General features: G+C 42.5%; 2 protein-coding genes and 1 long non-coding RNA gene across 3 annotated transcripts in view; all 3 read right to left on the reverse strand.

Moving 5' to 3' along the window:
• Positions 1 to 5357: 5357 nt before the first annotated feature.
• LOC311104110 (membrane-spanning 4-domains subfamily A member 4A-like) lies at positions 5358 to 19215 on the reverse strand (the record flags this gene model as incomplete). The annotated part of the gene is made up of 7 exons (XM_084145779.1): positions 5358 to 5790; positions 9270 to 9359; positions 15949 to 16071; positions 17756 to 17920; positions 18232 to 18288; positions 18726 to 18842; positions 18967 to 19215. The coding sequence occupies 7 exons, from the start codon at positions 19213 to 19215 to the stop codon at positions 5695 to 5697; spliced, it is 897 nt and encodes a 298-aa protein (XP_084001905.1). The 3' UTR covers positions 5358 to 5694.
• Positions 19216 to 28102: 8887 nt separating this feature from the next.
• LOC311103788 lies at positions 28103 to 37795 on the reverse strand. Its single transcript, XR_014610120.1, has 2 exons — positions 37637 to 37795; positions 28103 to 28535 (listed from the first exon to the last, which is right to left on the reverse strand). It is a non-coding gene; the product is annotated as an uncharacterized lncRNA (long non-coding RNA).
• A 24337-nt stretch (positions 37796 to 62132) lies between these two features.
• Positions 62133 to 72089, reverse strand: part of LOC311104119 (membrane-spanning 4-domains subfamily A member 4A-like) — a 20226-nt gene continuing 10269 nt past the window's right edge. Inside the window, exons 6-7 of the mRNA XM_084145791.1 lie at positions 66086 to 66175; positions 62133 to 62659 (exon numbers count right to left, since the gene is read on the reverse strand). Coding sequence (XP_084001917.1) covers positions 62564 to 62659; positions 66086 to 66175 — 186 coding nt within the window. The 3' untranslated portion in view covers positions 62133 to 62563. The remainder of the gene's footprint in view (positions 62660 to 66085; positions 66176 to 72089) is intronic.

The following is a 72089-nucleotide window of genomic DNA, read 5'->3' on the forward strand; positions in this document are numbered from 1 at the left end:
TTTTCTTGTTGTTTCCGCACTTTGTTTCGTGCGTAATTGTTCGCGCCACCCGGTTGGGTTGGCGACTTATTATTGTGTTGGACTTTACTAAAGTTCTGTTGAAGTCCTCCTGGTTTCCTGCGCCTGATTCCCTACTTATCCACCCACACCACTCTGACAGCAGCTCAAACAAAACAACCCTCACAATGTCAACTGGAATTACTTGGGTCTGTTACTGAACTTTTTGTTGAAAAAAATATATTTGTATGGGAAGAGACTGTCAATGGCAAACATGGTTACAGACCCAACAACATAATATAGTATCCCCTGCTTGTGAAGAAAATCACATGAGCTAATTATAATACACAAAGTAAGCAAAACAATGAAATCATTCAAACATTGCCTAAAATGATGAATAAGCAATTTAACAATTGAGATGTACAAACTATTGCATAAGGGAACGATGAGCGGATAAGAGGCAAGCCGTAATTTTGTTTAAGACATTAATGAGCAGGTAGTCAATATACCGTAACTATTTGTTCAGCACTTTTGAAATGTACAGCGACAGAATTCAAAACATGGGCCATTCTTACAGTATTCTCCCTGTACACCAAGTCAGAACCGTAGGATAAATAAAGGGGGCATATAAGCAGACAATGAAGGCTCTTACAATATTCGATGATGACATTTCTCTAAAACAGGCTATAGGCTACATGTGCACCACCTAATCAGAACAGTAGCCTAAGTTCTGAGGGGGAGAGGGATCAAATTATTAGGTTGAGACACATGGACTACTAACAGCTTACTACACAATATACACTTACTATTACTTTCTTATCTAATAATAATAATAATAATAATAATAAGCCATTTAGCAGACGCTTTTATCCAAAGCGACTTACAGTCATGCGTGCACCATAAATCCAGAGCTACAGTATACATATCTCCCTGGCATATTACATCATCTATGCAGCAGCATACAATACATTTTTGGACTCACCTTGTTGTGCTGCGCTCACTTGAACAGGAAGGTGGGCAAACTTTGCCATCAAACTTTGTCATCAAAGTCTGGCATTCTCTGGATTTATGGTGCTTTCAAGACAGCTGGGAACTCTGAAAAAAACAAGGTCGAATCATGACGTCAGTGATCTTCAGGTCGGAGCTCTAGAAAGAGGCCAGAGTTCCCAACTTGGAATTCCCAGTTGGATGACCGTTCAAAACGTATTTTTCCAGACTGAGTTCGTTTTTTTACCAAGTTCCCAGTTGTCTTGAACGCACTGAAGTCTGAGATTTCCCAGTTCCGAGTTTCCAGTTGTTTTGAATGCGGCAGAAGTCATGCTGGATTGACAGCAGGGCTGATGTATTCAACCTTTTCTCATGGTGTTGCGTGTGAATGTTTATCCTTTTAAGCTTGGAAAAGAGAGCCTTTCAGACAGATGTTTTAAATCCTTAAACCCAGACTTGGACCACACACCATCTTCACCGAATAGCAGGCAAGGGAAGCAAAATAGTGATTGATTTGCGACGCTCGCAGTTAGCCACTGATCACTTTCAAACCACTCATTGTTGAATTTGTGATTTCCGACTTGTTTATGTCCAATGGACGATGAGCACCGATACGCTTTATCTATAATTTCTCTTCATATGACAAGGATTGAAAATGATTTGCCAGTAGATTGTGGACGAGATTCATGATGATGTCTGCTTGTCTAGTTTGGTAGCTAAGATTGTGAAAGTACTATGTTGACATGATCAATTTATCTGTGGCCAATGACCTTGAGCCTTCTTGGAGAGGCACTTCTAATGTAAATCTATGGCAGCACCCAAGGGGGATTGAACTGCGTAGCTCGCCCTGCAGATTCTGCGGTGACATGGTGTCCAGATGAGTGACAGAACACTGAGCCAATCACAGCACAACTAGAGAAGATTACCAAAGCCTATTCTATCAAAACAAGCTAACTAGTCTTTACTTGATTTGACTGCAGTTGCTCCCTTCCCTGTCATTGACCGTGAGACAACACATGCTAGCAATTCCAAAGTAACCTACTGGTGGTATTTTAAACTGAACATAATTTATGATGTCAAATATAATATACTGATCAAAAATATATAAGCAACATGTTTCATGAGCTGAAATAAAAGATCCCAGAAATGTTTCATACACACAAAAAGCTTATTTCTCTCAAATGTTGTGCACAAATTTGTTAGTGAGCATTTATCCTTTGCCAAGATAATCCATCCAAATCCATCCAAATTGTAGTTTTAGTGTTAGGGACAGAAAGTAGCCGATACGTGGGAGCTAGGAGCAATTTATGTGTTGTATAGTTTTTGTGTAATAGGCAATGGTATTCAAAATTATATTTCTGAAAACGGTTTTGAGAAGGATAATTAGAAAAATACTATTTTATTGAGTAAATGTAATTAAGGTTATTTGATGTAAAAATCGAAATGTACAGATTTTAAAGTTTCATGTTTTTATTGTCACTTGCACTAGTACATTGAAATGTCTTTCTTGCTTGCTATTTCCCAACAATGTAGTTATCAATATCAGTAGTACTATAAAACATTTATAAAAAAAGTCAAGTAGAACAAAAACGCAATACAAGTAAGAAGACCGCGAGAAAGTAAGTAAATTCAGTTCCAGGGTCAGTGCCAATACCATATTTACAATGTGCAGGGATACTGGGATACTGGAGTGGTAGGGTTAGATATGTATACGGGTAAGGTGACTAGGCATCAGGATATATGATAAACAGAGTAGCAGCAGCGTACAGTGAGGGAAAAAATGATTTGATCCCCTGCTGATTTTGTACGTTTACCCACTGACAAAGACATGATCAGTCTATCATTTTAATGGTAGGTTTATTTGAACAGTGAGAGACAGAATAACAACAAAGTTATGTTATAAATTGATTTGCATCAGAAAGATTTCTGGCTCCCAGGTGTTTTTTATACAGGTAACGAGCTGAGATTAGGAGCACACTCTTAAAGGGACTGCTCCTAATCTCAGTTTGTTACCTGTATAAAAGACACCTGTCCACAGAAGCAATCAATCAATCAGATTCCAAACTCTCCACCATGGCCAAGACCAAAGAGCTCTCCAATGATGTCAGGGACAAGATTGTAGACCTAAACAAGGCTGGAATGGGCTACAAGACCATCGCCAAGCAGCTTGGTGAGAAGGTGACAACAGTGCGATTATTCGCAAATGGAAGAAACACAAAATAACTGTCAATCTCCCTCGGCCTGGGGCTCCATGCAAGATCTCACCTCGTGGAGTTGCAATGCTCATGAGAACGGTGAGGAATCAGCCCAGAACTACACGGGAGGATCTTGTCAATGATCTCAAGGCAGCTGGGACCATAGTCACCAAGAAAACAATTGGTAACACACTACGCCGTGAAGGACTGAAGTCCTGCAGCGCCCGCAAGATCCCCCTGCTCAAGAAAGCACATATACAGGCCCGTCTGAAGTTTGCCAATGAACATCTGAATGAATCAGAGGAGAACTGGGTGAAAAAAATCGAGCTCTTTGGCATCAACTCAACTCGCTGTGATTGGAGGAGGAGGAATGCTGCCTATGACCCCAAGAACACCATCCCCACCGTCAAACATGGAGGTGGAAACATTATGCTTTGGGGGTGTTTTTCTGCTAAGGGGACAGGACAACTTCACCGCATCAAAGGGACGATGGACGGGGCCATGTACCGTCAAATCTTGCGTGAGAACCTCCTTCCCTCAGCCAGGGCATTGAAAATGGGTCGTGGATGGGTATTCCAGCATGACAATGACCCAAAACACACGGCCAAGGCAACAAAGGAGTGGCTCAAGAAGAAGCACATTAAGGTTCTGGAGTGGCCTAGCCAGTCTCCAGACCTTAATCCCATAGAAAATCTGTGGAGGGAGCTGAAGGTTCGAGTTGCCAAACGTCAGCCTCAAAACCTTAATGACTTGGAGAATATCTGCAAAGAGGAGTGGGACAAAATCCCTCCTGAGATGTGTGCAAACCTGGTGGCCAACTACAAGAAACGTCTGACCTCTGTGATTGCCAAGAAGGGTTTTGCCACCAAGTACTAAGTCATGTTTTGCAGAGGAGTCAAATACTTATTTCCCTCATTAAAATGCAAATCAATTTATAAAATTTTTGACTTGCTGTTATGATGAGTTTCTCGGGTATCAAAGAATCAAGGATGCAAGGATATACTTAGACACTTTGTAGACAGTTAATGCAAATGTTTAATGATCGGTACCGGGTTCGCTACAACAACAATCAGAGTTTTGCCCTTGATGTTACGAACTAACTTGAACAAAGAAGACACTCTACCTTATATACCCTCTATTACCCTCTTCCTGGCATACATCTGGCAAGTCTCCATGGGCACTCCTTGTCTTTGATGTTCATCACTCTTTACCCCAAGTCACTATCCTGCCCATCACTCATGCTATCCTAAACATCAGTAATCTCCTTTGACATAATGGAATGTAGACTTTCTGTCTCCTAACCACTTATCTAGTAACTCTAACCTATTCCCCACGATACTATGACAGGACATCATTATACCATAAAACATCATATCAATCAAAAAAAAAATCTTATCTTGTGGTAAGTAAGATCACTTAACCCCCATAAGTTCATATATAACTTACATATAATACATTATTCTCCAATCAGTAGTACATATATCTCTGACTAGATCCTAAACTATGCTGGATAACTGAGAATTGACCACTTCAACCTTTCCTACCTGAATCCAACTTGATTCTCCATATATTTAATCAACAAAGGTATAAATTACTTTTTCACACAGGGGAATTGGGTGTTGCATAACTATGTTAATAAAATTATTGAAATAAGTATCTTTAAATATTTTTATTTTTTTACTAAGGTTCCCTTTATCTAATAGTAGGTTTTGGTTGAAGATCTGATAACATTCGGTATAAAATACGAGAAAATAGAGAAAATCTGAAAGGGGGCAAATACTTTTTCACGGCACTGTAGAAGCAACAGTCATTTTTCATACTTTGGTCATCAGACTTTGATCTGGTTTCTTTAAAAAACCACAAGATTTCATGAAACACATGATTGTGACTGTTCATGACCTTTAATGTTGCCCAAACTCAAGATAGAAAGGATATAGGCTAATGCCCAATGTAAACATCCACACACCACTCCCTCCTTATCAGGATTTTTTCAGACCCTTCAACCACTCCTCCCAAAAATATACATTTATTTAGGTCTAGCCCTACTTTAATGATCAATATTTACCCAAAATTAATTACATTGTATAGAAGATAAAAGTGACTCCAAACTTCTGTTAGTTTTATTGACAAGTCATGACTTGTTTCAAGACATTAAGTAAAATATGTATTTGCGTGTTATTAAAAAAAGTGATGCCTCATCATCATATTTTGTCATATAGCAGTGGTTGATTTTAGTTGATAAATAAATGTACTATACATGACTTTTACATTATTACAATTATATCAATTAAAAAAAGAGAGAAATTACAAAAACGTGAAGTTATAAAATCAACAATATAGTAACCTAAACATTATACTGAAACATTGCATTACAATACACTATCAATATTTAACTGTCAAATTATTCAGATCAGTGATGTGGTGCTAACCATTGCCTGGCTTGGATCAGAAAAATAGGCCTAGAGAACACAATTTCAACAAGAAAATGTGCAATGTATTCACGGAGGCCCAATTCTCAAGGGATGGCAGCAGTGTATAGTGGGGGCAGGGGGTTCTGTTGAAACCCTGTACCCATACCGTCTCCCTCAGGACCCTTTGGGTAGATCACAGTCTGTAGAAACAACACAGTACATCATAGGACATATATGACCTTACCTATGGTTATGTCCCAAATGGAACCCTATTCCCTATATATAGTGCTCTACTTTTGACCAAAGCCCGCACCCTATACCCTATATAGTGTACTGGGCCAAAGTAGTGCACTATACAGGGATTAGGATGCCATTTGGGTTGCATCCTATGATAGACATTCTACAATAAAGAGATGTTAACAAAAACATTACAGTACACTCAGTATCTACAATTTAAACTGATTACTTACTGGGTTGAGCCTGTAGAGTGCCAATATTGTATGATCATCACATCCTTGCAAGGTTATTATATCGTTTTTAAGGTTTTAAGATATCTATTTGTTTTTCGAAGTTGATTTTGAATTCAGTTTAGTTTCAGTTAGTTGTCAGACCTTTATTGTTCGTTTTTATTTAGTTTAAGTTGTATACAAATATTTATGTTTCGTTTTTATATTATTTCGTTTTAGTTTTAGTGTTGGGGACAGAATCAAATCAAATTTGATTTGTTACATGCTTCGTAAACAACAGGTGTAGACTAACAGTGAAATGCTTATTTACCGGTCCTTCCCAACAATGCAGAGAGAAAAATAGAAAAATAATAAAACAAGGAATACACAATGAGTAACGATAACATGGCTATATACACGGGGTACCAGTACCGAGTCGATGTGCAGGGGTACGAGGTAATTGAGGTAGATATGTGCATATAGGTAGGGGTAAAGTGACTAGGCAACAGGATAGATAATAAGAAGTAGCAGCAGCGCATGTGATGAGTCAAAAGAGTTAGTGCAAAAGGGGGTCAATGGAGATAGTACAGGTATCTATTTGGTTAACTATTTAGCAGTCTTATGGCTTGGTGGTTGAAGCTGTTCAGGGTCCTGTTGGTTCCAGACTTGGTGCATCGGTACCGCTTGCTGTGCGGTAACAGAGAGAACAGTTTATGACTTGGGTGGCTGCAGTCTGAATATGTTTAGGGCCTTCTTCTACCACCGCCTGGTATAGAGGTCCTGGATGGCAGGGAGCTTGGCCCCAGTGATGTACTGGGCCGAACGCACTACCCTCTGTAGCGCCTTGCGGTTGGATGCCAAGCAGTTGCCATACCAAACGGTGATGCAACCAGTCAAGATGCTCTCAATGATGCAGCTGTATAACTTTTTGAGGATCTGAGGGGCCATGCCGAATCTTTTCAGCCTCCTGAGGAGGAAGAGGCATTGTCGTGCCCTGTAGGGGGTCCAGATTTGAGTTGTATCAGCTTGAAAATTCTGAGTAACACCCCCACTAAGCCTTCCCAGTGTGCCTTGCCTTTTTGAGTGAATTGTAGAGTTACCACCTATGACTGTATTTGTTAGTGACAGAGACATGGTTGTTGAATTCATTCATTTTCACTCCTGTGGTCTTCACCAAGTGAGTTCCTAGGCAAATGTTATCATTATAAATAACTTCATCAAAACACAAGTCTTATAAGGCCTTATTTTGAGGACTAGCTTTACCCTATTTCAGTGGCCTGAAACACATGGTTTACAGGCCACATCAGGCCTGCAAGTAAGGTTGCAAAATTCCAGTAACTTTCCCAAAATTCCCAGATCCTGGTTGAAGGATTTCCAGGAATCTTACAACCGAGATTTCTAGAAAACCTGGGAAATTTACCAGAATTTTGCAACCCTACCTGCTAGTCACATTATGCTGGCTTGCAATGTGTTGTGTAATTCTTAGTGGAATCCAGCCAGAGTTACGTATTCCACCAGTTTAATGTTTTAATCACCCACAACCTGAATTCATAACGACTACCAGGGTTAGGAACAGTGTAAGGTGGTAACCTAAGCCATTTAATAAACTGGAACAACCATTTCAGTAACTGGAGAAAAAAATCGAACTAAATGAGTTTAGAAACATTTATGTTATTTATCTTTGAGTAGCATAAGATTAATCAATCAATCACTCAATGTATTAAAAACAATTCCAAAAAAAATCTACCTGCAGTACAGCTTGCTGGGAAAAAAAGTTCATAACTTAAAAAAATTGAGTTGATGTGACTGCTCATTTAGTTTTGAGTCAGTACCACATCAATATTTTAATAATAATTACTTTTCATTGACTTTAAGTTCAACTTACTAGAAGTATTTTAGTTGAAAATGCTTTGGGGTTTACAGTGAAGCTTTTAACCAAGGGGTTTGCTCAGGAAGTGCAATGCAAAACATCTCAGTGGGAATCTGTGTTAAAGCGGCGCAGAGTAAGTGTGTCTTTTGTATTTGTAAAATCATTTTGGGGTGATATGAAAGTAGAATTCGAGGTTTCCAAAACCGTATTGCACGCAGTGATTATTAACGATTAGACAGAGTATCTGGAGAGTTTAACACGTTGGCCCTGCTGTGGTCAATTGTTCAAATGAGAACCCTATGGCTGTATGGGCTTGGATTCTCAAGAGCTAAGGTTAGGTTAGGTTAACATTATAAAGTCGCAAACGCCAAAAATCACCAGGAGCTAATCGTTCAGTTGAAAATGGGTCCGTTTTAGTAACTTTGATTAGCAGATGGTGCCGTTTGACTGTTGTTAAGGTGATGGGAAAGTGTTCTATCCAATGATGTATATAAACCCTGGATTTCTGGTGCTATGTATTGGCCATTGAGAGCTTTGAAGCCACCGGTCAGCCATATTGGCACTCCCCAGTAGGAGCAGCCATCCATAGGAATGAATGGAATTCTACAGTATTTCAATTAAATGTTTCAAGGACAAAATTACTTGTATTTTTGTTGTTGTCGTGGGGACAGTAACATTAGTACTCTCTAAAAAAAATACTTTAAGGAAAATGTTTTGATATGTTTTCAAATATTTATGTTTAGCTCACATAATATAATTTGAAAGTATGCATTACGGAATCTGTAATAGAATAAACGTGTCAAAAACGAATGTAGACATTAATAAATGCATTTCTATAGCTTCCAAAATATGTTTTACATTGGAGCAGGAGTGCCAAGATGGCTGTCCAGTGGCTTCAATACAGTGTCCCCTGTCAGTCATTTAGGGTTTATACACATCATTGGTTCTATCGGGTCCAACTACGTCAACGATTTTAATTGGCTGATACGGAATTTCAACCAGATATAATCACGGCCACCTGGTGAGTTTAGCATAGGGCTAAATGTACCAGGTTATGTGATGGGAACAGCTAATATGTAGCCTTTGATCACGTGCAACTACGTCAACAATTTTAATTGACCGATGCTTAAACTTAAACTTTTTCTACTGTTCGCAAGTACGGTCCCACAGAATTTCACACAGTGACCAATGTTTTGTTGATTGCACAATTTTTTTATTAAGGTTTTTGCAGTGGAATTTAAAAAAATTACTCCAGAAACTCAGTTGCTAGGACACTGGTGAGATATTTTTTATTTGAATTGTAGATAATGAGCAGCCTATTTTATATGGCAACCCTGCAATTCAACCTCCAAAGATGTCATACCTTGTAGTTGTTCTGAGGAGGGAAAGGTGCGTTGCTTGGAGTCATGCTGCCATGAGGTACCGGTATTTGATTCCCAATGATGAACACTTGCTAAAAGACAGACATGTAAATTTTAAGTCAATTTATAGAAATTGCTTATCAAATATACAGGTGTCATGACTACTCAGTGCTCTTACAGTTGCCAGAACATACTCTATATATACAAAAGTATGTGGACACACCTTCAAATTAGTGGATTCAGCTATTTCAGCCACACCCATTGCTGACAGGTGTATACAATCTAGCACACAGCCATGCAATCTCCATAGACACACATTGGCAGTAGAATGGCCTTACTGAAGAGCTCAGTGACTTTCAACGTGGCACCGTCATAGGATGCCACCTTTCCAACAAGTCAGTTAGTCAAATTTCTGCCCTGCAAGAGCTGCCGCCGGTCAACTGTAAGTGCTGCTATTGTGAATTACACAACGGGTGGGTCTAAACTTGAATGCTGATTGGTTAAAACCACATTCCAGCCGGTGTCTATTCCACAAGTTACCACCAGCTAAATCTGACGTTAAAATTCCTATTTACTCTGTTCCATCTGACTATGCAATCCACTGTCTCATCAGCCCAGCCAGGCTATTTATAAACTTCCTCTCCACTATAAAAAGCATCTAGACATGATCTCACATTTCTTTTAGACTAACATTTAGTTTTCAACAGCAGAGATTTGTGTAAACCTTGCTGTCTGTCTCATTGTTTCAACATTCAAATTCGATCACCAGCTGTCACATAGTAATGAATGTGTCGGGAGTCGGGATGAAACAGACAGGCAGGAAGCTTTTCTCAGCCAGTCGAAATCATGAATCAGCATACATTTTATGGATCTATACAAAGAAATATCAATAGAAAACAGGTCAAACGAAATGAAGTGCAGCTAGTTTGCAGTCTTTCCAGCTTCAGTTTGAAGTGATTGTGTTACATGTGTTGTTGGCTAGCTCCTCTGAACAACAGTGTCCTGATGAGAGAGCACATTTTCTATGCCAGGTGAAATCGCGCATCGTTAACTAATTGTTATGGATGTATCCAAATAAATGTCACTAGAAAACAGCTTAAACAAATGCAAATGCAGCTACTTAGTTATTCTGGCTGCACAGTTTGACGTGACTGTAAGTTAGCTGTAGTTGGCTAGCTAGCAAGTAAGGGATAAGAATGTTGCCAGCTGGGTCGCGTCCATAGATACTGAACAAAAAGACTTAACGACTCGGTCGCGTCTCTGGCAACCGAACCGATAGAACGAACGACCAGCCGGCTTGTGTAGCAACCCCTAGATTTGTGTCAGGACTATATCTTGTGGAAGGTTGAAATAGTATGAATAAATTAACCAAAAAACGTTTTTTATGAAAATATGTAAATCATTATTTGAATATGTTGGTCAACCGTTGTATAAAAGTGATAATGCCCTCGAAGCCGTTGTTTGGAGGATATATTGGCACGGTTTGCCGGTTTCGACTTCGTCTCGGGCCTAACAACACCTGTGCCAATATATCCTCCAAACACAGGCTTCTCGGGCATTATCACTTAAGTGGAAACGTCTAGGAGCAACAACGGCTCAGCCACGAAGTGGTAGGCCACACAAGCTCACAGAACGGGACCACCAAGTGCAGAAGAGCATAGCGCGTAGAAATCATCTGTCCTCGTTGGCAACATTCACCACCAAGTTCCAAACAGCCTCTGGAAGCAATGTCAGCACAAGAACTGTTCGCTTGGAGCTTCATGAAATGGGTTTCCATGGCCGAGCAGCCGCACACAAGCCTACGATCACCATGCGCAATGCCAAGCGTCGGCTGGAGTGGTGTAAAGCTCGCCGCCATTGGACTCTGGAGCAGTGGAAACGCATTCTCTGGAGTGATGAATCACGCTTCACCATCTGGCAGTACGACGGATGAATCTGGGTTTGGCGGATGCCAGGAAAACGCTACCTGCCCGAATACATAGTGCCAATTGAAAAGTTTGGTGGAGGAGGAATAATGGTCTGGGGCTGTTTTTCAAGGTTCGGGCTAGTTCCAGTGAAGGAAAATCTTAATGCTACAGCAAACAATGACATTCTAGACAATTCTGTGCTTCCAACTTTTTGGCAACAGTTTGGGGAAGCATGACAAATCCCCCATCCACAAAGCGAGGTCCATACAGAAATGGTTTGTCGAGATCGGTGTGGAAGAACTTGACTGGCATGCACAGAACCCTGACCTCAACCCCATCGAACACCTTTGGGATGAACGGAACGCTCCGACTGCGAGCCAGGCCTAATCGGCCAACATCAGTGCCCGACCTCACTAATGCTCTTGTGGCTGAATGGAAGCATGTTCCCACAGCAATGTTTCAACATCTAGTGGAAAGCCTTCCCAGAAGAGTGGAGGCTGTTATAGCAGTAAAGGGGGGACCAACTCCAAATTAATGCCGATGATTTTGGAATGAGATGTTCGACGAGCAGGTGTCCACATACTTTTGGTCATGTAGTGTACTTAACGTTGCTTTATATTTATAATGTTTTCATTATAGTAAGACTTACAGTGGGTTCTGAAATTATTGACACCCTTGAGATGAGTAAAAATGACTGGTATAAAATAAATAATTCAAATACTGAACTATATTGTATGCTCAAAACAATATATTATTTTATACTAATACAATTGCAAAGAGAAAGAGATTTTGTTTAACAAGTAATACTTTTTTTCTCTCAAAAAGGTAGTGGTCAAAATCATTGACACCCCTGTTTCCAATACCTTTCAATACCTCACCTTGCGAGGATAACGGCACTGAGCCTTTTAATAAAATGTTTTATGAGTTGGAGAGCACATTGGGAGAGATCTTAGACCATTCCTCCATACAGAATCTTTCCAGATCCTTGATATCCTTCGTCTGCGCTTATGGACTGCCCTCTTCAATTCAAACCACAGGTTTTCAATGTATTGTAAGTCCGGAGACTGAGATGGCCATTGCAAAATGTTGATTTTGTGGCCACTTAACCATTAAAAAATAAATATATATTTATTCTCAGTAATACCAATTACCCCACCGAAGACATTCTTTAAAAAAGTATACTCGGCCATAACAGACTTTATATGGGCAAATAAAACTCATAGAATAAAAAGGAAAGTTTGCCATCTTCCGAAGTCTGAGGGTAGTTTTAACCTTCCAGACTTGGAATTGTATTAACTCTCTACCCAAGGCTTTTACTTGCAACATATTGTTAAATGCACTAAAGAGGAACAATGGGTACATATTGAAGTTGCACATGCTCATCCTCAGAATCTATTCACAAGTCTATTTTCAAAGGATAAAGCTAAGAACATTACACATTTTATAGTTAAAAACACTATAACAATATTGAAGAAAATGAAATGCATACTAAAAGAACCAATATCACTCCCTAAAAACACAACCCTGTGGAACAATCCTTGGATAGCTTTTCAGAATTCACCGATTAATTGGCCCCATGGAAAACAAAAGGCACAGAAACCGTAAATGACTTGGTAATAGGAAATACAATTATTTCCATTACAGAATTAAAAAGCAATTTTGGACTGACTAATGTAGACATTTTCAAATACATGCAACTTAAAAGTTCTACAGTGGGAGAACAAGTATTTGATACACTGCCGATTTTGCTGGTTTTCCTACTTACAAAGCATGTAGAGGTCTGTAATTTTTATCAAAGGTACATTTCAACTGTGAGAGACGGAATCTATAAAAAAAATCCAGAAAATCACATTTTATGATTTTTAAGTAATTAATTTGCATTTTATTGCATGACATAAGTATTGGATTAACCCTTGGATTAATTATTAAGGGGACATCACCGTAAGCCATGGTAACATGATATTCTCTTACCTAATTTAAATAAGTACTGCTTTGTAACCAACATTGGAGAAGGCGTGTTTGCAGAGGGGCCTGGTTAACATAGCTAGATATCTACTGGTGCCAAAAAATTGTAAGCAAATATAATACCAAATAGATAATCTATGGCAAAGATACTACTTCTATGTGTCCCCTTTCATCTGTGTCTGGTGTTAGCTAGTTACTGGCTAGCTAGGTCTTCAGCCAGCATAGAACAAAAGGGGGTTTGTTCAAAACTCAGACACATTTGTCATTTCAACACATCCGCCAGTGCTGCTGTGAACCGCATCAGAACAGACATGCTAAACGGAAGATGTATAATTTTTTTTACATCTTTGATGTAATTTCAATGTTGTTTGAGTTGCTTTGTGTATCACCAAATTTGCTTGAGATGATTTTACTGCAACACTGCTCAATGAATCCAAGTTGCGTGACATAGGTGTTTCAAAGAGCTGTCAGTCAAGGCGAGCTCATGAATATAAGCTCCCCGCCCACTCAGCCTGTCTTTTCAAACTTCCTGGTAGTTAACCATGAGAAAAAACTTTTCAGAATGACTGTTCAGGACCTTTAAGTGTACAACTAACAAGGACTCAATAATTCATGCCTTCTGGGAGTGCTATGAAGTCAAAAAGTTAAAAGGTGGAGTTAGAATGTTGGCAGTCAGAAGTTTTACAATGTAAGTTTACTTGGAATCCATCTATCTGCATATTTCAAGACATGGCATATGAGGGTGTAGTGTAATACTCAATGGGGTGGACCATACTTTTCTCGTCAATGATTTTTAAAAACGTCTTAAAAACTGGAAATCAAATGAGCCTGCATCAGTACGATAGTGGATGGACAAGCACTGGAATGTCCTGGGGATGAAGGATGAGGGGGAGTGTGGTTGTGAGACATACATGATGTGTATGGTTGCGGTGGGAATATGTGGGTCTGAGCAGGTGTGATGTCATTGATGTTTGTTGAAATTTGGGTGTGTCTACTCTGTTTAGTCTTTTGTTTATGTGTGGTTGTTATTGTTTTTTTTAAAAACATTCCTTTGTCAATTTTGGTGTGTGCTTGGGGTTATTGTCTTGGTGGAAGATCAACTCGCAATCAAGTTTCAGCCTCCTGGCAGACGCAACCAGGTTTTGGGCAAAGATTTCCTGGTACTGGGTGTTACGACAATTTGCTTATGAAAATCTACGATTTCTAAGTAGCCAATGTCACCAGGTGAGTTGATGTTAGCAAATAGACTTGCTCTTTATGCGCCTCAAACTTAGCAATAGTGGTTACCTTGAATGAATGAATGTTGATTCATAGAGTTGACTGTAGCAATCCTTTGCATCTTGTTTGGCATTTCTTCCATTAGTTTGTGTTGATTTGATTGCGGTAAGAACTGTGATCTCTCCCACCATCCACACACACCATACGTTCAAACCCCTGCGTCTTTATAGACCACCTGATGTGTGTTTACAACCACCGTTTGTCTACCCCTAGTGGTCGGGAGTGTAATTGCTTGAATAATACCATAAGATACACCCAAATATGCTTTCTATCACTGTTTACTCTATCTCCAAAACTGTTGCTACAGGAGTTATGTAGAAGAAAAATCAGCTGGGATAACGACATCTCTCTCACAGCAATGGCAAGGATGGATGGCAAATTTGGCGAAAGTGGCATAGCTCAAGGTGAAGAGAAGAGGTGCATCAAGCCCGAAGACTTTGGAAAGCCAGTGATGCCAGTGAGTTTGGTTATAGAGCTGTATCTTACTTAATGCTTTTTAACAAGAAGCAAGTACATCTTTCGTTCATGCTGGGAAAAGAGAGTTGCTCCCATGAATCAGTAACCATTCCTAGGCTTGAGCTCACGACCGCTGTGTTGGCGGCAAATTGTCATAACAAAAGTAAGAACCGTGAGCTCTCCCACCGTCCACACACACACCATATGTTCAAACACCTGTGTCTTTATAGATCACCTGGTGTGTTTACACCACCATTTAGCTGCCCCTAGTGGCCGGGAGTGTAATTGCCCAAATAATACAATAATATAAGATACACCCAAATTGGCTCCAACACTGGGTAAAGTTCATGATGCCATTGACCTTAACAAGGGGCCCAGGACCAGTGGAAGAAAATTAGCCCCATAACATCAAAGATCCACCACCATATTTTACAGTAGGTATGGGGTTATTTTCTGCTCTTTCGACACCAAACCCACCACTGGTGTGCATGGCCAAAGAGCTCTATTTTCATGTCATCCAAGAAATGCAAACTCCTGGAGTTTACTAAACGGCATTGGCACTTGGATTGGAAACTGTGATTTGGTCAGATGACATGAACATAGATCTCTTTGGTTACGCACACCAGTGGTGGGTTTGGCGTTGAAATGAGAATGCATTAAGCAGAAAAGAACCCCATACCATAAGCGCAGACAAAGGATATCAATGATCTGGAAGGATTCTGTATGGAGGAATGGTCTAAGATCCCTCCCAATGTGTTCTCCAAATCAGAATTTTTTTTAGAAAAAGTGCCAGTGCTGTTATCCTTGCACAGTGAGGTATTGAAAGGTATTGAAAACAGGGTTGTCATTAATTGTATTACTTGTTAAGCAAAATCTCTTTCTCTGAGCAATTCTATTAGTATTCATTTTTGGGTGCATACAATGCAGCTCAGTATTGAATTATTTATTTTATACAGTCATTTTTGCTCATTTTTATGAAGGGTGTCAATAATTTCGGACCACACTGTATATGGAGCTAGATTTCTGTCTAAATCTTGTACAACATTTAGACAGAAATCTATGTCCATATACTTACCTCAGGGGTGGAACGGCAGCACTGGCAGACAGCTCTGCAGGCGAATGATGAGACACAGATGGACACTATAAACTCCAGCACGGAGAAAACAGTCAGAACACCTGAAATTCCCTGGGACCTGACCTATAGACAGAGAGGAACAGGAAACAGCAGTTAACTAGACTACACCGCCATTTTGGAGCAATTATGTACAATTAAACATTGACTCCCATTTCAGTGTGGGCTAATAAGAAGTATAAACGAACTCAATAGCATCTAATTCACTATTGCTTGCAGGTTGGAGCTGTCACATATATTCTACAAATGGTGTATAATTTAAAATAAAAATAAAAACATTCAACAGTACGTACAATAGTCTAGTAATACGATTATAGATTATAAATACCCCTTTACCGATTTACAAATACAGTGAGGGAAAAAAGTATTTGATCCCCTGCTGATTTTGTACGTTTGCCCACTGACAAAGAAATGATCAGTCTATAATTTTAATGGTAGGTTAAATTGAACAGTCAGAAACAGAATAACAACAAAAAAATCCAGAAATACACATGTCAAAAATGATATAAATTGATTTGCATTTTAATAACGGAAATAAGTATTTGACCCCCTCTCAATCAGAAAGATTTCTGGCTCCCAGGTGTCTTTTATACAGGTAACGAGCTGAGATTAGGAGCACACTCTTAAAGGGAGTGCTCCTAATCTCAGCTTGTTACCTGTATAAAAGACACCTGTCCACAGAAGCAATCAATCAATCAGATTCCAAACTCTCCACCACGGCCAAGACCAAAGAGCTCTCCAAGGATATCAGGGACAAGATTGTAGAGCTACACAAGGCTGGAATGGGCTACAAGACCATCGCCAAGCAGCTTGGTGAGAAGGTGACAACAGTTGGTGTGATTATTCACAAATGGAAGAAACACAAAATAACTGTCAATCTCCCTCGGCCTGGGGCTCCATGCAAGATCTCACCTTTTGGAGTTGCAATGATCATGAGAATGGTGAGGAATCAGCCCAGAACTACACGTGAGGATCTTGTCAATGATCTCAAAGCAGCTGGGACCATAGTCACCAAGAAAACAATTGGTAACACACTACGCCGTGAAAGACTGAAATCCTGCAGCGCTCGCAAGGTCCCCCTGCTCAAGAAAGCACATATACAGGGCCGTCTGAAGATTGCCAATGAACATCTGAATGATTCAGAGGAGAACTGGGTGAAAGTGTTGTGGTCAGATGAGACCAAATTTGAGCTCTTTGCCATCAACTCAACTCGCCGTGTTTGGAGGAGGAGGAATGCTACCTATGACCCCAAGAACACCATCCCCACCGTCAAACATGGAGGTGGAAACATTATGCTTTGGGGGTGTTTTTCTGCTAAGGGAACAGGACAACTTCACCGAGTTGCCAAATGTCAGGCTCGAAACCTTAATGACTTGGAGAAGATCTGCAAAGAGGAGTGGGACAAAATCCCTCCTGAGATGTGTGCAAACCTGGTGGCCAACTACAAGAAACGTCTGACCTCTGTGATTGCCAAAAAGGGTTTTGCCACCAAGTACTAAGTCATGTTTTGCAGAGGGGTCAAATACTTATTTCCCTCATTAAAATGCAAATCAATTTATAACATTTTTGACATGCGTTTTTCTGGATTTTATTGTTGTTATTCTCTCTCACTGTTCAAATAAACCTACCATTAAAATTATAGACTGATCATGTCTTTGTCAGTGAGCAAACGTACAACATCAGCAGGGGATCAAATACTTTTTTCCCTCACTGTATCTCCTGACCAAAGGAATAAGCATTTGGTATATACCCAATACTGTTGACAGACATAGTATGGAGGGTAGTATGAAGAATAGTCTGGATAGCCACAGGAGTAGTTGTATAAGAGGATCCCAGCACTGTCTAAAGAATAGAGGATGATGCCAGTAGCAGCAGTAACCGTGGCAACAACATTCATTCCCAGGGAGCCTTTCACCTAAGGTACAGAGAGCATAAAGAGGACATGGGAATGAATGATTGGTTGTGGATGAACATTTCTGAAGAATGAAATGCAATATAGAATACAGTGTGTTGACAATAATTATTACAAGTCTTTAGTAAAGGGGCGATCCGCAGTTGCTGAATCGCCATTGCGCACCCCACTGCTTGTGTTGTGGGAGGAAAACAAGCAGGTTGAATGAAAAAATTAGGGCCTATATGTAAAGTAGATTCTGTGTTTTGAAATAGAGTGGAACTTTATAAATCAAAAGCCTAAACTTTATTGAAGAAAGAATAATTGATACTGACCAGACATTTGTTCAGTTTGTTGTCAGCAGCAACAGTTAGAGAGCCTGCAATGACATACTGAGAAGGAACAAGGAAGAGATTATACAAGCCTGCATCCCAAATGGCACCCTATTCTCTACATAGTACACTACAAAGGTAGTGCACTATCTAGGGTGTAAGGTACCATGTGGGATAAACATATTTCTACAGTATGACCAAAGTTCAAATTCAAGTTGAATTACTCCCACATAGAATTCCATACAAATTGAAATGCATGAGTGTATAAATGGCATAGGCCTATCCAAATACATATACGTTGATAAAAGTCATTAGTTAAGTCATTCGTTATAAAGCATTACCTTAAATGAAAGATTGTATATATTTTTCATTTTTTGACATATTTGTTTTTAATGCATTTCTTTTCAAAATGTGACATGATTCAATTATTAGGATGTTTTGTTTGCATGAAGACAGGAAATTTAAGAAATGATTGTTAGACAGAGCAGCTCACTCACAATGATAGATCCCCAGACAAATATTCCACTAAATACTCCAATATTGTCTACTTGTGGTCCTGTAGCCATCACGATTCCTGTCAACAGCATCAGCAAACCAATCATGATCTGTACGGTCTGTGAGAGAAAAACAAAGTACAAAGCAGGATATTCATTTTTCTCTTCTTCCAATACGTTCAACCAAAATGGTTGTTTTTTATTTCAAAATAATTTTCTAATGATGTAAAACAGAAATTCTTACCCCCAGCGCTTTTGGATGCCCCGCCAAGAAACTTCCCAGCGCTGAGTAGACCGTCTGTCCCAAACAGTGAGGGGCAGAAGCAACCCCCGCGACCCCCATCTCGTTTCCAGTAGGGTGTACATGGGTGATGACCACCACCCCGTTAGTGGTGGTTGTTACAGAGCTGGACATCTTCACAGAGGAGGGAAGGATGTTTGTAGTGCAGTAAGAGGTGATACGGCTAGTCAGTGGTGTATTGTTGAGCCTCATGCAAAGTTTATACTGTACCTGGGACTTCCGGGTAATAATTTACCTGTGACTGTCATGCATGGTGTGTCAGCCACTCACTAGTCTTTGAACTCTTTCCATTGGGTGGGCGGTAGGCTGTGTGTGTCTGTGGTTACTGTATCATTTGTTTACTTGAATAAGTTCCTCATTGCAGTGTCCTTTAGTTCCTTCTTTATTATCATAACTTCCCATCATGGGCTTGAAGTTGTTTGCCTACAGAACACAGGCTATAAAAGAAACTCATACACTTTCATGAAAGTGTGTATAAGTTTCTCTTTCATGCTACATAGCATGGAAGTGTATACATTTTTTTTTGTTCTGTGTTGTATAGGCAAACATCTTCAAGGTGTGGTATAATAAAGTAATTTAATTTAACTAAAGACTTTGCCCCTCTGTGGGGAGACATCCTGAAACAAAGAAGAAGTAGGTGAAATAACCATAATAACTGTTCATTGGTGAATGGATGTTAGATAAGCATGACAAACAGAATACATTTTGATACGTTACAGCCTTATTCTAAAATGGTTTCAATTGTTTTTTTCCCTCATCAATCTACACACAAAACCCCATAATGACAAAGCAAAAACTATCGGAACTCAGGATAAGACCCAGATGTAGACAGTTCGAATCAGAGATGTTTATTAAAAAAACAGGGGACAAGCAGATGACAGGTCAAGGGCAGGTAATCCAGGGCAGAATCAGTAAAGTACCGAACGGCAGCCAGGCTCAGGGTCAGGGCAGGCAGAGGTCAGTAATCCAGAGCAGTGTCAGACAGGTACAGAACGGCAGGCAGGCTCAGGGTCAGGGCAGGCAGAGTGGTTAAAACTGGAAAACCTAGAAAAACAGGGGCAAGGGAGAAACAGGAGTACTGGAAAAACACGCTGGTAGGCTTGACGAGACAAGACGAACTGGCAACAGACAAACAGTAAACACAGGCATAAATGCACAGGGGATAATGGGGGGAAATGGGCGACACCTGGAGGGGGGTGGAGACAAGCAAAAGACAGGTGAAATAGATCAGGGTGTGACAAAAACAGGTTTTTAGAAATGTTTGCAAATGTATAAAAAAAATAAAAAAATGAAATAACACATGTACATAAGTATTCAGACCCTTTACTCAGTACTGTGTTGAAGCACCTTTGGCAGCAATTTCAGCCTCGAGTCTTCTTGGGTATGACGCTACAAGCTTGGCGCACATGTATTTGGGGAGTTTCTCCCATTCTTCTCTGCAGATCCTCTCAAGCTCTGTCAGGTTGGATGGGGAGCGTCGCTGCACAGCTATTTTCAGGTCTCTCCAGAGATGTTAGATTGGGTTCAAGTCCGGGCTCTGGCTGGGCCAACAGGACATTCAGAGACTTGTCCCGAAGCCACTCCTGTGTTGTCTTGGCTGTGTGCTTAGGGTCGTTGTCCTTTTGGAAGGTGTACCTTCGCCCCAGTCTGAGGTCCTGAGCGCTCTGGAGCAGGTTTTCATCAAGGATCTCCCTGTACTTTTCTCCATTCATCTTTCCCATGATCCTGACTAGTCTGTCTCCCAGTCCCTGCTGCTGAAAAACATCCACACAGCATGATGCTGCCACCACCATGCTTCACTGTAGGGATGGTATTGGCCAGGTGATGAGCGGTGCCAGGTTTCCTCCAGACGTGATGCTTGGCATTTAGGCATCACACCAGATAATCTTGTTTCTCATGGTCTGAGAGTCCTTTAGGTGCCTTTTGGCAAACTCTAAGCGGACTGTCACGTGCCTTTTACTGAGGAGTGACTTCCATCTGGCCACTCTACCATAAAGGCCTGATTGGTGGAGTGCTGCAGAAATGGTTGTCCTTCTGGAAGGTTCTCACATCTCCACAGAGGAACTCTGGAGCTCTGTCAGAGTGACTATCTGGTTCTTGGTCACCTCCCTGACCATGGCACTTCTCCCCCGATTGCTCAGTTTGGCCATTTTAGAATAAGGCTGTAACATAACAAAATGTGTAAAAAGTGAAGGGGTCTGAATACTTTCCGAATGCACTGTATGTGGTCTAAAAAGGAAGGAAAATACAATCACGAGTATCCACTTTTATAGACAATATACAGTGGGGAGAACAAGTATTTGATACACTGCCGATTTTGCAGGTTTTCCTACTTACAAAGCATGTAGAGTCTGTAATTTTTATCATAGTTACACTTCAACTGTGAGAGACGGAATCTAAAACAAAAATCCAGAAAATCACATTGTATGATTTTTAAGTAATTAATTTGCATTTATTGCATGACATAAATATTTGATACATCAGAAAAGCAGAACTTAATATTTGGTACAGAAACCTTTGTTTGCAATTACAGAGATCATACGTTTCCTGTAGGTCTTGACCAGGTTTGCACACACTGCAGCAGGGATTTTGGCCCACTTCTCCATACAGACCTTCTCCAGATCCTTCAGGTTTCGGGGCTGTCGCTGGGCAATACGGACTTTCAGCTCCCTCCAAAGATGTTCTATTGGGTTCAGGTCTGGAGACTGGCTAGGCCACTCCAGGACCTTGAGATGCTTCTTACGGAGCCACTCCTTAGTTGCCCTGGCTGTGTGTTTCGGGACGTTGTCATGCTGGAAGACCCAGCCACGACCCATCTTCAATGCTCTTACTGAGGGAAGGAGGTTGTTGGCCAAGATCTCGCGATACATGGCCCCATCCATCCTCCCCTCAATACGGTGCAGTTGTCTTGTCCCCTTTGCAGAAAAGCATCCCCAAATAATGATGTTTCCACCTCCATAATTCACGGTTGGGATGGTGTTCTTGGGGTTGTACTCATCCTTCTTCTTCCTCCAAACCTTTTTTTATACTAAAAAGCTATATTTTTGTCTCATCAGACCACATGACCTTCTCCCATTCCTCCTCTGGATCATCCAGATGGTCATTGGCAAACTTCAGACGAGCCTGGACATGCGCTGGCTTGAGCAGGGGGACCTTGCGTGCGCTGCAGGATTTTAATCCATGACGGCGTAGTGTGTTACGAATGGTTTTCTTTGAGACTGTGGTCCCAGCTCTCTTTTGGTCATTGACCAGGTCCTGCCGTGTAGTTCTGGGCTGATCCCTCACCTTCCTCATGATCATTGATGCCACACGAGGTGAGATCTTGCATGGAGCCCCAGACCAAGGGTGATTGACCGTCATCTTGAACTTCTTCCATTTTCTAAAAATTGCACCAACAGTTGTTGCCTTCTCACCAAGCTGTTTGCCTATTGTCCTGTAGCCCATCCCAGCCTTGTGCAGGTCTACAATTTTATCCCTGATGTCCTTACACAGCTCTCTGGTCTTGGCCATTGTGGAGAGGTTGGAGTCTGTTTGTTGAGTGTGTGGACAGGTGTCTTTTATACAGGTAACGAGTTCAAACAGGTGCCGTTAATACAGGTAATGAGTGGAGAACAGGAGGGCTTCTTAAAGAAAAACTAACAGGTCTGTGAGAGCTGGAATTCTTACTGGTTGGTAGGTGATCAAATACTTATGTCATGCAATAAAATGCAAATTAATTACTTAAAAATCATACAATGTGATTTTCTGGATTTCTGTTGTAGATTCCGTCTCTCACAGTTGAAGTGTAACTATGATACAAATTACAGACCTCTACATGCTTTGTAAGTAGGAAAACCTGCAAAATCGGCAGTGTATCAAATACTTGTTCTCCCCACTGTACCAACGCAGCGCAAACAAAACAACCCTCACAATGTCAACTGGAATTACTTGGGTCTGTTACTGAACTTTTTGTTGAAAAAAATATATTTGTATGGGAAGAGACTGTCAATGGCAAACATGGTTACAGACCCAACAACATAATATAGTATCCCCTGCTTGTGAAGAAAATCACATGAGCTAATTATAATACACAAAGTAAGCAAAACAATGAAATCATTCAAACATTGCCTAAAATGATGAATAAGCAATTTAACAATTGAGATGTACAAACTATTGCATAAGGGAACGATGAGCGGATAAGAGGCAAGCCGTAATTTTGTTTAAGACATTAATGAGCAGGTAGTCAATATACCGTAACTATTTGTTCAGCACTTTTGAAATGTACAGCGACAGAATTCAAAACATGGGCCATTCTTACAGTATTCTCCCTGTACACCAAGTCAGAACCGTAGGATAAATAAAGGGGGCATATAAGCAGACAATGAAGGTTCTTACAATATTCGATGATGACATTTCTCTAAAACAGGCTATAGGCTACATGTGCACCACCTAATCAGAACAGTAGCCTAAGTTCTGAGGGGGAGAGGGATCAAATTATTAGGTTGAGACACATGGGCTACTAACAGCTTACTACACAATATACACTTACTATTACTTTCTTAGCTAATAATAATAATAATAATAATAATATGGCATTTAGCAGACGCTTTTATCCAAAGCGACTTACAGTCATGCGTGCACCATAAATCCAGAGCTACAGTATACATATCTCCCTGGCATATTACATCATTTATGCAGCAGCATACAATACATTTTTGGACTCACCTTGTTGTGCTGCGCTCACTTGAACATGAAGGTGGGCAAACTTTGCCATCAAACTTTGTCATCAAAGTCTGGCATTCTCTGGATTTATGGTGCTTTCAAGACAGCTGGGAACTCTGAAAAAAACAAGGTCGAATCATGACGTCAGTGATCTTCAGGTCGGAGCTCTAGAAAGAGGCCCGAGTTCCCAACTTGGAATTCCCAGTTGGATGACCGTTCAAAACGTATTTTTCCAGACTGAGTTCGTTTTTTTACCAAGTTCCCAGTTGTCTTGAACGCACTGAAGTCTGAGATTTCCCAGTTCCGAGTTTCCAGTTGTTTTGAATGCGGCAGAAGTCATGCTGGATTGACAGCAGGGCTGATGTATTCAACCTTTTCTCATGGTGTTGCGTGTGAATGTTTATCCTTTTAAGCTTGGAAAAGAGAGCCTTTCAGACAGATGTTTTAAATCCTTAAACCCAGACTTGGACCACACACCATCTTCACCGAATAGCAGGCAAGGGAAGCAAAATAGTGATTGATTTGCGACGCTCGCAGTTAGCCACTGATCACTTTCAAACCACTCATTGTTGAATTTGTGATTTCCGACTTGTTTATGTCCAATGGACGATGAGCACCGATACGCTTTATCTATAATTTCTCTTCATATGACAAGGATTGAAAATGATTTGCCAGTAGATTGTGGACGAGATTCATGATGATGTCTGCTTGTCTAGTTTGGTAGCTAAGATTGTGAAAGTACTATGTTGACATGATCAATTTATCTGTGGCCAATGACCTTGAGCCTTCTTGGAGAGGCACTTCTAATGTAAATCTATGGCAGCACCCAAGGGGGATTGAACTGCGTAGCTCGCCCTGCAGATTCTGCGGTGACATGGTGTCCAGATGAGTGACAGAACACTGAGCCAATCACGGCACAACTAGAGAAGATTACCAAAGCCTATTCTATCAAAACAAGCTAACTAGTCTTTACTTGATTTGACTGCAGTTGCTCCCTTCCCTGTCATTGACCGTGAGACAACACATGCTAGCAATTCCAAAGTAACCTACTGGTGGTATTTTAAACTGAACATAATTTATGATGTCAAATATAATATACTGATCAAAAATATATAAGCAACATGTTTCATGAGCTGAAATAAAAGATCCCAGAAATGTTTCATACACACAAAAAGCTTATTTCTCTCAAATGTTGTGCACAAATTTGTTAGTGAGCATTTATCCTTTGCCAAGATAATCCATCCAAATCCATCCAAATTTTAGTTTTAGTGTTAGGGACAGAAAGTAGCCGATACGTGGGAGCTAGGAGCAATTTATGTGTTGTATAGTTTTTGTGTAATAGGCAATGGTATTCAAAATTATATTTCTGAAAACGGTTTTGAGAAGGATAATTAGAAAAATACTATTTTATTGAGTAAATGTAATTAAGGTTATTTGATGTAAAAATCGAAATGTACAGATTTTAAAGTTTCATGTTTTTATTGTCACTTGCACTAGTACATTGAAATGTCTTTCTTGCTTGCTATTTCCCAACAATGTAGTTATCAATATCAGTAGTACTATAAAACATTTATATAAAAAAGTCAAGTAGAACAAAAACGCAATACAAGTAAGAAGACCGCGAGAAAGTAAGTAAATTCAGTTCCAGGGTCAGTGCCAATACCATATTTACAATGTGCAGGGATACTGGGATACTGGAGTGGTAGGGTTAGATATGTATACGGGTAAGGTGACTAGGCATCAGGATATATGATAAACAGAGTAGCAGCAGCGTACAGTGAGGGAAAAAATGATTTGATCCCCTGCTGATTTTGTACGTTTACCCACTGACAAAGACATGATCAGTCTATCATTTTAATGGTAGGTTTATTTGAACAGTGAGAGACAGAATAACAACAAAGTTATGTTATAAATTGATTTGCATCAGAAAGATTTCTGGCTCCCAGGTGTTTTTTATACAGGTAACGAGCTGAGATTAGGAGCACACTCTTAAAGGGACTGCTCCTAATCTCAGTTTGTTACCTGTATAAAAGACACCTGTCCACAGAAGCAATCAATCAATCAGATTCCAAACTCTCCACCATGGCCAAGACCAAAGAGCTCTCCAATGATGTCAGGGACAAGATTGTAGACCTAAACAAGGCTGGAATGGGCTACAAGACCATCGCCAAGCAGCTTGGTGAGAAGGTGACAACAGTGCGATTATTCGCAAATGGAAGAAACACAAAATAACTGTCAATCTCCCTCGGCCTGGGGCTCCATGCAAGATCTCACCTCGTGGAGTTGCAATGCTCATGAGAACGGTGAGGAATCAGCCCAGAACTACACGGGAGGATCTTGTCAATGATCTCAAGGCAGCTGGGACCATAGTCACCAAGAAAACAATTGGTAACACACTACGCCGTGAAGGACTGAAGTCCTGCAGCGCCCGCAAGATCCCCCTGCTCAAGAAAGCACATATACAGGCCCGTCTGAAGTTTGCCAATGAACATCTGAATGAATCAGAGGAGAACTGGGTGAAAAAAATCAAGCTCTTTGGCATCAACTCAACTCGCTGTGATTGGAGGAGGAGGAATGCTGCCTATGACCCCAAGAACACCATCCCCACCGTCAAACATGGAGGTGGAAACATTATGCTTTGGGGGTGTTTTTCTGCTAAGGGGACAGGACAACTTCACCGCATCAAAGGGACGATGGACGGGGCCATGTACCGTCAAATCTTGCGTGAGAACCTCCTTCCCTCAGCCAGGGCATTGAAAATGGGTCGTGGATGGGTATTCCAGCATGACAATGACCCAAAACACACGGCCAAGGCAACAAAGGAGTGGCTCAAGAAGAAGCACATTAAGGTTCTGGAGTGGCCTAGCCAGTCTCCAGACCTTAATCCCATAGAAAATCTGTGGAGGGAGCTGAAGGTTCGAGTTGCCAAACGTCAGCCTCAAAACCTTAATGACTTGGAGAATATCTGCAAAGAGGAGTGGGACAAAATCCCTCCTGAGATGTGTGCAAACCTGGTGGCCAACTACAAGAAACGTCTGACCTCTGTGATTGCCAAGAAGGGTTTTGCCACCAAGTACTAAGTCATGTTTTGCAGAGGAGTCAAATACTTATTTCCCTCATTAAAATGCAAATCAATTTATAACATTTTTGACATGCTGTTATGATGAGTTTCTCGGGTATCAAAGAATCAAGGATGCAAGGATATACTTAGACACTTTGTAGACAGTTAATGCAAATGTTCAATGATCGGTACCGGGTTCGCTACAACAATGATCAGAGTTTTGCCCTTGATGTTACGAACTAACTTGAACAAAGAAGACACTCTACCTTATATACCCTCTATTACCCTCTTCCTGGCATACATCTGGCAAGTCTCCATGGGCACTCCCTGTCTTTGATGTTCATCACTCTTTACCCCAAGTCACTATCCTGCCCATCACTCATGCTATCCTAAACATCAGTAATCTCATTTGACATAATGGAATGTAGACTTTCTGTCTCCTAACCACTTATCTAGTAACTCTAACCTATTCCCCACGATACTATGACAGGACATCATTATACCATAAAACATCATATCAATCAAAAAAAAATCTTATCTTGTGGTAAGTAAGATCACTTAACCCCCATAAGTTCATATATAACTTACATATAATACATTATTCTCCAATCAGTAGTACATATATCTCTGACTAGATCCTAAACTATGCTGGATAACTGAGAATTGACCACTTCAACCTTTCCTACCTGAATCCAACTTGATTCTCCATATATTTAATCAACAAAGGTATAAATTACTTTTTCACACAGGGGAATTGGGTGTTGCATAACTATAATAAAAATTTTGAAATAAGTATCTTTAAATATTTTTATTTTTTTACTAAGGTTCCCTTTATCTAATAGTAGGTTTTGGTTGAAGATCTGATAACATTCGGTATAAAATACGCGAAAATAGAGAAAATCTGAAAGGGGGAAAATACTTTTTCACGGCACTGTAGAAGCAACAGTCATTTTTCATACTTTGGTCATCAGACTTTGATCTGGTTTCTTTAAAAAAGCACAAGATTTCATGAAACACATGATTGTGACTGTTCATGACCTTTAATGTTGCCCAAACTCAAGATAGAAAGGATATAGGCTAATGCCCAATGTAAACATCCACACACCACTCCCTCCTTATCAGGATTTTTTCAGACCCTTCAACCACTCCTCCCAAAAATATACATTTATTTAGGTCTAGCCCTACTTTAATGATCAATATTTACCCAAAATTAATTACATTGTATAGAAGATAAAAGTGACTCCAAACTTCTGTTAGTTTTATTGACAAGTCATGACTTGTTTCATGACATTAAGTAAAATATGTATTTGCGTGTTATTAAAAAAAGTGATGCCTCATCATCATATTTTGTCATATAGCAGTGGTTGATTTTAGTTGATAAATAAATGTACTATACATGACTTTTACATTATTACAATTATATCAATTAAAAAAAGAGAGAAATTACAAAAACGTGAAGTTATAAAATCAACAATATAGTAACCTAAACATTATACTGAAACATTGCATTACAATACACTATCAATATTTAACTGTCAAATTATTCAGATCAGTGATGTGGTGCTAACCATTGCCTGGCTTGGATCAGAAAAATAGGCCTAGAGAACACAATTTCAACAAGAAAATGTGCAATGTATTCACGGAGGCCCAATTCTCAAGGGATGGCAGCAGTGTATAGTGGGGGCAGGGGGTTCTGTTGAAACCCTGTACCCATACCGTCTCCCTCAGGACCCTTTGGGTAGATCACAGTCTGTAGAAACAACACAGTACATCATTGGACATATATGACCTTACCTATGGTTATGTCCCAAATGGAACCCTATTCTCTACTTTTGACCAAAGTCCACACCCTATACCCTATATAGTGTACTGGGCCAAAGTAGTGCACTATATAGGGATTAGGATGCCATTTGGGTTGCATCCTATGATAGACATTCTACAATAAAGAGATGTTAACAAAAACATTACAGTACACTCAGTATCTACAATTTAAACTGATTACTTACTGGGTTGAGCCTGTAGAGTGCCAATATTGTATGATCATCACATCCTTGCAAGGTTATTATATCGTTTTTAAGGTTTTAAGATATCTATTTGTTTTTCGAAGTTGATTTTGAATTCAGTTTAGTTTCAGTTAGTTGTCAGACCTTTATTGTTCGTTTTTATTTAGTTTAAGTTGTATACAATGTGATGTCACGAGAGGCTGTGTCCTGGAGGGACGTTACATCCCCCTGAGGTGGCTGCAAACCCAGACAGCTATGGCTCCATCTGCTGGTATGGTCGGGAACTCCACCCCTCTATGGCCAATCTTCCCACGCAGCTGAAACAAATGAGGAGCTGATGAGCTGAAGGTTTTTGGAAGGGAAGAGACACACTGAGGGAGTGTGTGTGGGGGTGAAGAAACACAGTCTCCAACCTGGGCTCTCTGGAGGACAAGAGTGCTGCACGTCCACTTCCATGAGGAATATAAGGATTTGGAGATACTTACCTTTGGGAAATACTCACCTTTGGATATATGCACCTGTGGAAATACGTGAGAGACATTTGGAAGGACTTTTTGCTGGGTTGGCCACTAGCTGCAACGTGGACTACAGTAAGGCTGGGGAAAAGTTATCTGAGCGAGTGAGAATTATGATTTTGGATGTGGAAGAGACATCCCTGAACTGTTAACCCTTAAAGAGCCACAAGAGAACAGAATTTTGTTATATTTTCGTTAATTTCCCAAGACCTATAATAAAATCCTTGTTTTGTTTGAACCTTGTCTCCTTGCACTACTTGAGCAATCCCGCTGAAAGCTGTGTAGCCTCTCGTGACATCACAGATGGTGGAGAATACGGGCAAGCTCAAGCGTTAATAGTGCATGTCAGAGGAGGATACCGAAGGTTTGATCACCCAGTTTTCCAATTTGGCTGTAGGCTCCCCGCCGACTGAAATGGAGGACATATTGAAAGCCCTTGTTGCTGGCCAGCAAGCCCAGATGCAAGCAAACGTGGCTCTCTTGGAGGAGCAAAAGAAAGCCAACCTTCTGAAGGCAGAGGAATTGCAGTTGCAGAGACAGAGGGTTGTCCAAAATACCCGCCCAATAAAGGCAAGTGACTTTATATCTAAGATGGGAGCTACCGATGACATTGAGGCATACCTGCATGCATTTGAGGCCACGGCCACTAGGGAAGCCTGGCCCAAGCAACAGTGGGTTGGTCTGTTAGCCCCCTTTCTAACCGGGGAATCGCTGAATGCTGTCCGGGACCTGGGCCCTGACCAGGTTACTGACTATGATGCCCTGAAGTCTGAGATCCTCAGCAGATATGGACTCACAAAGTTTGGTATGGCCCAGCGCTTTCACAGCTGGACCTTCCAACCAGACCAACCTCCTCGGGCGCAGATGCATGAACTTGTCCGAATCGCAAGGAAATGGCTGGATCCGCAGAGGAATACAGCAGCGGCGGTGGTGGAGGCCGTTGTGGTGGATCGTTACCTACGCGCCCTGCCTTATGAGGCAAAACGGTTCATCAGTCAACAGGCCTTGACCACGGCTGATCTGACCGTGGAAGCTGTGGAAAAGTACCAGGCCACAGCGGAGATGCTGAATGCTTCCCGAAAAGACCCCAGGAGTGCGGCCCCACCACAAATGGGAAGAACCCGTCCAAAGGACCCCAAGGTCTCGAACCCAGCCACGTCAGGACTTATCCCGGCTCCAGGGGGAGCCAGAAACCAGGCGGGTCCAAGAAGAGTACACCAGGAGGGGGAAACTCGACAGTGTTACCGGTGTGGGGAGATGGGACATATCTCCTGGCAGTGTGGGAAACCAGCCGATGAACCTATGCCCACTGCGGAGTCCTCCAGCTCAGCACCCACACACCGTGTTGCCTCGCTCTTGGGAGTCGTAGATGGCGGCCCAGATCGACCCCCCACCTGCCCGGTAACTGTGAATCACCATGATGTGGAGGCCTTACTGGATTCTGGTAGCCGGGCCACCCTGGTGCGTAAGGATTTGGTGGGCCCAACGTGTCTGACCCCGGGGAAAGTCCTCCCAGTTTCCTGTGTCCATGGGGACACCAGAGAATACCCCATTACTGAACTTACAATGACCAGCACACGGGGAACCATACACACGACGGCGGGGGTGGTTGATTCCCTCCCCGTCCCTGTCCTAATTGGACGAGACTGCCCAGCCTTTTACCCACTCTGGAGAGAGTCTCAGGAGAGGATAACCCGAGTACCTCGGAAACGGAGAGGCAAGACTCATCCTGGGAAGGCTCCGGTGCAATCCTCCGAGTTACTCACTCCCGCCCGGGCTCTGATAGGGATGGCAGGTGCCCAGACCGACACCGAGACTGGTCCGGATACGGGAGAAGAGAACGCAGCCCAGGAAAGTGCTCCGTTCTCCAGTGAAGAAGACGTCCCAGGCACCCAAGAGCTTCCCCCTCTCACAGGCCAGTATGGTACGGCTCAATTACAAGATCCTACTCTTGCAAATGCCTTAAGAAATGTGCAGGTATTAGAAGGTGTAGTGTTAGGTGATAAGACAAACCCTACTTACCCCCATTTCGCAGTAAACCGGGGGTTAGTATATCAGATAGTCAAGAAAAATGATGAAGTGCATGAACAGCTCCTCGTGCCACAGCCCTATCGGGCCACAGTACTCAACCTAGCACACACACACCCGCTAGGGGCCCACTTGGGGGTAGAGAAGACTAAGGAAAGAATCATGCAACGTTTCTTTTGGCCAGGAGTACACAAAGAGATAGAGAACTACTGCCGTAGTTGCCCTGAGTGTCAGCAGGTTGCGCCAAAGCCCACATATAGAAACCCGCTCATTCCCTTGCCCATTATCGAAACTCCTTTTGAGAGGATTGGATTAGACATAGTCGGGCCCTTACCGAAAAGTTCCAGGGGACATCAATACATTCTGGTCATTCTGGACTATGCATCCCGGTACCCGGAGGCCATTCCGCTGAGGAAGGCTACATCCAGACAAATCGCCAAGGAGCTGTTCCGTCTCTCAACTAGTCTGGGAATCCCAAAAGAGATATTGACGGACCAAGGGACTCCATTCATGTCCAGGGTGATGAAAGAACTCTGTGCTTTACTGAAAATCAAACAGCTGAGAACCTCGGTCTACCACCCCCAGACAGATGGCCTAGTCGAACGTTTTAACAAAACACTAAAATCCATGCTGCGGAAAGCGGTAGGGGAAGATGGGCGCAACTGGGATCAGCTGTTACCATACATATTATTTGCGGTGAGAGAGGTACCTCAGTCTTCTACTGGTTTTTCACCCTTTGAGCTCTTGCTTTCCTACAGACCCAGAGGACTGCTCGACATCGCCAAGGAGGCCTGGGAGGAGCAGCCATGCCAACAGCGGACACTGATCGACCATGTCGGGGCTATGAGGGAGAGAATGAAGGCCATCTATCCCATGATGCGGGAACACCTGGAGGCCAGTCAGCGGCAACAGCAAGCCTCCTACAACAGATCTGCTCAACCCAGGGAGTTTAAGCCGGGGGACAGAGTGCTGGTCCTGGTGCCAACCGTTGAGTGTAAATTCCTGGCAACCTGGCAAGGACCATATGAGGTCATTGAACGCATGGGAGAAGTAAACTACAAGGTGAGGCAACCAGATAAAAGAAAAACCGAGCAGATTTATCATGTTAACCTTTTAAAGAAGTGGCACGCCAGAGAGGCGATGTTCAGCTGTCTACCCCCCACAGAGACCAAGGAACCGGCGCGAGAAGAGGTTCAGCTGGGTCCAAATCTGTCCCCACATCAACGACAGATGGCCCTGGAACTCGTGGAGCAGAACCAGGATGTCTTCTCCTCCCTTCCCGGTCACACAGAGGTGGTCCAACATGAGATCCGCACCATGCCTGGCCGAACGGTAAACCAGCGCCCGTACCGCGTGCCAGAGGCTCGTAAAGTGGTTATACAGAAGGAGGTAAGGAAGATGCGGGAGTTGGGAGTAATCGAAGAGTCCCACAGTGCCTGGGCAAGTCCCATCGTACTAGTTCCCAAGCCAGACGGTTCAGTACGATTTTGTAATGACTATCGAAAGTTGAATGAAGTGTCTGAATTTGATGCATACCCAATGCCTCGTGTCGATGATTTAATAGACTCCTTGGGGCATGCTCGTTTCCTAACCACTCTTGATCTCACAAAAGGCTACTGGCAGGTGCCCCTGACCCCGGCGTCCAAGGAGAAGACAGCCTTTGCCACCCCGGAGGGGCTCTACCAGTATACCCGACTTCCGTTTGGTCTCCACGGGGCACCTGCCACGTTCCAACGCCTGATGGATCGAGTCCTTGCGCCCCACAAGAGGTACGCAGCGGCTTATTTGGATGATGTTGTTATACAAAGTCCGGATTGGGCCAGCCACATACCCCGGGTACAAGCGGTGCTGGATTCGCTCAGGGAAGCAGGGCTCACGGCAAACCCGAAGAAGTGCAAGCTGGCCTTCAGTGAGACAAACTACCTGGGGTACACCATTGGGCGGGGGTTGGTCAAACCACAGGAAGCCAAACTGCGGGCCATACAGGACTGGCCGCAGCCCATCACCAAGAAGCAAGTAAGGTCATTTTTGGGCCTCGCTGGCCACTATAGACGCTTTATTGCAGATTTTGCTACCATAGCTGCACCGTTGACGGAGCTGACGACCAAACGCCACTCACGAATGGTGAAGTGGAACCCTGCGGCGGAGGCGGCTTTCCTCAACCTGAAGCGAGCACTCTGCTCCAGTCCGATCCTGGTGGCACCAGACTTCAAGAAGGAATTCATTGTCCAAGCGGATGCTTCGGAGGTGGGTCTGGGTGCTGTCCTCACCCAGGCACATGACGGTGAAGAACATCCCATTCTCTACCTAAGCAGAAAGTTACTTCCAAGAGAGAAGAACTATTCAACGGTGGAGAAAGAATGTCTGGCTGTAGTCTGGGCCCTGGAGTCCCTTCGGTTCTATCTCCTGGGCCGACGTTTCATGGTGGTATCGGATCACGCCCCTCTGCAGTGGATGGCCAAGAACAAGGAATCAAACAGTAGAGTAACCAGATGGTTTTTGAGCTTGCAACCGTTTAACTTTTCTGTTGTCCACAGGGCTGGCAAGCACCACGGCAATGCGGACGCCCTCTCCCGGCGTGATGCCTTCTTCGCTGCCTTTACCCCGACGAGGACGTCGGTCCCAAGGAGGGGGATGTGTGATGTCACGAGAGGCTGTGTCCTGGAGGGACGTTACATCCCCCTGAGGTGGCTGCAAACCCAGACAGCTATGGCTCCATCTGCTGGTATGGTCGGGAACTCCACCCCTCTATGGCCAATCTTCCCACGCAGCTGAAACAAATGAGGAGCTGATGAGCTGAAGGTTTTTGGAAGGGAAGAGACACACTGAGGGAGTGTGTGTGGGGGTGAAGAAACACAGTCTCCAACCTGGGCTCTCTGGAGGACAAGAGTGCTGCACGTCCACTTCCATGAGGAATATAAGGATTTGGAGATACTTACCTTTGGGAAATACTCACCTTTGGATATATGCACCTGTGGAAATACGTGAGAGACATTTGGAAGGACTTTTTGCTGGGTTGGCCACTAGCTGCAACGTGGACTACAGTAAGGCTGGGGAAAAGTTATCTGAGCGAGTGAGAATTATGATTTTGGATGTGGAAGAGACATCCCTGAACTGTTAACCCTTAAAGAGCCACAAGAGAACAGAATTTTGTTATATTTTCGTTAATTTCCCAAGACCTATAATAAAATCCTTGTTTTGTTTGAACCTTGTCTCCTTGCACTACTTGAGCAATCCCGCTGAAAGCTGTGTAGCCTCTCGTGACATCACAACAAATATTTATGTTTCGTTTTTATATTATTTCGTTTTAGTTTTAGTGTTGGGGACAGAATCAAATCAAATTTGATTTGTTACATGCTTCGTAAACAACAGGTGTAGACTAACAGTGAAATGCTTATTTACCGGTCCTTCCCAACAATGCAGAGAGAAAAATAGAAAAATAATAAAACAAGGAATACACAATGAGTAACGATAACATGGCTATATACACGGGGTACCAGTACCGAGTCGATGTGCAGGGGTACGAGGTAATTGAGGTAGATATGTGCATATAGGTAGGGGTAAAGTGACTAGGCAACAGGATAGATAATAAGAAGTAGCAGCAGCGCATGTGATGAGTCAAAAGAGTTAGTGCAAAAGGGGGTCAATGGAGATAGTACAGGTATCTATTTGGTTAACTATTTAGCAGTCTTATGGCTTGGTGGTTGAAGCTGTTCAGGGTCCTGTTGGTTCCAGACTTGGTGCATCGGTACCGCTTGCTGTGCGGTAACAGAGAGAACAGTTTATGACTTGGGTGGCTGCAGTCTGAATATGTTTAGGGCCTTCTTCTACCACCGCCTGGTATAGAGGTCCTGGATGGCAGGGAGCTTGGCCCCAGTGATGTACTGGGCCGAACGCACTACCCTCTGTAGCGCCTTGCGGTTGGATGCCAAGCAGTTGCCATACCAAACGGTGATGCAACCAGTCAAGATGCTCTCAATGATGCAGCTGTATAACTTTTTGAGGATCTGAGGGGCCATGCCGAATCTTTTCAGCCTCCTGAGGAGGAAGAGGCATTGTCGTGCCCTGTAGGGGGTCCAGATTTGAGTTGTATCAGCTTGAAAATTCTGAGTAACACCCCCACTAAGCCTTCCCAGTGTGCCTTGCCTTTTTGAGTGAATTGTAGAGTTACCACCTATGACTGTATTTGTTAGTGACAGAGACATGGTTGTTGAATTCATTCATTTTCACTCCTGTGGTCTTCACCAAGTGAGTTCCTAGGCAAATGTTATCATTATAAATAACTTCATCAAAACACAAGTCTTATAAGGCCTTATTTTGAGGACTAGCTTTACCCTATTTCAGTGGCCTGAAACACATGGTTTACAGGCCACATCAGGCCTGCAAGTAAGGTTGCAAAATTCCAGTAACTTTCCCAAAATTCCCAGATCCTGGTTGAAGGATTTCCAGGAATCTTACAACCGAGATTTCTAGAAAACCTGGGAAATTTACCAGAATTTTGCAACCCTACCTGCTAGTCACATTATGCTGGCTTGCAATGTGTTGTGTAATTCTTAGTGGAATCCAGCCAGAGTTACGTATTCCACCAGTTTAATGTTTTAATCACCCACAACCTGAATTCATAACGACTACCAGGGTTAGGAACAGTGTAAGGTGGTAACCTAAGCCATTTAATAAACTGGAACAACCATTTCAGTAACTGGAGAAAAAAATCGAACTAAATGAGTTTAGAAACATTTATGTTATTTATCTTTGAGTAGCATAAGATTAATCAATCAATCACTCAATGTATTAAAAACAATTCCAAAAAAAATCTACCTGCAGTACAGCTTGCTGGGAAAAAAAGTTCATAACTTAAAAAAATTGAGTTGATGTGACTGCTCATTTAGTTTTGAGTCAGTACCACATCAATATTTTAATAATAATTACTTTTCATTGACTTTAAGTTCAACTTACTAGAAGTATTTTAGTTGAAAATGCTTTGGGGTTTACAGTGAAGCTTTTAACCAAGGGGTTTGCTCAGGAAGTGCAATGCAAAACATCTCAGTGGGAATCTGTGTTAAAGCGGCGCAGAGTAAGTGTGTCTTTTGTATTTGTAAAATCATTTTGGGGTGATATGAAAGTAGAATTCGAGGTTTCCAAAACCGTATTGCACGCAGTGATTATTAACGATTAGACAGAGTATCTGGAGAGTTTAACACGTTGGCCCTGCTGTGGTTAATTGTTCAAATGAGAACCCTATGGCTGTATGGGCTTGGATTCTCAAGAGCTAAGGTTAGGTTAGGTTAACATTATAAAGTCGCAAACGCCAAAAATCACCAGGAGCTAATCGTTCAGTTGAAAATGGGTCCGTTTGAGTAACTTTGATTAGCAGATGGTGCCGTTTGACTGTTGTTAAGGTGATGAGAAAGTGTTCTATCCAATGATGTATATAAACCCTGGATTTCTGGTGCTATGTATTGGCCATTGAGAGCTTTGAAGCCACCGGTCAGCCATATTGGCACTCCCCAGTAGGAGCAGCCATCCATAGGAATGAATGGAATTCTACAGTATTTCAATTAAATGTTTCAAGGACAAAATTACATGTATTTTTGTTGTTGTAGTGGGGACAGTAACATTAGTACTCTCTAAAAAAAATACTTTAAGGAAAATGTTTTGATATATTTTCAAATATTTATGTTTAGCTCACATAATATTATTTGAAAGTATGCATTACGGTATCTGTAATAGAATAAACGTGTCAAAAACGAATGTAGACATTAATAAATGCATTTCTATAGCTTCCAAAATATGTTTTACATTGGAGCAGGAGTGCCAAGATGGCTGTCCAGTGGCTTCAATACAGTGTCCCCTGTCAGTCATTTAGGGTTTATACACATCATTGGTTCTATCGGGTCCAACTACGTCAACGATTTTTAATTGGCTGATACTGAATTTCAACCAGATATAATCACGGCCACCTGGTGAGTTTAGCATAGGGCTAAATGTACCAGGTTATGTGATGGGAACAGCTAATATGTAGCCTTTGATCACGTGCAACTACATCAACAATTTTAATTGACCGATGCTTAAACTTAAACTTTTTCTACTGTTCGCAAGTACGGTCCCACAGAATTTCAGACAGTGACCAATATTTTGTTGATTGCACAATTTTTTAATTAAAGTTTTTGCAGTGGAATTTTAAAAAATTACTCCAGAAACTCAGTTGCTAGGACACTGGTGAGATATTTTTAATTTGAATTGTAGATAATGAGCAGCCTATTTTATATGGCAACCCTGCAATTCAACCTCCAAAGATGTCATACCTTGTAGTTGTTCTGAGGAGGGAAAGGTGCGTTGCTTGGAGTCATGCTGCCATGAGGTACCGGTATTTGATTCCCAATGATGAACACTTGCTAAAAGACAGACATGTACATTTTAAGTCAATTTATAGAAATTGCTTATCAAATATACAGGTGTCATGACTGCTCAGTGCTCTTACAGTTGCCAGAACATACTCTATATATACAAAAGTATGTGGACACCCCTTCAAATTAGTGGATTCAGCTATTTCAGCCACACCCATTGCTGACAGGTGTATAAAATCTAGCACACAGCCATGCAATCTCCATAGACACACATTGGCAGTAGAATGGCCTTACTGAAGAGCTCAGTGACTTTCAACGTGGCACCGTCATAGGATGCCACCTTTCCAACAAGTCAGTTAGTCAAATTTCTGCACTGCAAGAGCTGCCCCGGTCAACTGTAAGTGCTGCTATTGTGAATTACACAACGGGTGGGTCTAAACTTGAATGCTGATTGGTTAAAACCACATTCCAGCCGGTGTCTATTCCACAAGTTACCACCGGCTAAATCTATGACGTTAAAATGCCTATTTACTCTGTTCCATCTGACTATGCAATCCACTGTCTCATCAACCCAGCCAGGCAATTTATAAACTTCCTCTCCACTATAAAAAGCATCTAGACATGATCTCACATTTGTTTTAGACTAACATTTAGTTTTCAACAGCAGAGATTTGTGTAAACCTTGCTGTCTGTCTCATTGTTTCAACATTCAAATTCGATCACCAGCTGTCACATAGTAATGAATGTGTCGGGAGTCGGGATGAAACAGACAGGCAGGAAGCTTTTCTCAGCCAGTCGAAATCATGAATCAGCATACATTTTATGGATCTATACAAAGAAATATCAATAGAAAACAGGTCAAACGAAATGAAGTGCAGCTAGTTTGCAGTCTTTCCAGATTCAGTTTGAAGTGATTGTGTTACCTGTGTTGTTGGCTAGCTCCTCTGAACAACAGTGTCCTGATGAGAGAGCACATTTTCTATGCCAGGTGAAATCGCGCATCGTTAACTAATTGTTATGGATGTATCCAAATAAATGTCACTAGAAAACAGCTTAAACAAATGCAAATGCAGCTACTTAGTTATTCTGGCTGCACAGCTTGACGTGACTGTAAGTTAGCTGTAGTTGGCTAGCTAGCAAGTAAGGGATAAGAATGTTGCCAGCTGGGTCGCGTCCATAGATACTGAACAAAAAGACTTAACGACTCGGTCGCGTCTCTGGCAACCGAACCGATAGAACGAACGACCAGCCGGCTTGTGTAGCAACCCCTAGATTTGTGTCAGGACTATATCTTGTGGAAGGTTGAAATAGTATGAATAAATTAACCAAAAAAAGTTTTTTATGAAAATATGTAAATCATTATTTGAATATGTTGGTCAACCGTTGTATAAAAGTGATAATGCCCTCGAAGCCGTTGTTTGGAGGATATATTGGCACGGTTTGCCGGTTTCGACTTCGTCTCGGGCCTAACAACACCTGTGCCAATATATCCTCCAAACACAGGCTTCTCGGGCATTATCACTTAAGTGGAAACGTCTAGGAGCAACAACGGCTCAGCCACGAAGTGGTAGGCCACACAAGCTCACAGAACGGGACCACCAAGTGCAGAAGAGTATAGCACGTAGAAATCATCTGTCCTCGTTGGCAACATTCACCACCAAGTTCCAAACTGCCTCTGGAAGCAATGTCAGCACAAGAACTGTTCGTCGGGAGCTTCATGAAATGGGTTTCCATGGCCGAGCAGCCGCACACATGCCTAAGATCACCATGCGCAATGCCAAGCGTCGGCTGGAGTGGTGTAAAGCTCGCCGCCATTGGACTCTGGAGCAGTGGAAACGCATTCTCTGGAGTGATGAATCACGCTTCACCATTTAGCAGTACGACGGATGAATCTGGGTTTGGCGGATGCCAGGAAAATGCTACCTGCCCGAATACATAGTGCCAATTGAAAAGTTTGGTGGAGGAGGAATAATGGTCTGGGGCTGTTTTTCAAGGTTCGGGCTAGTTCCAGTGAAGGAAAATCTTAATGCTACAGCAAACAATGACATTCTAGACAATTCTGTGCTTCCAAACTTTTGGCAACAGTTTGGGGAAGCATGACAAATCCCCCATGCACAAAGCGAGGTCCATACAGAAATGGTTTGTCGAGATCGGTGTGGAAGAACTTGACTGGCATGTACAGAACCCTGACCTCAACCCCATCGAACACCTTTGGGATGAACGGAACGCTCCGACTGCGAGCCAGGCCTAATCGGCCAACATCAGTGCCCGACCTCACTAATGCTCTTGTGGCTGAATGGAAGCATGTTCCCACAGCAATGTTTCAACATCTAGTGGAAAGCCTTCCCAGAAGAGTGGAGGCTGTTATAGCAGTAAAGGGGGGACCAACTCCAAATTAATGCCAATGATTTTGGAATGAGATGTTCGACGAGCAGGTGTCCACATACTATTGATCATGTAGTGTACTTAACGTTGCTTTATATTTATAATGTTTTCATTATAGTAAGACTTACAGTGGGTTCTGAAATTATTGACACCCTTGATAAAGATGAGTAAAAATGACTGTATAAAATAAATAATTCAAATACTGAACTACATTGTATGCTCAAAACAATATATTATTTTATACTAATACAATTGCAAAGAGAAAGAGATTTTGTTTAACAAGTAATACTTTTTTTCTCTCAAAAAGGTAGTGGTCAAAATCATTGACACCCCTGTTTCCAATACCTTTCAATACCTCACCTTGCGAGGATAACGGTACTGAGCCTTTTAATAAAATGTTTTATGAGTTGGAGAGCACATTGGGAGGGATCTTAGACCATTCCTCCATACAGAATCTTTCCAGATCCTTGATATCCTTCGTCTGCGCTTATGGACTGCCCTCTTCAATTCAAACCACAGGTTTTCAATGTATTGTAAGTCCGGAGACTGAGATAGCCATTGCAAAATGTTGATTTTGTGGCCACTTAACCATTCAAAAATATATATATTTATTCTCAGTAATACCAATTACCCCACCGAAGACATTCTTTAAAAAAATATACTCGGCCATAACAGACTTTATATGGGCAAATAAAACTCTGAAAATAAAAAGGAACGTTTTACATCTTCTGAAGTCTGAGGGTAGTTTTAACCTTCCAGACTTGGAATTGTATTAACTCTCTACCCAAGGCTTTTACTTGCAACATATTGTTAAATGCACTAAAGAGGAACAATGGGTACATATTGAAGTTGCACATGCTCATCCTCAGAATCTATTCACAAGTCTATTTTCAAAGGATAAATCTAAGAACATTACACATTTTATAGTTAAAAACACTATAACAATATTGAAGAAAATGAAATGCATACTAAAAGAACCAATATCACTCCCTAAAAACACAACCCTGTGGAACAATCCTTGGATAGCTTTTCAGAATTCACCGATTAATTGGCCCCATGGAAAACAAAAGGCACAGAAACCGTAAATGACTTGGTAATAGGAAATACAATTATTTCCATTACAGAATTAAAAAGCAATTTTGGACTGACTAATGTAGACATTTTCAAATACATGCAACTTAAAAGTTCTACAGTGGGAGAACAAGTATTTGATACACTGCCGATTTTGCTGGTTTTTCTACTTACAAAGCATGTAGAGGTCTGTAATTTTTATCAAAGGTACACTTCAACTGTGAGAGACGGAATCTAAAACAAAAATCCAGAATATCACATTGTATGATTTTTAAGTAATTCATTTGCATTTTATTGCATGACATAAGTATTTGATACATCAGAAAAGCAGAATTTAATATTTGGTACAGAAACCTTTGTTTGCAATTACAGAGATCATACGTTTCCTGTAGGTCTTGACCAGGTTTGCACACACTGCAGCAGGGATTTTGGCCCACTCCTCCATACAGACCTTCTCCAGATCCTTCAGGTTTCGGGGCTGTCGCTGGGCAATACGGACTTTCAGCTACCTCCAAAGATTTTATATTGGGTTCAGGTCTGGAGACTGGCTAGGCCACTCCAGGACCATGAGATGCTTCTTATGGAGTCACTCCTTAGTTGCCCTGGCTGTGTGTTTCGGGTCGTTGTCATGCTGGAAGACCCAGCCACGACCCATCTTCAATGCTCTTACTGAGGGAAGGAGGTTGTTGGCCAAGATCTCGCGATACATGGCCCCATCCATCCTCCCCTCAATACGGTGCAGTTGTCTTGTCCCCTTTGCAGAAAAGCATCCCCAAAGAATGATGTTTCCACCTCCATGCTTCACGGTTGGGATGGTGTTCTTGGGGTTGTACTCATCCTTCTTCTTCCTCCAAACCTTTTTTTATACTAAAAAGCTCTATTTTTGTCTCATCAGACCACATGACCTTCTCCCATTCCTCCTCTGGATCATCCAGATGGTCATTGGCAAACTTCAGACGAGCCTGGACATGCGCTGGCTTGAGCAGGGGGACCTTGCGTGCGCTGCAGGATTTTAATCCATGACGGCGTAGTATGTTACTAATGGTTTTCTTTGAGACTGTGGTCCCAGCTCTCTTTTGGTCATTGACCAGGTCCTGCCGTGTAGTTCTGGGCTGATCCCTCACCTTCCTCATGATCATTGATGCCACACGAGGTGAGATCTTGCATGGAGCCCCAGACCAAGGGTGATTGACCGTCATCTTGAACTTCTTCCATTTTCTAATAATTGAGCCAACAGTTGTTGCCTTCTCACCAAGCTGTTTGCCTATTGTCCTGTAGCCCATCCCAGCCTTGTGCAGGTCTACAATTTTATCCCTGATGTCCTTACACAGCTCTCTGGTCTTGGCCATTGTGGAGAGGTTGGAGTCTGTTTGATTGAGTGTGTGGACAGGTGTCTTTTATACAGGTAACGAGTTCAAACAGGTGCCGTTAATACAGGTAATGAGTGGAGAACAGGAGGGCTTCTTAAAGAAAAACTAACAGGTCTGTGAGAGCTGGAATTCTTACTGGTTGGTAGGTGATCAAATACATATGGCATGCAATAAAATGCAAATTAATTACTTAAAAATCATACAATGGGATGTTCTGGATTTCTGTTGTAGATTCCGTCTCTCACAGTTGAAGTGTAACTATGATACAAATTACAGACCTCTACATGCTTTGTAAGTAGGAAAACCTGCAAAATCGGCAGTGTATCAAATACTTGTTCTCCCCACTGTACCAACGCAGCTCAAACAAAACAACCCTCACAATGTAAACTGGAATTACTTGGGTCTGTTACTGAACTTTTTGTTGAAAAAATTATATTTGTATGGGAAGAGACTGTCAATGGCAAACATGATTACAGACCCAACAACATAATATAGTATCCCCTGCTTGTGAAGAAAATCACATGAGCTAATTATAATACACAAAGTAAACAAAACAATGAAATCATTCAAACATTGCCTAAAATGATGAATAAGCAATTTAACAATTGAGATGTACAAACTATTGCATAAGGGAACGATGAGCGGATAAGAGGCAAGCCGTAGTTTTGTTTAAGACATTAATGAGCAGGTAGTCAATATACCGTAACTATTTGTTCAGCACTTTTGAAATGTACAGCGACAGAATTCAAAACATGGGCCTGTTGGGTTCTATTTTTCTCATAATTGGATCTGTATGTGATGGATAGCTTGGAAGGAATGCATTAATGAACTGTACTGATATAGATTGTTTCACATAACAGGCTGTTATTCATGTGGGGAACGTTGGGGGTAGGACAGATAAGACTTGTGTTTCTTGCAGATGCGAACACTCTCTCTTTGTAGTCTGTGAAGCTGTCCTTGAACATGGAGTACAGTGCAATGGTGTCTTTTCGGTGCTGACTCCGCAGGTTATTATCATAGCAACTATGCCTGGCAATAAATGGAGTGCCAGGAGTTGGGACCGGCCCCTGCGCCAACGGATTGGCTGAATGGAGTCTGGACCACACTCAGTCCTTTGCTCTGGTTGGCCAACAGAAGAGGTGGAGGCTTTCTGTCAGAGTATTTGAGAAAGAATCTGTAAACAATAATTCTAGTTAACTGAGTGCCCTGCGTGGTATTTCAGTGGACCCGTATATACGAACCTTCATACTTATCATACATACATTTTGCATATAATAAATTAAGCTTGGATTGAAGATCTCTTGATTCTTATTCCAATACCAGATTTGAATTACGCAATTTCTAACAATTGGTGACCTCCGACTGTGATCTGGTAGCGGAACTTCACTTCGCTGGAATTCACCCAGCCTATTGGACATCACTGTCATCGAACTGTGTTTCACAAATTGCCCGGGCTTCTATAAAGGTAAGCAAAACACCTATTGTAATATAACTGAAGTTTTGCACATTGGCTTTATCCAAATTAATTTTGTGAAACACCTGTTTGATGTAAGTGAACCCTATTCTACTATAAATAACAATTACAGTATACTACTTCGATTTCATAATGTACTATGCAAATGTTTGATAATTGTGATGGTTAAACCCATGGGAAATAGAGGAGGCTGTGTGCCCAAATAGAGGAGGCTGTGTGCCCAAATAGAGGAGGCTGTGTGCCCAAACAGAGGAGGCTGTGTGCCCAAACAGAGGAGGCTGTGTGCCCAAACAGAGGAGGCTGTGTGCCCAAACAGAGGAGGCTGTGTGCCCAAACAGAGGAGGCTGTGTGCCCAAATAGATTGTGTGTCGATTGTAAGTGTGTCATTTATGACTGTGTGACATATTTGACTGTGTGATAGGATTATGACTGTGTATTGTGAGTGAGTGTGATAACTGTGTACTATTTTTGCTGTGTGATAACTGTATACTACGTTTAACTGTGTAATAACGGTGTACCATTTTGGCTGAGAATACAAACAATATTTTAAAACAGTAAATAATGAGAATTACAATTAGGAAATAAAGTTTAAATTCTGCAAACGTTAACAAAAGACACCCATAGGAGGTACTTTAAATAAATAGGCAGTGCGACGCTATGGCACATATCAGTTCAGACTAGATATGACTAGGTTCAAAGGAGACACTTAAAATTCTTTAAGACAGGGGTGACGTATGCATGAGAGTGTGAATGATAAACCTGTCACGATCGTCTAACATAGAGGACCAATGCGCAGCGTTGAAGGTGAACATATTTTATTACTATAAATGATCACACGATCAAAAACACAAAACGAAAACGTGACGTCTACAGTTTAACACAAACCAACTAGAACAAGAAACCACAAACACAACGTGAAAGACAGATATGGCTCCCAATCAGAGACAACGAGCCAACAGCTGACACTCGTTACCTCTGATTGGGAGTCACTCAAACAAAGAAATATAATAACCTAGAACCCACAACAAAACATAGAAACTAACACCCTGGCTCAACATACGAGAGTCCCCCGAGCCAGGGCGTGACAGTACCCCCCCCTAAAGGCGCGGACTCCGACCGCGCCAACGAAACACAACAGGGGAGGGACCGGGTGGGCACTCCGCCTAGGCGGCGGATCCGGCTCCAGTGGAACAGGCACGTGCCGTGCCGGACCGACGACGCACACCACTGGCTTGGTGTGGGGAACAGGCACGGGCCGTGCTGCACTGACGAAACGCCCCATAGACTTGGTGCTGGGAGCAGGAGTGGGCCGGACTGGGCTGGCGACGCGCACCACAGTCCTGGTGCGGAGAGCAGGAACGGGCAGAGCCGGGCTGACGAGACGCACCACAGACTTGATGCGGGGAGCAGGAATGGGCCGGACTGGGCTGGCGACGCGCACCACAGACCTGGTGCGGAGAGCAGGAACGGGCAGAGCCGGGCTGACGAGACGCACCACAGACTTGATGCGGGGAGCAGGAATGGGCCGGACTGGGCTGGCGACGCGCACCACAGACCTGGTGCGGAGAGCAGGAACGGGCAGAGCCGGGCTGACGAGACGCACCACAGGCTTGATGCGGGGAGCAGGAATGGGCTGGACTGGGCTGGCGACGCGCACCACAGACCTGGTGCGGGGAGCAGGAACGGGCAGAGCCGGGCTGACGAGACGCACCGTAGACTTGATGCGGAGAGCAGGCACGGGCCGTGCCGGACTGACGACGCACACCACTGGCTTGGTGCGGGAAGCTTGGATGGGCCGGACTGTACTGGGGACACACACCACTGGCCCTACACCGGGATCTGGAACGGGCCGGACCGGACTGGCAACACACGCCAGTACCTCTCGCCGTGCCTCTACTTCCTCCATCCCCTCTTCGACCAGTGGCCCCCGTAACCCGGCGGCCTTCTCCGGCAACCCACTGGGCCGCTCTATCGCGGCCTCCTGCTGGTCCGAAGTCGTGAGCCCCCCCCTAAAAATTTTCGGGGCGTCTCTCCTACCCGTGGACCACGTCTCCATATCCCTCGCCAGCTTCTCGCCCTTCTGCCATAATGTCAAGCCCTTGTCTTCCTCCCTCGGCTTGACCCAGTCCAGGAGGCGAAGGAGATCTGTGAGGGATCTCCCTGGCGATGGCTCCTGAACACGCTGCTTGGTCCCATCTTGGTGGTTTCTTCTGTCACGATCGTCTAACATAGAGGACCAATGCGCAGCGTTGAAGGTGAACATATTTTATTACTATAAATGATCACACGATCAAAAACACAAACGAAAACGTGACATCTACAGTTTAACACAAACCAACTAGAACAAGAAACCACAAACACAACGTGAAAGACAGATAGTTAAATATGGCTCCCAATCAGAGACAACGAGCCAACAGCTGACACTCGTTACCTCTGATTGGGAGTCACTCAAACAAAGAAATATAATAACCTAGAACCCACAACAAAACATAGAAACTAACACCCTGGCTCAACATACGAGAGTCCCCCGAGCCAGGGCGTGACAAAACCTGTATACCTTGATAGAAAACTAATTGGGAATCAAAGACGTCTGTGCCTGTCCAAACTGTATACATTTGGGGATAACTGTTGGGTTTGTGGTTGCTTAAACCATATAACCCATTAATAACAATTGCGAACATAAAGCTAAAGTGATTAATTGTGTGACTGAACTGGTTTTGAATAGTTGTGTTGAAGCAATTCGGTTTATTATTTGATTTCATGTTTGATGTTTGACATAGCATAATACTGGTTTTAGGTGCTTGGGTTGAGGCTTTTTGGTTTATTATTTGATTTAACGTTTGATGTTTGACCCTGCAAAATACTGGTTAAACAATTAGACTGAAATAATTTAGTTTATCGTTTCAATATAAACATGCACCAACTTTAACTAATTAGGTGGGAATGATTTGATTTAAATAAATAGACTAAAATACTTTAAATAACCACAGAATATTGGAAACACTAACACAGCTCCTCGAAAGAGCCTGCTCCCAGAGGAGAGGGAGAGAAAGTTGCGAGGGGAGGGGCTGGAGAGAGCGAAAGTGTGGCTTTTGGAGCGAGGAAAGACTGGAGTTGGCTGGGAACACCACGGGGTGATTATTTGAGAGGTGCCTGGGGGTTTCTGACGATGGATATTCTGAACTTGCTCATCCGAGCGTAGACGTGCGTCATGGGTGAGAAAGTGGAGAATATTTACTTTTGCATTTTTGGTGATTTGGCAGACGCTCTTGTCCAGAGCGACTTGCAGGAGCGATTGGGGTTGAGTGCCTTGCTCGAGGGCACATCGGCAGATTTTTCGCCTGGTCGGCTCGGGGATTGGAACCGGCGACCTCTCGGTTGTTGGCGCGGCGCTACTGATCACTAAGCTGCCTGCCGCCCCATATGAGTTTAAGGTTGTGGCGTTGTTTGATCATGTGATAAGGTTTAATTGCTAATCGGACCATAACTAATGTGGTTATGGAAGTAATGTATAGGTAGGGGAGAGCCAATAGGGGGCTCCATTGAACTATTATGGTTTATTTGGCATTTCAATGGCATAAGGTGAAATCTGTATGCATGAGGGGAATTCGATTATGTATTATTATAGGATTATGGACACTCAGTAATAAATAAACTGAACCAAACAAGACGTTACTACAGCAATAGAGAATAGTTAATGTTGTTACGTTAGTTCTTAAACCCGATGATAGAGGAAAATGCAGAACGCTGTTAGAGTGTGTTTTATTTTGGCTACTAGGGTGTTTGAGACGGAAGGGCTGGCTAGACGGGGGTGATGACGTGGCTGGATGTGCGACGTGAAAGTATTTACTTTGAGAGAATCGTAGATGGTGTGGAGTGACTGGCGATGTCCCTGGTTCGAACACAGGTAGGGACAGTAGACAAAGCTTTCGCAGTGGGGCTATATACCTAGATTACTATGTGGATTCTTAAATAGAAGTATTCTAGAAAAGTCTATGAAGATATGTTATTGTTAGGCTATGGTTCAACCCATCACTCAGAGAAACAAACACGACAAAGGGAGTGGAAGAAACAAAAATATTTTAATAAAAGTTCAAATTGTCTTAGTCCAAAAACAACTGAAGTAAAGGAACAGAGTGGGCTAGTCGGCTCCGGAGGAAGGAGAGGCTGAGGCAGGCAGGCAGGCAGGCAGGCAGGTTGGGAGGTATGTCTGAACTGAAGACAAAACAAACGACAGGTTAAGGAGAGTGGAGAGCCAGGCTGAAGACAAAGACAAAATAACTTTACTGGTGAGCCAAGTTACCGCTCTGGTAAGAACAACGATCTGGCGCCGGTGGAGAGCCATGCCCCGGAATTAGTAGTGCAGGTTGATGAGAGAATAGGATGCAGCTGCGTAGGCAGGAATCACTGGAAACAACCCGCAGCTGCACAGGAGAGGCAGATCCTGAGCACGCCCCCTGATCCACTCCAGACACACCCACATAAAGGGGACAAACACACATACAGATACAACAGACACAGAGGGGACAAAACAAGGAGGAAGGGAAACAGAAAAGGGAGAGACAAGCTGCCCACATAACAGTACCCCCCCCTCAATGGTCGCCACCTGGCGACCCACCAGGCCTGTCAGGGTTGTCATGATGGAAGTCCGTGATCAGCTGAGGATCCAACACAAAACGCTTAGGGACCCAAGACCTCTCCTCTGGTCCATAACCTTCCCAATCGACTAGGTATTGGAGACCCCTACCCCGCCTCCGAGAGTCCAGGAGCCTACTGACGGTGTAGGCCGGATGGTCGTCAATGAGGCGAACAGGTGGAGGTGGATCAGCCGGCGGACACAAAAGGCTGGAGGACACAGGTTTCAGTTGGGAGACGTGGAAAGTAGGGTGTATCTTCATGGCTGAAGGCAACTTCAAACGAACCGCAGCGGGGTTAATGATGGACTCCACCACAAACGGACCCAGGTACCGAGGAGACAGCTTGCGTGATTTGGTACGAAGAGGTACGTTCTTAGACGACAGCCAAACCTCTTGACCAGGATGAAACACAGGTGCGGGAGTCCTGCTCCTATCCGCTGTCATCTTGTTCCTGTCGGTGGTCCGAAGCAACGCTTCCCGAGCGTCGCGCCACACTCTCTGGCAGCGGCGGAGGTTCTCCTGAACCGAAGGAACAGCCAATTCCTTCTCCTGAGCAGGAAACAGAGGGGGTTGATAACCCATGGTAACTTCGAAGGGTGAAAGACCAGTGGCAGAGGTGGTGAGGGAGTTGTGGGCGTACTCTATCCAAGGCAGATGTTTGGCCCAGGATGATGGATGTTGAGCAGCCACACAACGAAGGGTTGCTTCGAGGTCTTGATTGGCTCTTTCTGTTTGACCGTTGGTCTGGGGATGAAACCCTGAGGACAGACTAACGGAAGCACCCAAAGCAGAACAGAAAACCTTCCAAACACGGGAAGTAAACTGTGGGCCTCTATCAGATACGATGTCCACAGGTATTCCATGGGGACGGAATACATGTTGGACTAGGAGGTCCGCTGTCTCACTGGCAGACGGTAATTTTGGTAATGCTATATAGTGAACAGATTTAGAGAATCTGTCCACAATGGTAAGTATAGTATCATTACCTTCAGACTTGGGTAGGCCGTTGACAAAATCCATGGCTATGTGGGACCAGGGAGGGCTGGGAACTGGGAGGGGTAGCAGCAGCCCCGAAGGGGACTGATGGGAGGCTTTGCCCCGAGCACAGGTTGAACAGGCTGCCACAAAAGCCCGAACGTCAGTTTCCATTGAAGGCCACCAAAAATGTCTCCTAAGCAGCGTCAACGTTTGTCTCATCCCAGGGTGACCAGCAAAACGGGAGGTGTGAATCCACTGCAACACCTGAGACCGGACCGTCTCGGGAACAAAGAGTAGGTTGGGAGGTCCATCACCCGGTCCCGGGTCCGTGGCAAGTGCAGTCTTCACAAGAGACTCGATCTCCCACTGAACAGCCGCCACGACGCATGAGGAAGGCAGGACTGCCTCAGGCTCGCTGGTCTCCGAAGGGTCAGCAAACTGGCGGGACAAAGCATCTGGTTTAACATTTCTTGACCCCGGTCTGTATGTAAGAATAAAGTTAAACCTACTAAAAAACAGGGCCCATCTGGCTTGGCGTGAGTTGATTCTCTTAGTGGCTTGGATGTAAGCCAAGTTTTTGTGGTCTGTCCAGACCACAAACGGCAGTTCAGCTCCATCCAGCCAGTGCCGCCATTCTTCCAGTGCTAGCTTGACCGCCAGCAGTTCTCGGTTTCCAACGTCGTAATTCCGTTCTGTGGGTGACAATTTCTTGGAGAAAAAAGCACAGGGGTGAAGCTTTTGGTCAGTGGGGGAGCGCTGGGAGAGGACTGCTCCCACACCTGAGTCCGACGCGTCCACCTCCACAACAAACTGCAGAGAGGTATTGGGGTGTATCAACACAGGGGAGGTGGAAAACAGTTCCTTCAAAACCCCTACCGCCTGCTCCGCCTCAGGGGACCACAGAAAAGGGACTTTTGGGGATGTGAGTCTAGTAAGGGGTGCCACCACTTTACTAAAACCCTTAATGAACCTACGGTAGAAGTTAGCAAAGCCCAAAAATCGTTGAAGTTGCTTACGGGTGGTGGGTATGGGCCATTCCGTCACTGCCCGGATCTTCTCGGGGTCCGCCTTCACCTGCCCGCTCTCAATGATGAAACCAAGGAACGATGTAGACTGTTTGTGGAACTCACACTTCTCTGCTTTGACGTACAGCTTGTTCTCCAAGAGCCGTTGAAGGACTTGACGGACGTGTGACTCATGCTCCTCGGGTGACTTGGAAAAAACAAGAATATCATCCAGGTATACAAAGACAAAACGGTTCAAAAAATCCCTAAGAACATCGTTCACCATGGCTTGGAAAACAGCAGGGGCGTTTGAGAGCCCAAAGGGCATGACCAAATACTCAAAATGTCCCAGTGGAGTGTTGAAAGCGGTTTTCCACTCATCTCCCTTTCGGATCCGGACAAGGTGATAAGCGTTCCTGAGGTCGAGCTTGGAGAAAACTGTGGCGCCATGCAGAGGTTCAAAAGCAGAGTTGATGAGTGGAAGGGGATACTTGTTTTTAACAGTTATGTTGTTTAAACCCCTGAAATCGATACAGGGGCGTAACGACTTGTCCTTCTTTTCCACGAAAAAGAAACCTGCACCCAAAGGAGACAACGAGGGACGGATTATGCCCGAGACCAGAGAATCACCAATGTACTGCTCCATTGCCTCTCTTTCCGGTCGGGACAGATTGTATAAGCAACTAGAGGGCAAGGGAGCACCAGGAAGCAGTTCAATAGGGCAATCATAAGGCCTATGTGGTGGTAGAGACAGAGCCTTGTCCTTACTGAAAACCTCCGCTAAGTCATGGTATTCTTTGGGGACAGTTGACAGATCAAGAGGAGCTGAGGGATGAGTTGGGTTACACTTAGTGGGGGGAACCGCTGACCTAAGGCACTCTGAATGGCAGTTAGTGCTCCAACTGAGAATGGTGTGACGTGTCCAATCAATTTGTGGGTTGTGAAGAGCCAACCAGGGGGAAGCCAAGGATTAGGGAGGTAGCTGAGCCAGACATAACTCTTAGCTGAATGCTTTCACAATGATTGCCAGAAATCACTAGGGAAACGGGGGTGGTTTGATGAGTTATCTCCGCGAGGAGGCGCCCATCAAGGGCTGTGACCCGAATGGGGGTAGGTAGTGGCTCCATGGGGATACGAGCTTGTGTAATGAACTGGTGGCTAATAAAGTTGTCTTCTGCACCTGAGTCTATGAGAGCTGAGAGTGGCAGGGAATGACTCTGGAAACGTAAGGTTACAGGTACTTGTAATCGGGGAATGATGGGTTCAGGATCTAACTCTGGGCTCGCAAGTAGACCCACCGTTACGAGCGAGCCTTGTCTTTTGGCCGCTTAGGGCATGTAGCCAGAATGTGTGTGGCGTCTCCACAGTACAGGCACTCACCCGCCTGGAGGCGCCGTTGCCGCTCTGCTGGAGGTAGTCGAGCTCGACCCACTTGCATAGGTTCCTCCTCTGTGCTCGGGATGGAATCAGGAACAAGAAGCTGCCGGCTCCGGGGAGGCGAGACTCGAGTGGTTGAAGGCTGGGGAACTCGTCCTCCTAGATGCGGCCGACCGCCTCTCTCCCGACGCCTCTCCCGCAACCGGTTGTCTAGCTTAATGGACAGGGAAACGAGAGAATGTAAATCATGTGGCTCGTCACGAGCAGCCAGTTCATCCTTAATGGCTTCATTCAAACCGTTTAGAAATGCTCCTTGAAGTGCCACATTGTTCCACTTGGAGTCCGCTGCCAAAGTCCAGAACTCAATAGAGTACTCAGCCACACTGTTAGAACCCTGCCTCAAATTAAAAAGTATCTTGGACGAATTACCCACATGGTCAGGATGGTCAAAAACAGTCTTCAATTTAGCAGAAAAATCAGCGAAAGTCAATCCAGTCAAAGTTTGATTTGAGCATACAGCCTCAGCCCAAACCAGAGCTCGCCCTCTTAACAGCCCCAGAACATAATGTACCTTAGAGGAATCAGTAGAAAACGACAGTGGTCTCTGCCGAAAAATCAAGTCACACTGAAGCAAAAATCCCCGGCACTTGTCCAATTCTCCATTGAACGGTTCAGGCGACGTGACAGGGGGTTCCCGATGGAACGAAGCCTGCATAATGTCAGAGGAAACAACTTGGGGTGCAACAAACTGGGGGTCAGAGAGAGATGGAGAGCTGATAACAGACAATTTAGAGACTTGTGTAGTTAACTGAGTCACCTGGTTCAGCAGTTGATGATTATCTTCCAAAAGAGTCCGAATCAATTGGTCATGCTGTCCTAGCAACGTTCCTTGAGCCTGGATAGCTTGTTGGAAGCTGTCTTCGTTTGCCCCGTGCTGTTTCTCTGTTGGGTCCAGGGCCAGATCGTTCTGTTAGGCTATGGTTCAACCCAGCACTCAGAGAAACAAACACGACAAAGGGAGTGGAAGAAACAAAAATATTTTAATAAAAGTTCAAATTGTCTTAGTCCAAAAACAACTGAAGTAAAGGAACAGAGTGGGCTAGTCGGCTCCGGAGGAAGGAGAGGCTGAGGCAGGCAGGCAGGCAGGCAGGCAGGTTGGGAGGTATGTCTGAACTGAAGATAAAACAAACGACAGGTTAAGGAGAGTGGAGAGCCAGGCTGAAGACAAAGACAAAATAACTTTACTGGTGAGCCAAGTTACCGCTCTGGTAAGAACAACGATCTGGCGCCGGTGGAGAGCCATGCCCCGGAATTAGTAGTGCAGGTTGATGAGAGAATAGGATGCAGCTGCGTAGGCAGGAATCACTGGAAACAACCCGCAGCTGCACAGGAGAGGCAGATCCTGAGCACGCCCCCTGATCCACTCCAGACACACCCACATAAAGGGGACAAACACACATACAGATACAACAGACACAGAGGGGACAAAACAAGGAGGAAGGGAAACAGAAAAGGGAGAGACAAGCTGCCCACATAACAGTTATACGGTTACCATGCGCTCTCCCCGAAGGAGCAAGGGGAGGGTGAGAGACAGTACAGTTCAGATGGTAGAAACATCATTAAATGTATGCTAATCAACGATAGCAAGTAGTTGTTTTATTAATTAGGGCATAATCAGAGAGAACAGTTAAATAAATTGAATAGCGAACTGAAATGGTTTAGCGGGAAATGAGGAATTAGATTGATACAAACAATTATTGATGGGTTAAGACTGGGGATAACCAGGAGAAAGAGATTAGCTCATCTTGTTGGAATGTTGCCAAGGGCTAGGGGAGCAGTAGTGGAGTTAGGCAGTATTTAGGTCATAAAAGTGAGCTACCAAATTAAGGCCTGGCTATTTGTGATAGTTTTTCAAATTGGGTTTTTCAAACAAAAAACAACACACCTAGTATGATGTTTATAAAGCCTTGTTGTTTCAATTTTGGGGGGGTTTCAGCAGGTCAAGGGTGATAGGGCTTAGAGGAGCACACAGTGAATTTTATGGAGTTTTTTGGCTGAGTTTGGGGTATATATGATTTCTTATGAGAATGAATGTCATGAGGACTTAATGAACACTTGGGATAACTAACATTTATGAAATATTTAGAATAATGGTAATGTTTAGTATGCTATGGGATTAAACAGTTCGTTAAATGATTTCAGTTGCCTCTGAACTCTGTTTTAACCTTCTGGTGTTATTTTAATCATCCACACTAGTAAATTCTAAAGGCATGAGAGGAGGACTTTAAGATAGTTTATTTTACTAAGTTGAGGGTAATTTGTAATACTGTGCAAAGTGTGAAGAAGATTATAATTTGGTAATAATATATATGATTTGAACCATAAAATAACAGAAGAGAGAGTGGAGGGATGGCAATTGGATAATGAATTACCAATATTAACTAAAGTGATTGTTTAGGTAGGTGGTAATATTGACACATGGCCAAATCATGTGTCAAATGGGGGATGGATGGTATGGTAGGAGATGGTAGGATTAAATATTAAATATATACGAAGGAGAGGACAAAATACTTAAAAAAAACAAAAAAACATGTATGATAGTTTATTAACCACACCTGTATGTCAGAGGTTTTGTGCCCCACAGGTGAACTAAAGGAGAAGGTGACCCACTCTATCTAACCAGGAGACTGAATCAGGCCTGGCGGGAAGGGCCCTACCAAGTACTGCCTTTGCCAGCAGAATAGCTGAGAGATCCATCTGGGTGCATGTCACTCACTGCAAAAAGGTAAACCCAGCTACACCTGATGAACAAACACAGAGTTAGGAGAAAGATCCGATCACCACTAGGGCTCGGGGGTTGGCTCCTTAACGAAGATTCCCTTACCCTGTCTGATCATCCCTGTGTGAGTTCGATAGAAGGTGAAGCAATGGGTTGGCCTCTGGCGTCTGACATGTTCTCAGGGCGAGGGTGGGGATTCACAGGTCTCCCGACGGTAGGTAGCTGTCTGATTGTGGGGGCCATATTCCTAACACACACGGACCCTCCTGTTTCAGCCAGAAGTGGTAGTTAACCTAACACAAGTTGAAAAGGCATAGGAGACAGCTAGACGTAGGGAAAGGGGAAATACTAGGGACTTTAGGGAAGGACATCACCAATCTCCATACACAGTTTAGGGACAGGTGGAGTATTGTGAAAGTAGGGAATTATCAGAAATGGCAGTGCGACCCATATGAGGGTAGGTACTGTCTGAAAGTCTGAATTATGCTAAAACAGATTACAGACCTGACAAGTGAGATATCTTCTTCAACTGGGGCATCCTATAGAGTAAACCTCTCTGAGGGAGGTAGTGAGACAGTGCAAACTATAGACCTGAAGGAAGTAGTACAGATGGAGACGGAGTAAATAGATTTTAACCTGTGGTTGGAATGGATTCAGTATACGGTCTAAAGAGGACTGTTATGCCTGTAGGACAGCCAAACCAAGGTTAACAACTACTCCGTTCCCCTTGACAGGCTTTGACTCTCTGTCAGGTTTATCCTCCATGCAAGCCACCTGGGGATGTGGTGAAAGAGTCTTATGGTAACTTGCACTATCTGTTTCCTCCGATAACAAAGTCATCCCAACCTGGGTTGCCTCAGTTTGAAGTCACAGGGGATTCTTATTGTTTTTCTAGGACTAATAAGATAGGAGACAGGGTAAGGCATCTTAGCTCCTGCTCCCACACATAGAATATCACAACTAAAAGAGACCATGACTAATCTCTCCTCTTTGTTGCAGTCAGAGGATTTTAGGAACCAATACCAGGCCCGAGCTGACATCTGATGGTTGTGTGGTGATAACTGATTGTGAACTCACCTACATACGCAAACGATCAAACGTTTCAGAGACTGGTGAGTTGTCACATAGAAAGTAGGACCTCCTCCTGGGATCCTTTGATGAAAGGATATATATTGATGGGATAGCAGTACCCCGAGGGGTTCCAGAACAATTCAAAGCTAGGAATCAGATCGCAGCTGGGTTTGAATCAAGTATTTTCTGGTGGTCAACAATTAATAAAAATGTAGATTGGATAAATTATATTTAATATAACCAGCAAAAGATTTATAAACCACACTCGTGATGCAATAAAGGGATTAGCTGAGCAGACAGCGGTAACTAGCTTAATGACATGGCAGAATAGAATAGCTTTAGATATGCTTTTGGCTGAGCGGGACGGGGTTTGTGTTCTGTTTGGATATATGTGCTGTACTTTCATCTCCAACAATATAGCACCGGACGGGCCCGTGACCAAAGCGCTTGAGTGACCATCACCACGCTGGCGAACGAACTGGCTGAGAACTCTGGTATTGATAGCTCCATAAACGGTTGGTTTGATAACATATTTGGTAAATGGAAAACTATTGTTGTGACTATTCTGGGTGAAGTTATAGCTTCTATGGGTATACTTGTTCTTTGTGGATGTTGTCTTATTTCCTGTGTCTGAGGGTTGGTGAGAAAAGGAGATGGAGAAGGTGGTTTACAAACAGATGGTGAGATACGGCCCAATCCCGGACTCCGACCTAAGGAATGAAGGATATGACCTACCAGGCTTGGTGGAGTGACACTCTAGAGGGTGTCTAAAGGGGGCCAAAAATGTACTTCCCTGTTGGTGTTTTATGTTTTAATAATCTTATGTTTTGTGTTCTATTAATCCTGTGTTTTATGCTTTATTAATCAAGTTAACCATTGTGAATGTTTGTCTTTCCTTATGTGAAGGTTTGAAGTGCCTGGATGACTTGTGGCCAACCGTTTGCAAAGTTGGGTGTAGATGGAAGGACTGAAGGACTTTTATTATCAAATTGTCTATTAATAAAAGTTTTTATTTTTGTTTGTATTGTATTTTAATGAGTGACACCCTAGAGGGCGTCAAAAGGGGGAATTGTTGGGTTCTATTTTTCTCATAATTGGATCTGTATGTGATGGATAGCTTGGAAGGAATGCATTAATGAACTGTACTGATATAGATTGTTTCACATAACAGACTGTTATTCATGTGGGGAACGTTGGGGGTAGGACAGATAAGACTTGTTTTTCTTGCAGATGCGAACACTCTCTCTTTGTAGTCTGTGAAACTGTCCTTGAACATGGAGTACAGTGGAATGGTGTCTTTTCGGTGCTGACTCCGCAGGTTATTATCATAGCAACTATGCCTGGCAACAAATGGAGTGCCAGGAGTTGGGACCGGCCCCTGCGCCAACGGATTGGCTGAATGGAGTCTGGACCACACTCAGTCCTTTGCTCTGGTTGGCCAACAGAAGAGGTGGAGGCTTTCTGTCAGAGTATTTGAGAAAGAATCTGTAAACAATAATTCTAGTTAACTGAGTGCCCTGCGTGGTATTTCAGTGGACCCGTATATACGAACCTTCATACTTATCATACATACATTTTGCATATAATAAATTAAGCTTGGATTGAAGATCTCTTGATTCTTATTCCAATACCAGATTTGAATTACGCAATTTCTAACAGGCCATTCTTACAGTATTCTCCCTGTACACCAAGTCAGAACCGTAGGATAAATAAAGGGGGCATATAAGCAGACAATGAAGGCTCTTACAATATTCGATGATGACATTTCTCTAAAACAGGCTATAGGCTACATGTGCACCACCTAATCAGAACAGTAGCCTATGTTCTGAGGGGGAGAGGGATCAAATTATTAGGTTGAGACACATGGACTACTAACAGCTTACTACACAATATACACTTACTATTACTTTCTTAGCTACAGTATACATTTCTCCCTGGCATATTACATCATTTATGCAGCAACATACAATAAATTTTTGGACTCACCTTGTTGTGCTGCGCTCACTTGAACAGGAAGGTGGGCAAACTTTGCCATCAAACTTTGTCATCAAAGTCTGGCATTCTCTGGATTTATGGTGCTTTCAAGACAGCTGGGAACTCTGAAAAAAAACAAGGTCGAATCATGACGTCAGTGATCTTCAGGTCGGAGCTCTAGAAAGAGGCCCGAGTTCCCGACTTGGAATTCCCAGTTGGATGACCGTTCAAAACGTATTTTTCCAGACTGAGTTAGTTTTTCTACCAAGTTCCCAGTTGTCTTGAACGCACTGAAGTCTGAGATTTCCCAGTTCCGAGTTTCCAGTTGTTTTGAATGCGGCAGAAGTCATGCTGGATTGACAGCAGGGCTGATGTATTCAACCTTTTCTCATGGTGTTGCGTGTGAATGTTTATCCTTTTAAGCTTGGAAAAGAGACCCTTTCAGACAGATGTTTTAAATCCTTAAACCCAGACTTGGACCACACACCATCTTCACCGAATAGCAGGCAGGGGAAGCAAAATAGTGATTGATTTGCGACGCTCGCAGTTAGCCACTGATCACTTTCAAACCACTCATTGTTGAATTTGTGATTTCCGACTTGTTTATGTCCAATGGACGATGAGCACTGATACGCTTTATCTATAATTTCTCTTCATATGACAAGGATTGAAAATGATTTGCCAGTAGATTGTTGACGAGATTCATGATGATGTCTGCTTGTCTAGTTTGGTAGCTAAGATTGTGAAAGTATTATGTTGACATGATCAATTTATCTGTGGCCAATGACCTTGAGCCTTCTTCGAGAGGCACTTCTAATGTAAATCTATGGCAGCACCCAAGGGGGATTGAACTGCGTAGCTCGCCCTGCAGATTCTGCGGTGACATGGTGTCCAGATGAGTGACTGAGCCACTGAGCCAATCACGGCACAACTAGAGAAGATTACCAAAGCCTATTCTATCAAAACAAGCTAACTAGTCTTTACTTGATTTGACTGCAGTTGCTCCCTTCCCTGTCATTGACCGTGAGACAACACATGCTAGCAATTCCAAAGTAACCTACTGGTGGTATTTTAAACTGAACATAATTTATGATGTCAAATATAATATACTGATCAAAAATATATAAGCAACATGTTTCATGAGCTGAAATAAAAGATCCCAGAAATGTTTCATACACACAAAAAGCTTATTTCTCTCAAATGTTGTGCACAAATTTGTTAGTGAGCATTTATCCTTTGCCAAGATAATCCATCCAAATCCATCCAAATTTTAGTTTTAGTGTTAGGGACAGAAAGTAGCCGATATGTGGGAGCTAGGAGCAATTTATGTGTTGTATAGTTTTTGTGTAATAGGCAGTGGTATTCAAAATTATATTTCTGAAAACGGTTTTGAGAAGGATAATTAGAAACATACTATTTTATTGAGTAAATGTAATTAAGGTTATTTGATGTAAAAATCGAAATGTACAGATTTTAAAGTTTCATGTTTTTATTGTCACTTGCACTAGTACATTGAAATGTCTTTCTTGCTTGCTATTTCCCAACAATGTAGTTATCAATATCAGTAGTACTATAAAACATTTATAAAAAAGTCAAGTAGAACAAAAACGCAATACAAGTAAGAAGACCGCGAGAAAGTAAGTAAGTAAATTCAGTTCCAGGGTCAGTGCCAATACCATATTTACAATGTGCAGGGATACTGGGATACTGGAGTTAGGTAGGGTTAGATATGTATACGGGTAAGGTGACTAGGCATCAGGATATATGATAAACAGAGTAGCAGCAGCGTACAGTGAGGGAAATTTTATTTTGATCCCCTGCTGATTTTGTACGTTTACCCACTGACAAAGAAATTATCAGTCTATAATTTTAATGGTAGGTTTATCTGAACAGTGAGAGACAGAATAACAACAAAAAAAAAAAGAAAAACGCATGTCAAAAATGTTATAAATTGATTTGCATCAGAAAGATTTCTGGCTCCCAGGTGTTTTTTATACAGGTAACGAGCTGAGATTAGGAGCACACTCTTAAAGGGACTGCTCCTAATCTCAGTTTGTTACCTGTATAAAAGACACCTGTCCACAGAAGCAATCAATCAATCAGATTCCAAACTCTCCACCATGGCCAAGACCAAAGAGCTCTCCAATGATGTCAGGGACAAGATTGTAGACCTAAACAAGGCTGGAATGGGCTACAAGACCATCGCCAAGCAGCTTGGTGAGAAGGTGACAACAGTGCGATTATTCGCAAATGGAAGAAACACAAAATAACTGTCAATCTCACTCGGCCTGGGGCTCCATGCAAGATCTCACCTCGTGGAGTTGCAATGATCATGAGAACGGTGAGGAATCAGCCCAGAACTACACGGGAGGATCTTGTCAATGATCTCAAGGCAGCTGGGACCATAGTCACCAAGAAAACAATTGGTAACACACTACGCCGCGAAGGACTGAAGTCCTGCAGCGCCCGCAAGATCCCCCTGCTCAAGAAAGCACATATACAGGCCCGTCTGAAGTTTGCCAATGAACATCTGAATGAATCAGAGGAGAACTGGGTGAAAAAAATCGAGCTCTTTGGCATCAACTCAACTCGCTGTGATTGGAGGAGGAGGAATGCTGCCTATGACCCCAAGAACACCATCCCCACCGTCAAACATGGAGGTGGAAACATTATGCTTTGGGGGTGTTTTTCTGCTAAGGGGACAGGACAACTTCACCGCATCAAAGGGACGATGGACGGGGCCATGTACCGTCAAATCTTGCGTGAGAACCTCCTTCCCTCAGCCAGGGCATTGAAAATGGGTCGTGGATGGGTATTCCAGCATGGCAATGACCCAAAACACACGGCCAAGGCAACAAAGGAGTGGCTCAAGAAGAAGCACATTAAGGTTCTGGAGTGGCCTAGCCAGTCTCCAGACCTTAATCCCATAGAAAATCTGTGGAGGGAGCTGAAGGTTCGAGTTGCCAAACGTCAGCCTCGAAACCTTAATGACTTGGAGAATATCTGCAAAGAGGAGTGGGACAAAATCCCTCCTGAGATGTGTGCAAACCTGGTGGCCAACTATAAGAAACGTCTGACCTCTGTGATTGCCAAGAAGGGTTTTGCCACCAAGTACTAAGTCATGTTTTGCAGAGGAGTCAAATACTTATTTCCCTCATTAAAATGCAAATCAATTTATAACATTTTTGACATGCTGTTATGATGAGTTTCTCGGGTATCAAAGAATCAAGGATGCAAGGATATACTTAGACACTTTGTAGACAGTTAATGCAAATGTTTAATGATCGGTACCGGGTTCGCTACAACAATGACCAGAGCTTTGCCCTTAATGTTACGAACTAACTTGAACAAAGAAGACACTCTACCTTATATACCCTCTATCACCCTCTTCCTGGCATACATCTGGCAAGTCTCCATGGGCACTCCCTGTCTTTGATGTTCATCACTCTTTACCCCAAGTCACTATCCTGCCCATCACTCATGCTATCCTAAACATCAGTAATCTCGTTTGACATAATGGAATGTAGACTTTCTGTCTCCTAACCACTTTTCTAGTAACTCTAACCTATTCCCCACGATACTATGACATGACATCATTATACCATAAAACATCATATCAATCAATTTTTTTTTCTTATCTTGTGGTAAGTAAGATCACTTAACCCCCATAAGTTCATATATAACTTACATATAATACATTATTCTCCAATCAGTAGTACATATATATCTGACTAGATCCTAAACTATGCTGGATAACTGAGAATTGACCACTTCAACCTTTCCTACCTGAATCCAACTTGATTCTCCATATATTTAATCAACAAAGGTATAAATTACTTTTTCACACAGGGGAATTGGGTGTTGCATAACTATGTTAATAAAATTATTGAAATAAGTATCTTTAAATATTAATATTTTTTTACTAAGGTTCCCTTTATCTAATAGTAGGTTTTGGTTGAAGATCTGATAACATTCGGTATAAAATACGCAAAAATAGAGAAAATCTGAAAGGGGGCAAATACTTTTTCACGGCACTGTAGAAGCAACAGTCATTTTACATACTTTGGTCATCATACTTTGATCTGGTTTCTTTAAAAAAGCACAAGATTTCATGAAACACATGATTGTGACTGTTCATGACCTTTAATGTTGCCCAAACCCAAGATAGAAAGGATATAGGCTAATGCCCAATGTAAACATCCACACACCACTCCCTCCTTATCGGGATGTTTTCAGACCCTTCAACCACTCCTCCCAAAAATATACATTTATTTAGGTCTAGCCCTACTTTAATGATCAATATTTACCCAAAATTAATTACATTGTATAGAAGATAAAAGTGACTCCAAACTTCTGTCAGTTTTATTGACAAGTCATGACTTGTTTCAAGACATTAAGTTAAATATGTATTTGCGTGTTATTAAAAAAAGTGATGCCTCATCATCATATTTTGTCATATAGCAGTGGTTGATTTTAGTTGATAAATAAATGTACTATACATGACTTTTACATAAGAAATTATGATTAAATTATATCAATTAAAAAAGAGAGAAATTACAAAAATGTGAAGTTATAAAATCAACAATATAGTAACCTAAACATTATACTGAAACATTGCATTACAATACACTATCAATATTTAACTGTCAAATTATTCAGATCAGTGATGTGGTGCTAACCATTGCCTGGCTTGGATCAGAAAAATAGGCCTAGAGAACACAATTTCAACAAGAAAATGTGCAATGTATTCACGGAGGCCCAATTCTCAAGGGATGGCAGCAGTGTATAGTGGGGGCAGGGGGTTCTGTTGAAACCCTGTACCCATACCGTCTCCCTCAGGACCCTTTGGGTAGATCACAGTCTGTAGAAACAACACAGTACATCATTGGACATATATGACCTTACCTATGGTTATGTCCCAAATGGAACCCTATTCTCTACTTTTGACCAAAGTCCACACCCTATACCCTATATAGTGTACTGGGCCAAAGTAGTGCACTATATAGGGATTAGGATGCCATTTGGGTTGCATCCTATGATAGACATTCTACAATAAAGAGATGTTAACAAAAACATTACAGTACACTCAGTATCTACAATTTAAACTGATTACTTACTGGGTTGAGCCTGCAGAGTGCCAATATTGTATGATCATCACATCCTTGCAAGGTTATTATATCGTTTTTAAGGTTTTAAGATATTTGTTTTTCAAAGTTGATTTTGAATTCAGTTTAGTTTCAGTTAGTTGTCAGACCTTTATTGTTCGTTTTTATTTAGTTTAAGTTGTATACAAATATTTATGTTTCGTTTTTATATTATTTCGTTTTAGTTTTAGTGTTGGAGACAGAATCAAATCAAATTTGATTTGTTACATGCTTCGTAAACAACAGGTGTAGACTAACAGTGAAATGCTTATTTACCGGTCCTTCCCAACAATGCAGAGAGAAAAATAGAAAAATAATAAAACAAGGAATACACAATGAGTAACGATAACATGGCTATATACACGGGGTACCAGTACCGAGTCGATGTGCAGGGGTACGAGGTAATTGAGGTAGATATGTGCATATAGGTAGGGGTAAAGTGACTAGGCAACAGGATAGATAATAAGAAGTAGCAGCAGCACATGTGATGAGTCAAAAGAGTTAGTGCAAAAGGGGGTCAATGGAGATAGTACGGGGATCTATTTGGTTAACTATTTAGCAGTCTTATGGCTTGGGGGATCGGTACCGCTTGCTGTGCGGTAACAGAGAGAACAGTTTATGATTTGGGTGGCTGCAGTCTGAATATGTTTAGGGCCTTCTTCTACCACCGCCTGGTATAGAGGTCCTGGATGGCAGGGAGCTTGGCCCCAGTGATGTACTGGGCCGAACGCACTACCCTCTGTAGCGCCTTGCGGTTGGATGCCAAGCAGTTGCCATACCAAACGGTGATGCAACCAGTCAAGATGCTCTCAATGATGCAGCTGTATAACTTTTTGAGGATCTGAGGGGCCATGCCGAATCTTTTCAGCCTCCTGAGGAGGAAGAGTCTTTGTCGTGCCCTGTAGGGGGTCCAGATTTGAGTTGTATCAGCTTGAAAATTCTGAGTAACACCCCCACTAAGCCTTCCCAGTGTGCCTTGCCTTTGAGTGAATTGTAGAGTTACCACCTATGACTGTATTTGTTAGTGACAGAGACATGGTTGTTGAATTCATTCATTTTCACTCCTGTGGCCTTCACCAAGTGAGTTCCTAGGCAAATGTTATCATTATAAATAACTTCATCAAAACACAAGTCTTATATGGCCTTATTTTGAGGACTAGCTTTACCCTATTTCAGTGGCCTGAAACACATGGTTTACAGGCCACATCAGGCCTGCAAGTAAGGTTGCAAAATTCCAGTAACTTTCCCAAAATTCCCAGATCCTGGTTGAAGGATTTCCAGGAATCTTACAACCGAGATTTCTAGAAAACCTGGGAAATTTACCAGAATTTTGCAACCCTACCTGCTAGTCACATTATGCTGGCTTGCAATGTGTTGTGTGATTCTTAGTGGAATCCAGCCAGAGTTACGTATTCCACCAGTTTAATGTTTTAATCACCCACAACCTGAATTCATAACGACTACCAGGGTTAGGAACAGTATAAGGTGGTAACCTAAGCCATTAAAAAAACTGGAACAACCATTTCAGTAACTGGAGAAAAAAATCGAACTAAATGAGTTTAGAAACATTTATGTTATTTATCTTTGAGTAGCATAAGATTAATCAATCAATCACTCAATGTACATGTATTAAAAACAATTCCCAAAAAAATCTACCTGCAGTACAGCATGCTGGGAAAAAAAGTTCATAACTTTAAAAAATTGAGTTGATGTGACTGGTCATTTAGTTTTGAGTCAGTACCACATCAATATTTTAATAATAATTACTTTTTATTGACTTTAAGTTCAATTTACTAGAAGTATTTTAGTTGAAAATGCTTTTGGGTTTACAGTGAAGCTTTTAACCAAGGGGTTTGCTCATGAAGTGCAATGCAAAACATCTCAGTGGGAATCTGTGTTAAAGCGGCGCAGAGTAAGTGTGTCTTTTGTATTTGTAAAATCATTTTGGGGTGATATGAAAGTAGAATTCGAGGTTTCCAAAACCGTATTGCACGCAGTGATTATTAACGATTAGACAGAGTATCTGGAGAGTTTAACACGTTGGCCCTGCTGTGGTTAATTGTTCAAATGAGAACCCTATGGCTGTATGGGCTTGGATTCTCAAGAGCTAAGGTTAGGTTAGGTTAACATTATAAAGTCGCAAACGCCAAAAATCACCAGGAGCTAATCGTTCAGTTGAAAATGGGTCCGTTTTATTAACTTTGATTAGCAGATGGTGCTGTTTGACTGTTGTTAAGGTGATGGGAAAGTGTTCTATCCAATGATGTATATAAACCCTGGATTTCTGGTGCTATGTATTGGCCATTGAGAGCTTTGAAGCCACCGGTCAGCCATATTGGCACTCCCCAGTAGGAGCAGCCATCCCATAGGAATGAATGGCATTCTACAGTATTTAAATTAAATGTTTCAAGGACAAAATTACATGTATTTTTGTTGTTGTAGTGGGGACAGTAACATTAGTACTCTCTAAAAAAAATACTTTAAGGAAAATGTTTTGATATATTTTCAAATATTTATGTTTAGCTCACATAATATAATTTGAAAGTATGCATTACGGTATGTGTAATAGAATAAACGTGTCAAAAACGAATGTAGACATTAATAAATGCATTTCTATAGCTTCCAAAATATTTTTTACATTGGAGCAGGAGTGCCAAGATGGCTGTCCAGTGGCTTCAATACAGTGTCCCCTGTCAGTCATCTAGGGTTTATACACATCATTGGTTCTATCGGGTCCAACTACGTAAACGATTTTAATTGGCTGATACGGAATATCAACCAAATATAATCATGGCCACCTGGTGAGTTTAGCATAGGACTAAATGTACCAAGTTATGTGATGGGAACAGCTAACATGTAGCCTTTGATCACGTGCAACTACGTCAACAATTTTAATTGACCGATGCTTAAACTTAAACTTTTTCTACGGTTCGCAAGTACGGTCCCACAGAATTTCACACAGTGACCAATGTTTTGTTGATTGCACAATTTTTTTATTAAAGTTTTTGCAGTGGAATTTTAAAATATTACTCCAGAAACTCAGTTGCTAGGACACTGGTGAGATATTTTTAATTTGAATTGTAGATAATGAGCAGCCTATTTTATATGGCAACCCTGCAATTCAACCTCCAAAGATGTCATACCTTGTAGTTGTTCTGAGGAGGGAAAGGTGCGTTGCTTGGAGTCATGCTGCCATGAGGTACCGGTATTTGATTCCCAATGATGAACACTTGCTAAAAGACAGACATGTAAATTTTAAGTCAATTTATAGATATTGCTTATCAAATATACAGGTGTCATGACTGCTCAGTGCTCTTACAGTTGCCAGAACATACTCTATATATACAAAAGTATGTGGACACCCCTTCAAATTAGTGGATTCAGCTATTTCAGCCACACCCATTGCTGACAGGTGTATAAAATCTAGCACACAGCCATGCAATCTCCATAGACACACATTGGCAGTAGAATGGCCTTACTGAAGAGCTCAGTGACTTTCAACGTGGCACCGTCATAGGATGCCACCTTTCCAACAAGTCAGTTAGTCAAATTTCTGCCCTGCAAGAGCTGCCCCGGTCAACTGTAAGTGCTGCTATTGTGAATTACACAACGGGTGGGTCTAAATTTGAATGCTGATTGGTTAAAACCACATTCCAGCCAGTGTCTATTCCACAAGTTACCACCAGCTAAATCTATGACGTTAAAATTCCTATTTACTCTGTTCCATCTGACTATGCAATCCACTGTCTCATCAGCCCAGCCAGGGTATTTATAAACTTCCTCTCCACTATAAAAAGCATCTAGACATGATTTCACATTTCTTTTAGACTAACATTTAGTTTTCAACAGCAGAGATTTGTGTAAACCTTGCTGTCTGTCTCATTGTTTCGACATTCAAATTCGATCACCAGCTGTCACATAGTAATGAATGTGTCGGGATGAAACAGACAGGCAGGAAGCTTTTCTCAGCCTGTCGAAATCATGAATCAGCATACATTTTATGGATCTATACAAAGAAATATCAATAGAAAACAGGTCAAACGAAATGAAGTGCAGCTAGTTTGCAGTCTTTCCAGCTTCAGTTTGAAGTGATTGTGTTACCTGTGTTGTTGGCTAGCTCCTCTGAACAACAGTGTCCTGATGAGAGAGCACATTTTCTATGCCAGGTGAAATCGCGCATCGTTAACTAATTGTTATGGATGTATCCAAATAAATGTCACTAGAAAACAGCTTAAACAAATGCAAATGCAGCTACTTAGTTATTCTGGCTGCACAGTTTGACGTGACTGTAAGTTAGCTGTAGTTGGCTAGCTAGCAAGTAAGGGATAAGAATGTTGCCAGCTGGGTCGCGTCCATAGATACTGAACAAAAAGACTTAACGACTCGGTCGCGTCTCTGGCAACCGAACCGATAGAACGAACGACCAGCCGGCTTGTGTAGCAACCCCTAGATTTGTGTCAGGACTATATCTTGTGGAAGGTTGAAATCGTATGAATAAATTAACCAAAAAACGTTTTTTATGAAAATATGTAAATCATTATTTGAATATGTTGGTAAACCGTTGTATAAAAGTGATAATGCCCTCGAAGCCGTTGTTTGGAGGATATTGTAGTGTATTAAAATTATGTCTTTGTTAAAGGTTTTTCAGGAAGAAATGGAAGGTTGATTATTGCTATCAAGAGGGAAGGTTTTAGCGTGACGTCACATATGACAGACAGGAAGTGGGTGGTAAGATACGGGGATTGAACAGTAGAGGGAGCTATTCAACTCTTGGAAGGCTATATAAAGGGGGGAGCAGCGACGAAGAGTTAGAATACAGCAAGATTTATTTGGGGTCTGGTTCTCCGGATATTATGTCCGTACTTACGCTGGAACCTCGTGGTTTGAATAAAGGCCTTTGAACACGATCCAGTCTAAGCAGACTCCTTGATTGACGATAACACCTACGAATAACCTACACTACAATATATTGGCACGGTTTGCCGGTTTCGACTTCGTCTCGGGCCTAACAACACCTGTGCCAATATATCCTCCAAACACAGGCTTCTCGGGCATTATCACTTAAGTGGAAACGTCTAGGAGCAACAACGGCTCAGCCACGAAGTGGTAGGCCACACAAGCTCACAGAACGGGACCACGTAGAAATCATCTGTCCTCGTTGGCAACATTCACCACCAAGTTCCAAACTGCCTCTGGAAGCAATGTCAGCACAAGAACTGTTCGTCGGGAGCTTCATGAAATGGGTTTCCATGGCCGAGCAGCCACACACAAGCCTAAGATCACCATGCGCAATGCCAAGCGTCGGCTGGAGTGGTGTAAAGCTCGCCGCCATTGGACTCTGGAGCAGTGGAAACGCATTCTCTGGAGTGATGAATCACGCTTCACCATCTGGCAGTACGACAGATGAATCTGGGTTTGGCGGATGCCAGGAAAACGCTACCTGCCCGAATACATAGTGCCAATTGAAAAGTTTGGTGGAGGAGGAATAATGGTCTGGGGCTGTTTTTCAAGGTTCGGGCTAGTTCCAGTGAAGGAAAATCTTAATGCTACAGCAAACAATGACTTTCTAGACAATTCTGTGCTTCCAACTTTTTGGCAACAGTTTGGGGAAGCATGACAAATCCCCCATGCACAAAGCGAGGTCCATACAGAAATGGTTTGTCGAGATCGGTGTGGAAGAACTTGACTGGCATGCACAGAACCCTGACCTCAACCCCATCGAACACCTTTGGGATGAACGGAACGCTCCGACTGCGAGCCAGGCCTAATCGGCCAACATCAGTGCCCGACCTCACTAATGCTCTTGTGGCTGAATGGAAGCATGTTCCCACAGCAATGTTTCAACATCTAGTGGAAAGCCTTCCCAGAAGAGTGGAGGCTGTTATAGCAGTAAAGGGGGGATCAACTCCAAATTAATGCCGATGATTTTGGAATGAGATGTTCGACGAGCAGGTGTCCACATACTTTTGGTAATGTAGTGTAGTTAACGTTGCTTTATATTTATAATGTTTTCATTATAGTAAGACTTACAGTGGGTTCTGAAATTATTGACACCCTTGATAAAGATGAGTAAAAATGACTGTATAAAATAAATAATTCAAATACTGAACTACCGGTCCTCTGTAGCTCAACTGGTAGAGCACGGCGCTTGTAACGCCAAGGTAGTGGGTTCGATCCCCGGGACCACCCATACACAAAAAAAATATATGTATGCACGCATGACTGTAAGTTGCTTTGGATAAAAGCGTCTGCTAAATGGCATTTTATATTATATTATATTGTATGCTCAAAACAATATTATTTTATACTAATACAATTGCAAAGAGAAAGAGATTTTGTTTAACAAGTAATACTTTTTTTCTCTCAAAAAGGTAGTGGTCAAAATCATTGACACCCCTGTTTCCAATACCTTTCAATACCTCACCTTGCGAGGATAACGGCACTGAGCCTTTTAATAAAATGTTTTATGAGTTGGAGAGCACATTGGGAGGGATCTTAGACCATTCCTCCATACAGAATCTTTCCAGATCCTTGATATCCTTCGTCTGCGCTTATGGACTGCCCTCTTCAATTCAAACCACAGGTTTTCAATTTATTGTAAGTCCGTAGACTGAGATAGCCATTGCAAAATGTTGATTTTGTGGCCACTTAACCATTAAAAAAAATATATATATTTATTCTCAGTAATACCAATTACCCCACCGAAGACATTCTTTAAAAAAGTATACTCGGCCATAACAGACTTTATATGGCCAAATAAAACTCAGAGAATAAAAAGGAAAGTTTTACATCTTCCGAAGTCTGAGGGTAGTTTTAACCTTCCAGACTTGGAAGGTAACTCTCTACCCAAGGCTTTTACTTGCAACATATTGTTAAATGCACTAAAGAGGAACAATGGGTATATATTGAAGTTGCACATGCTCATCCTCAGAATCTATTCACAAGTCTATTTTCAAAGGATAAAGCTAAGAACATTACACATTTTATAGTTAAAAACACTATAACAATATTGAAGAAAATGAAATGCATACTAAAAGAACCAATATCACTCCCTAAAAACACAACCCTGTGGAACAATCCTTGGATAGCTTTTCAGAATTCACCGATTAATTGGCCCCATGGAAAACAAAAGGCACAGAAACCGTAAATGACTTGGTAATAGGAAATACAATTATTTCCATTACAGAATTAAAAAGCAATTTTGGACTGACTAATGTAGACATTTTCAAATACATGCAACTTAAAAGTTCTACAGTGGGAGAACAAGTATTTGATACACTGCCGATTTTGCTGGTTTTTCTACTTACAAAGCAAGTAGAGGTCTGTAATTTTTATCAAAGGTACACTTCAACTGTGAGAGACGGAATCTAAAACAAAAATCCAGAAAATCACATTGTATGATTTTTAAATAATTAATTTGCATTTTATTGCATGACATAAGTATTTGATACATCAGAAAAGCAGAACTTAATATTTGGTACAGAAACCTTTGTTTGCAATTACAGAGATCATACATTTCCTGTAGGTCTTGACCAGGTTTGCACACACTGCAGCAGGGATTTTGGCCCACTCCTCCATACAGACCTTCTCCAGATCCTTCAGGTTTCGGGGCTGTCGCTGGGCAATACAGACTTTCAGCTCCCTCCAAAGATTTTCTATTGGGTTCAGGTCTGGGTACTGGCTAGGCCACTCCAGGACCTTGAGATGCTTCTTACGGAGCCACTCCTTAGTTGCCCTGGCTGTGTGTTTTGGGTCATTGTCATGCTGGAAGACCCAGCCACGACCCATCTTCAATGCTCTTACTGAGGGAAGGAGGTTGTTGGCCAAGATCTCGCGATACATGGCCCCATCCATCCTCCCCTCAATACGGTGCAGTCGTCCTGTTCCCTTTGCAGAAAAGCATCCCCAAAGAATGATGTTTCCACCTCCATGTTTCACGGTTGGGATGGTGGTTGGGGTTGTACTCATCCTTCTTCTTCCTCCAAACACGGCGAGTGGAGTTTAGACCAAAAAGCTCTATTTTTGTCTCATCAGACCACATGACCTTCTCCCATTCCTCCTCTGGATCATCCAGATGGTCATTGGCAAACTTCAGACGGGCCTGGACATGTGCTGGCTTGAGTAGGGGGACCTTGCGTGCGCTGCAGGATTTTAATCCATGATGGCGTAGTGTGTTACTAATGGTTTTCTTTGAGACTGTGGTCCCAGCTCTCTTCAGGTCATTGACCAGGTCCTGCCGTGTAGTTCTGGGCTGTTCCCTCAAGTTCCTCATGATCATTGATGCCCCACGAGGTGAGATCTTGCATGGAGCCCCAGACCGAGGGTGATTGACCGTCATCTTGAACTTCTTCCATTTTCTAATAATTGCGCCAACAGTTGTTGCCTTCTCACCAAGCTGCTTGCCTATTGTCCTGTAGCCCATCCCAGCCTTGTGCAGGTCTATAATTTTATCCCTGATGTCCTTACACAGCTCTCTGGTCTTGGCCATTGTGGAGAGGTTGGAGTCTGTTTGATTGAGTGTGTGGACAGGTGTCTTTTATACAGGTAACAAGTTCAAACAGGTGCAGTTAATACAGGTAATGAGTGGAGAACAGGAGTGCTTATTAAAGAAAAACTAACAGGTCTGTGAGAGCCGGAATTCTTACTGGTTGGTAGGTGATCAAATACTTATGTCATGCAATAAAATGCAAATTAATTACTTAAAAATCATACAATGTGATTTTCTGGATTTTTGTTTTAGATTCCGTCTCTCACAGTTGAAGTGTACCTATGATAAAAATTACAGACCTCTACATGCTTTGTAAATAGGAAAACCTGCAAAATCGGCAGTGTATCAAATACTTGTTCTCCCCACTATATATCATGAAATTTCGATCTGAAATCTTTTGGACAGCAAATGAATGTTGAGGGAATCCTATTTGACACAGAAAATTAGAAATTATATATAAACGATATAACTGATAACTGATATTGGCACAAGATGAAGGGAGTGTTGGAACATAACTAACGAAATTACAGTTCAAGAAAATGTACACTTAATCCAGTATAAACTAATGTATAGAATGTATTATACAAAAGCAAAATTCACAAATTCTACAGCACAATGGCAGAGTCATTAACATTAACCTTTACATCATTTAGCAGACG

The sequence above is a fragment of the Coregonus lavaretus genome (assembly GCF_964263955.1).
Source record: "Coregonus lavaretus genome assembly, chromosome: 28".
Classification (NCBI taxonomy): Eukaryota; Metazoa; Chordata; class Actinopteri; order Salmoniformes; family Salmonidae; genus Coregonus; species Coregonus lavaretus.